Source organism: Brachionichthys hirsutus, chromosome 13 (genome assembly GCF_040956055.1).
Source record: "Brachionichthys hirsutus isolate HB-005 chromosome 13, CSIRO-AGI_Bhir_v1, whole genome shotgun sequence".
Lineage (NCBI taxonomy): Eukaryota > Metazoa > Chordata > Actinopteri > Lophiiformes > Brachionichthyidae > Brachionichthys > Brachionichthys hirsutus.
Genome location: NC_090909.1, coordinates 9,427,142 through 9,499,230, shown reverse-complemented (window position 1 = coordinate 9,499,230; position 72,089 = coordinate 9,427,142). Strand labels below are relative to the sequence as shown.

Sequence of the window (72,089 nt, the reverse complement as noted above, 5' to 3'; positions counted from 1 at the left end):
GAAACATTTTTAATGCATAGAATCTTTACAGTATAATAATAAAAATACATATATATTCAATTCAATTCAATTTGGTTTTATTTATATAGCGCCAGATCACAACATAAAGTCATCTCAAGGCACTTTACAGGATTAGCAGGGAAAGACCTGCAGGGAAACACAGAACCCAACTTGACCCACAAGAGCAACGGAGGCAAGGAAAAACTTCCCTTTAACGGGCTTTGGCCCAAGAACCAGAACCTCAGTTTTATTTAGATTTAATAACAGGAAGTTCTCGGTCATCCAGGAGTTAATGTCCTTAAGGCACGTCTGAAGTCTAACCGACTGATCGACCTTGTCTGGCTGAACGGACAGGTACAATTGAGTATCGTCCGCATAGCAGTGTAAATTTATGCTATGTTTCTTAATAATGTTACCTAAGGGTAGCATATACAGCGTGAACAGAATAGGTCCAAGCACTGAACCCTGTGGAACTCCATATTTAACTTCAGTGTACGTAGAAGATTCATCATGAACATGTACAAACTGAAATCTATCAGATAAATATGATCTAAACCAGTTTAATGCAGATCCTCTAACACCAACAGATTGTTCCAGCCTCTGTAACAGAATCTGATGATCTATTGTGTCAAAGGCTGCACTAAGATCTAATAAAATAAGCACGGAGACAAGTCCATTATCAGACGCTAGTAAAAGGTCATTGGTGACTTTAACTAATGCTGTCTCTGTGCTATGATGAGCTCTGAAACCCGACTGAAAAACCTCAAATAACTTATTGTCTTGTAAGAATTCACACAGCTGACTGGAAACTGCTTTCTCTAAAAGCTTTGACAGGAATGGAAGGTTTGAAATTGGCCGATAGTTAGCCAAGACATCAGCATCTAATGTTGGTTTTTTGAGAAGCGGTTTAATGACCGCTGTTTTAAAAGACTTGGGTACATAGCCTGTGAGTAGGGATAGATTAATTATATTTAGCAAAGCAATACTGATTGAGGGGAAGACTTCTTTAAGTAGCTTAGTTGGGACCGGGTCTAAGAGACAAGAGCACGGTTTAGATGAGGCAATAGCTGGACTCATTTGCTGCAAGTTAATGGGGGTGAAGCTATCCAAGTAACTATCAAGAGTAACAGCCGTATCTCTACTTCCATTGCCAGGGGGGGGGTCAATGCCACACGAAGGCAGACGCTGATGAATGACGTCCCTAATCGATTCGATTTTGGTACTGAAGAAGTTCATGAAATCTTCACTACTGAGACCTATCGGGACAAAAGGGTCAACAGAGCTGGCGCTTTGTGTCAGCCTAGCTACGGTGTCAAAGAGAAACCTCGGATTAGATTTGTTCTCTTCTATTAGAGATGAGTAATATGCACCTCTTGCCTTGCGGAGCGTCTTCCTGTACATTTTCAGGCTGTTTTTCCAGATTAAACAAGACTCCTCCAATTTAGTTGAGCGCCACCTTCTCTCCAGTCTTCGGGATGTTTGTTTTAACAATCTAATTTCAGAATTGAACCACGGAGCTTTCCTTCTTGGTTTTAGTTTTTTAATTCTTAAGGGGGCGATGGAGTCAAGCGTTGTGCGCATCAAGTCCCCAGCACCACCTACAAGATGATCTATGTGGGAGGGGCTAAAGTTACCACACGACTCCTCAGTAATGTTAAGGCTTGATAAAGAGTTTAATGCTGACGGGATCACTTCTTTGAATTTAGCAATAGCACCATCAGACAGACATCTAGTCAAGGCAGTTCTGTTTGATGGAACATAGTCCAATAATACAAACGTAAAAGTGATGAACTTGTGGTCTGATAAAAAAGGGTTCAGTGGAATTACGATTAATTGATCAATATCAATACCATACGTGAGAACCAGATCCAAGGTGTGATTAAAGCTGTGGGTGGGTTCGTTCACTATCTGGGAGAAGCCAATTGAGTCCAGTAATGAGAGGAAGGCAGTAGCAAGGCAGTCGTCACTGCCTTGCTACTGAAGCATTACTCCCCATGAAGCATTACTCCCCAGAAGCTCTAACAACAGCACTGGAGGAAACTGATTGGTCTGAAACTTTAAACTCCGCCTCTGTCGAGGGGACCTGGTCTTCCTTTCAATCTGCATTTCTGTCCGTAATCGATAAGATAGCACCCATAACTGCTGTTCGGGTCAGAGCCCGTACAGAACCTTGGATGAAGGGGGAAATATTGAATGCCATCAAGCTCAGAAACAAATGTTACTCTGAGTACAGAAAAACCAACAACGAGGAACTACTTGAAAAAAGCAGAAAACTACGCAATGAGGTTAACAAAATGATAAAAAATGCCAAAAAGAATTTCTTAAATGAGAACATTGAGGCAAACAAAAGCAACCCACAAAAACTGTGGGAGGCCCTAAAACAATTAGGCTGCAGCAACAGACTCCAAACAAAAACCAGTAATATCTGCATTAACTCAAGTGGTTCGCTCCAGACCGACAGGTTGGTGGTAGCAAATTGTTTTAACAGCTTTTTCACCACTATTGCCACCCTGTTGGTCAGCAAACTCCCCCCGCATTCAGGTCTGTACGGTTCTGACCACATCCAAACTCACTATGAGAAGCTAGGTGCTAAAAAGGACACTTTCTCTTTCACACCTGTAAATACCATTGATGTGCTAAAACAACTAATTGCCCTTCAACCTAACAAGGCCACAGGCCTTGACAACATACCCACCCGGTTCCTCAGAGACGCAGCTGTCTCTATCGCCCCCGTGGTAACCCATCTGATAAATTTATCCATCAATCAGTGCCACGTCCCACAGGAATTCAAGACGGCGCGGGTTATCCCTCTGTATAAAAAAGGAAACAAATTAGAACCTGGCAACTACCGCCCTGTTTCCATCCTTTGTTCCATCTCAAGGCAGCATTCTAGGACCGTTACTGTTCCTCCTATACATTAACGACATGAATGCTGCCTGTAACTGCAAATTGTTCCTGTTTGCTGATGACTCAGCACTCCTGATTTCGGGAGAGGACAAAGTGCAGGTTGAGGAGGCTCTCAGCTCTGAGCTCACCAGAATCCGTACTTGGCTTACTGATAACAAACTGTCACTACATCTTGGTAAAACCGAATCGATTCTTTTTGGGTCTAAACACTCTCTACGTGAGATAAATGTTAATGATTTCAAGGTCACAGTCGATAATACAGTCATCTCCAGCAAAGAAGAGATTACCTATTTGGGCTGTGTTCTTGACAAATACCTGTCTGGCGATAGTATGGCAACTAAGGTGATCAAAAAAGTCAATCAGAGAACAAGATTTTTGGGCAGAATGTCTGCTTTGGTCAACAAAAGTGCTCTCCGGACGCTTGCTGCAGCCCTCGTTCAGCCCCTCTTTGACTATGCTAGCACCTCCTGGTATTCAAACATCAAAATGTCCCTGAAAACCAGGCTCCAAACCTCCCAAAACAAACTGATTCGGCTACTCCTCAATCTGGGGCCCATGACCCACCTTCTTCCTGGACATTTTGCTAGCCTAAAATGGCTCAGGGTAGAAGACAGGGTTAAACAACTCAAAATGGGATTGGCATTTAAAATAGTCAATGCAGCTCTGCCCTCAGTCCCCTCAATCCCTGCATACCTGACGGAACACCTCCACAGATTTAGTGACACCCACAGCCACAACACTAGAGGGAGCTCAAACAACAACCTGATTACCCCCTCCTATAGGACTAACATGGGTAAATCATCTTTCTACAATACGGCCACCCAAGGGTGGAACGGATTGACTCCCGCCCTCAAAACATGCACCTCTTTGGCCTCCTTCAAAAAGGCCCTAAAAATAAACCTTTTAGGGGGACAGAAACGGAGATAGTCATCACGACTCTGTCCGGGTCAAACCCCCCCACCTTTTTTTTGTCCACCGATGTTGCACGTATTAATTGCTTTAGTAATTTATTGTAATTTATGTAAGTTATTTATTGTCATTTCGCATCAGTGGTGTAATTTATTTTAGATTAATTGTTAGTTTGCACTGGCGGTGTAATAACATTTTATTTTTGTCTTTCTAATGTTACGTTGCATCAATTGCGTAATTTAATATTGGATTTATTTTTATTTGTATTGTTTTTTGTGGATGATTTATGTACGAAGGACTTTCAACGGAAACAAGCCCGCAAGTGCTTTTTTGAAATGCTCCTCTTAGACAGGATGTTTGACGTTATTTGTACTGTAATACATGCTACTGTGTGACTGTACTTGTACTCTAACATTCTATCTAATAAATATATTCATCATCATCATCATGGAGAGAATAATCCAGGAGCAAATCAACCGCTACCTCGCCGAGCATAGCCTGCTCTTTGAATTCCAATCAGGCTTCAGAACATCCCACTCCACTGACACGTGCCTCATATATCTGACCGACTACATTAAGCGTGAAGTAGACTCGGGCAAGTATTGCGGCATGGTTATGCTGGACCTCCAGAAGGCCTTTGACACGGTCAACCATTCAATCCTATTGAATAAACTAGGGGCGATTGGTTTTGATAGCACATCAACAAACTGGATGAAATCGTACCTTGAGGGACGAGAACAAATGGTAGACATAAACGGAACCTTGTCCTCGTCCTTCCCGGTAAGCTGCGGGGTTCCTCAAGGCAGCATTCTAGGACCGTTACTGTTCCTCCTATACATTAACGACATGAATGCTGCCTGTAACTGCAAATTGTTCCTGTTTGCTGATGACTCAGCACTCCTGATTTCGGGAGAGGACAAAGTGCAGGTTGAGGAGGCTCTCAGCTCTGAGCTCACCAGAATCCGTACTTGGCTTACTGATAACAAACTGTCACTACATCTTGGTAAAACCGAATCGATTCTTTTTGGGTCTAAACACTCTCTGCGTGAGATAAATGTTAATGATTTCAAGGTCACAGTCGATAATACAGTCATCTCCAGCAAAGAAGAGATTACCTATTTGGGCTGTGTTCTTGACAAATACCTGTCTGGCGATAGTATGGCAACTAAGGTGATCAAAAAAGTCAATCAGAGAACAAGATTTTTGGGCAGAATGTCTGCTTTTGTCAACAAAAGTGCTCTCCGGACGCTTGCTGCAGCCCTCGTTCAGCCCCTCTTTGACTATGCTAGCACCTCCTGGTATTCAAACATCAAAATGTCCCTGAAAACCAGGCTCCAAACCTCCCAAAACAAACTGATTCGGCTACTCCTCAATCTGGGGCCCATGACCCACCTTCTTCCTGGACATTTTGCTAGCCTAAAATGGCTCAGGGTAGAAGACAGGGTTAAACAACTCAAAATGGGATTGGCATTTAAAATAGTCAATGCACCTCTGCCCTCAGTCCCCTCAATCCCTGCATACCTGACGGAACACCTCCACAGATTTAGTGACACCCACAGCCACAACACTAGAGGGAGCTCAAACAACAACCTGATTACCCCCTCCTATAGGACCAACATGGGTAAATCATCTTTCTACAATACGGCCACCCAAGGGTGGAACGGATTGACTCCCGCCCTCAAAACATGCACCTCTTTGGCCTCCTTCAAAAAGGCCCTAAAAATACACCTTTTAGGGGGACAGAAACGGAGATAGTCATCACGACTCTCTCCGGGTCAAACCCCCCCTCCTTTTTTTTTTGTCCACCTATGTTGCACGTATTACTTGCTTTAGTAATTTATTGTAATTTATGTAAGTTATTTATTGTCATTTCGCATCAGTGGTGTAATTTATTTTAGATTAATTGTTAGTTTGCACTGGCGGTGTAATAACATTTTATTTTTGTCTTTCTAATGTTACGTTGCATCAATTGCGTAATTTAATATTGGATTTATTTTTATTTGTATTGTTTTTTGTGGATGATTTATGTACGAAGGACTTTCAACGGAAACAAGCCCGCAAGGGCTTTTTTGAAATGCTCCTCTTAGACAGGATGTTTGACGTTATTTGTACTGTAATACATGCTACTGTGTGACTGTACTTGTACTCTAACATTCTATCTAATAAATATATTCATCATCATCATCACATCTACATGAATGTTAAAATCTCCCACAAGTAGCTGTTCTGCTTTCAGAACTAAGCTTGTTAAAAATTCTGAAAATTCTGACATGAAATCAGAGTATGGGCCTGGAGGGCGGTAAACTATAACAATCAGGACTGGCTGGCTTGATTTCCATGTTGGGAGTGACAGACTAAGAATAAGACTCTCAAAGGAGGTATAGTTTAATTTAGGTTTAGTGTTAATCTGGAGCTCAGAGTTATAGATGGCTCCAACTCCACCTCCTCGGCCGGCGTCTCGAGAAATGTGAGAGTTAACATAACTCTGAGGCGTGGCTTCATTTAAACTGAAATAATCTTCAGGACCCAGCCAGGTTTCAGTCAAAGAGAAAATATCAACATGCTGATCTGAGATCAGATCATTTATTAAAAATGCCTTTGACGCCAAAGAGCGAATATTCAAAAGTCCACATTTAATGGTTTTACTATTATTAATTTCTGTGGCAGCAGTTTTTATTTTTATAAGGTTTCCAGGAGTAACACGTCTCCTGTACAATTTAACAACCTTAGGGGGTCGGGGAACAGACACCATCTCTATGGGGTTCCGTGTGGGGTTCTGGATGGGGTTCTGGGTGGGTGACTGATCCAGAGGACGCTCAGAGATGGGTGTAGGACTACATCTCTGACTCCTGGTCCCGACTCTGGATTGTCAGGGTTTTGGTTGTCTAACAAACTCGGTCAGATTGCTAGAAATGAGAGCTGCGCCAGCAAACGTAGGATGGACACCGTCTCTCCTAATAAGACCAGGTTTCCCCCAGAATGTCTGCCAGTTATTTACGAAGCCCACGTTGTTTTCCGGACACCACCTAGACAGCCAGTGGTTGAATGACGACATGCGGCTAAACATATCGTCACTTGTCAGATTGGGGAGGGGGCCAGAGAAAACTACGGAGTCCGACATAGTCCTAGCAAAGCTACACACCGACTCAATATTAATTTTAGTGACCTCCGACTGGCGTAGCCGGACGTCATTAGTGCCGACGTGGATTACAATCTTACGGTATTTACGTTTAGCTTTCGCCAGCAACTTCAAATTTGATTCAATGTCGCCCGCTCTGGCCCCCGGGATACACCTCACTATGCCCGCTGGAGTCGCTAGCTTCACGTTTCTGAGAATGGAGCCACCAATCACCAGAGTAATGTCCTCAGCAGGTGTGTTGCTGAGCGGGGAAAATCTATTAGAAACGTGAACGGGGCGGTGGTGAACCGTAGCGGGCTTCGGACTATGCTTCCTCCGAACAGTCACCCAGCCGCCTTGGTGTTCCGGCTGCTCGGAAGCAGCTGGGAGACGGTTAGTGGCTCGGTCCGCACTGCTAAGGGAGAGCTGGCTAGCTATCGAAGCTACTGGATTCGCTTCTATGGTGCGGAACCGGGTCTCTAAATCATTTAGCCTCGTCTCCAACATAGCAAATAGACTACACCTCTTACACGTTTCGCTGTCAGTAAAGGAAGCAGAGGAGAAGCTAAACATTTGACACACTGAGCAGGACAGCGGAGAGGCAGAGGGAGAAGCCATCGCTAGCTAGCTAGCGGTGCTAAAAGCTATTCGATAGTTAGCTTATATACACACAGAAACACTTTTTACATGCAGGTAATCTGCAAATTATGTGTTAATTATTAGTTAAATTATTAGTTATCCATATCGTTGATTTTAACTGATAGAAAAATTCAGTCAAAATGAAGGCGTTGTGGGAGGGGAATAAACTTTATTTATACACCCCATACCTAGAATTTGGATCTAATTGTTGTATGGAAACAGCTGCTGCAAGTGAAACATGCAGAAATGCCCAGAGCTCTTTGAGGTAGTAACTGGCCTCCAGGTCCTCACAATGTAAAGAAAAGCAAATGAATCTACCTATCATCTGGCTCCATTCCAGAATTTAATGGGTTCTTCACTGCAAAAAAAAAAAAAATACACCAGCAAGTTTCATAAAATCCATCTAGTATCCTCCTGGGTCGGGGTTTTATGTTGAGCGTTGGGAGCTTTTCCAGGTGAATTCTGTATCGTGTTTTGCAGCCTGTTGATGTATTTGTGTTGTCTTTACTGAGTTACTTTAATGCAGTGCTTCTCAATTATTTTCTGCCACGCCCCCCCTAGGAAGAAAAAAACATTTCGCCCCCCCCACCCCCCAAAAAACACTCTTGTATTCTTATTAACATACAAAGAAATATGAAAAATAAAGAAATATAGATCAACTTACAACAAAGAATAACTTTACCATTTTGTCTGCAACAGAAAATATTTGAAGTGCATCAATTTGCCTCTACAATTTATACAATTAAATAATAAATTAAATTAAATAACATCAATAAATAATAATAACTTAAAATTGATCAACAACATTAACTAGGAAGCACAAAATATAAAACACTTTAACCTACAAGACCAAAAAGAATTGTGCTTTTAGCAAAATGAGGAAGTTAGGTCTTCTTCTCCCACCGTATTCAAGCGCTACATACGCTACGTCATATTTCCTCGTCTTTGCTTTCGACGACCCTCCTTTGTTTTATCATCTCCGTCTCTCTTTTACGCCGTTAAATATTTCTCTGTGCTGTCTCTTGAGGGTTTGTTTACAACTGCTCTTCTTCTGCTAATCCTCCCTGCGCGCACTCTGACAATCAGGGCACCACTGCCAACTACTGGAATGGATGTGCAATTACACTTTAATCTCGTAAGGCAAAAAAAGCATTTTCTCTGCGGTCACAGGCGCACCTGCCCCTGACATTGCACCGCACACCCCTTGGGTGTCGCGCCCCACCATTTGAGAACCACCGTGCTAAACTAATGTGAGAATTCGAATCGAGGGCATTATATTACCCAGCAGATGTTTGTGGTCTTTGAGTAGTCAACTGTTTGTGATCAGTAAAATTTGCGTTCAATTTAATTGAAATTGGTTGTGAAGTTCTTGTAATATTCTTATATACTTCAGTTTTACTCCTTAAGAGTAATTTTCACATTTCTGTTGTGTGGCTGTTTGATTTAAACGAATGGATTGATTTTGTGGAGGATTATTTGGCATGGGGTGGAGGGGCCCATATGGTTCCTGCTTGTCCCGGGCCCCAACAAGTCTGTTAACGACCTTCACTGATAGTAATATCAAGCATCACAACACCCAGGAATGTGGAATAAAGATCAAAGGAGTTCTGGAGATGAAAGACTTCAATGAAAATGTCTTTGAAGAACCCTAACCCTAACCTTCAAAGAACTTTGAGACCCTATATATAAGGACCAACGTTCACTTGACAAACTATAACTCTAAGAGCTACAGCGATAAAGAAGCAATACAAACATGAGCAACGAGAATATGAACTACAAAAGCATGCAGGAGCAGTTGAGGTCGGCACTGACGGGAAGCTCGGTCCGGGTCTCCAAAGCCTCGTATGTGGGAAGAATTAATGTGGACATTGAAGCTGAGATGCTCACTAATCTTCTGGAGAAGATTAAACAACAGAAAGATGGCACCTCCTGGCTCCAGGAGAAGGAGTTACTGGAGAAGGAGAACTGTGAACTGAAAGCCCTGCTGACTCATCTGCAACAAGTGAGGGATTCCTACAAGTGTCAGCTGCAGGAGCAGAAGAACCCAACGGTATCTCTGAAAGATGTATGGCTTTACTGGCAGGACAAGAACGCGTCTTTCCTGAAACGCATGGATGAGTTGAGGCAGACCGCGAAGAAGAAGGAGCAGAATTCTGAGATGCACCAGAGCCAGGGGAAAGAGGAGAGATCGTCTCTCCCCCAGAACACTGATACTCCGAAGGCTGCTATGGAGAAAACTGAGGTCCACTCAGAAGCCAGCCAGCCATACTGGCTGGAGGAACACATGTCTCTCCACCAGGAGATAGATTCTCTGATGAGCTCTCTGCTGCAGAAGGAACAGGAGTCTGAGGCACACAAGAGCCAGTGGAACGAGGAGAAGCTGTCTCTCCACCAGGACATAGATTCACTGAAGAGCTCTCTGCTGCAGAAGGAGCAGGAGTCTGAGACTCACAAGAGCCAGTGGAACGAGGAGAAGCTGTCTCTCCACCAGGACATAGATTCACTGAAGAGCTCTCTACTGCAGAAGGAGCAGGAGTCTGAGACACACAAGAGCCAGTGGAACGAGGAGAAGCTGTCTCTCCGCCAGGACATAGATTCACTGGAGAGCTCTCTGCTGCAGAAAAAGCATGAGTCTAAAACACACAAGAGCCAGTGGAAAAAAGAGAAGCAGTCTCACCACCAGGAGATAAATTCACTGAAGAGCTCTCTACTGCAGAAGGCGCAGGAGTATGAGACTCACAAGAGCCAGTGGAACAAGGAGAAGCTGTCTCACCACAAGGACATAGATTCACTGAAGAGCTATCTGCTGCAGAAGAAACAGGAGTCTGAGACACACAAGAGCCAGTGGAACGAGGAGAAGCTGTCTCTCCACCAGGAGATAGATTCACTGAAGAGCTCTCTGCTGCAGAAGGAGCTGTCTCTCCACCAGGAGATAGATTCACTGAAGAGCTCTTTGCTGCAGAAGGAGCAGGAATCTAAAACACACAAGAGCCAGTGGAACAAGGAGAAGCTGTCTCTCCACCAGGACATAGATTCACTGAAGAGCTCTCTGCTGCAGAAGGAGCAGGAGTCTAAAACACACACGAGACAGTGGAACAAGGAGAAGCTGTCTCGCAACCAGGAGATAAATTCACTGAAGAGCTCTCTGCTGCAGAAGGAGCTGTCTCTCCACCAGGAGATAGATTCACTGAAGAGCTCTCTGCTGCAGAAGGAACAGGAGTCTAAAACACACACGAGAGAGTGGAACAAGGAGAAGCTGTCTCGCAACCAGGAGATAAATTCACTGAAGAGCTCTCTGCTGCAGAAGGAGCAGGAGTCTAAAACACACAAGAGCCAGTGGAACGAGGAGAAGCTGTCTCTCCACCAGGAGATAGATTCACTGAAGGGCTCTCTGCTGCAGAAGGAGCAGGAGTCTAAAACACACGCGAGACAGTGTCACTATGAGAAGCTGTCTCTCAACCAGGAGATACAGGAGTCGAAAACACACAAGAGCCAGTGGAACAATGAGAAGCTGTCTCTTCACCAGGAAATAGATACTCTGATGAGCTCTCTGCTGCAGAAAAAGCAGGAGTCTGAGACTCACAAGAGCCAGTGGAACGAGGAGAAGCTGTCTCTCCACCAGGAGATAAATTCTCTGAAGAGCTCTCTGCTGCAGAAAAAGCAGGAGTCTGAGACTCACAAGAGCCAGTGGAACGAGGAGAAGCTGTCTCTCCACCAGGAGATAAATTCTCTGAAGAGCTCTCTACTGCAGAAGGAGCAGGAGTCTGAGACTCACAAGAGCCAGTGGAACGAGGAGAAGCTGTCTTTCCACCAGGAGATAAATTCACTGAAGAGCTCTCTACTGCAGAAGGAGCAGGAGTCTGAGACTCACAAGAGCCAGTGGAACGAGGAGAAGCTGTCTCGTCACCAGGAGATAGATTCACTGAAGAGCTTTCTGCTGCAGAAGGCGCAGGAGTCTGAGACTCACAAGAGCCAGTGGAACGAGGAGAAGCTGTCTCTCCACCAGGAGATAGATTCACTGAAGAGCTCTGTGGAGGCACTTGAGATCAAGATCAAAAGGAAGAAGCAGAAGTGGTACAGGAGGCTGTTCCGCTCCCTAAAAAAATAAATACCTTTTCAAAAAGTCCTGTTTGCTCTTGGCACAACAGGCATGATCACGATCTGCATGCCCAGAGTCTTTGGCACTGCTTGGGACCTCTGTCCCAAGCCCCGCCCTACTCCTGCATAAAGATTTATCTCTTTTGCTTTGGCCTTAAAACCAAATTTTGTATTACAGCAATACTGTATCTCATTACCCCTCCCGAGAGTAGCTGGCTGACACGTTGACAGTGAACGAATACCAAGGCATTGTGTGGGTGATCGGCCATCTGTGGCAAACAGCAATAAATACTACTCATGATTTATTACAAGCAGGGGATGCAGACTTTCTAGTGACGTAATGAGCATTTGGGATCACACTCCTCAGCCAGGGATCACACTCCTCAGCCTCCCTGGTAAGGTCTATTCAGGGGTACTGGAGAGGAGGGTCCGCCGGATAGTCGAACCTCGGATTCAGGAGGAGCAATGTGGTTTTCGTCCTGGCCGTGGAACTGTGGACCAGCTCTACACCCTCGGCAGGGTCCTTGAGGGTGCATGGGAGTTTGCCCAACCAGTCCACATGTGTTTTGTGGATTTGGAGAAGGCATTCGACCGTGTCCCTCGGGGAGTCCTGTGGGGGGTGCTCCGGGAGTATGGGGTGTCGGACCCCCTCATACGGGGTGTCCGCTCCCTATATGACCGGTGCCAGAGCTTGGTCCGCATTGCTGGCAATAAGTCGGACCTATTTCCAGTGCGGGTTGGACTCCGCCAGGGCTGCCCTTTGTCACCGATTCTGTTCCTAACTTTTATGGACAGAATTTCTAGGTGCAGCCAGGGCGTTGAGGGGGTTCGGTTTGGTGACCTCAGGATTGGATCGCTGCTGTTTGCAGACGATGTGATCCTGTTGGCTTCATCAGGCCGTGCCCTCCAGCTCTCACTGGATCGGTTCGCAGCCGCATGTGAAGCGGCCGGGATGAGAATCAGCACCTCCAAATCCGAGGCCATGGTTCTCAGTCGGAAAAGGGTGGAGTGCACCCTCCAGGTCGGGGAGGAGATCCTGCCCCAAGTGGAGGAGTTCAAGTACCTCGGGGTCATGTTCACGAGTGAGGGAAGAATGGAGCGAGAGATCGACAGACGGATCGGTGCAGCGTCTGCAGTGATGCGGACTCTGCACAGATCCGTCATGGTGAAGAGAGAGCTGAGCCGAAAGGCGAAGCTCTCGATTTACCGGTCGATCTTCGTTCCTACCCTCACCTATGGTCACGAGCTTTGGGTAGTGACCGAAAGAACGAGATCCCGGGTACAAGCGGCTGAAATGAGCTTCCTCCGTAGGGTGGCTGGGCTCTCCCTTAGAGATAGGGTGAGAAGCTCAGTCATCCGGGAGGAGCTCGGAGTAGAGCCGCTGCTCCTCCGCGTTGAGAGGGGCCAGATGAGGTGGCTCGGACATCTATTCAGGATGCCTCCTGAACGCCTCCCTGGTGAGGTGTTCAGTGCACGTCCCACCGGGAGGAGACCACGGGGAAGACCCAGGACACGCTGGAGAGACTATGTCTCTCGGCTGGCCTGGGAACGCCTCGGGATCCCCCCGGAAGAGCTAGAAGAAGTGGCCGGGGAGAGGGAAGTCTGGGTTTCCCTGCTTAGGCTGCTGCCCCCGCGACCCGGCCCCGGATAAGTGGAAGAAAATGGATGGATGGTAATGAGCATTTGAATGTTTCACCTTCAGCAGGTCATCCAGGTTGCCTCACAAATATGAACTCATTTACAACACACTAAAGCACCAATCTACCAGGTTCGGCCCACCTTTGCCAGATGAAGAATATTTGTATTTGCAAAGAAAAAATATGAGCAAAATTAAGGGAGCCGGAGTCAGAGTCACGTCTGACAAACAATAAAATAAAATGGTTCAGTCAAACCAGAGAAATCTAAATAAAAGTAAATTTGGTTACGTCAGACACTCCTTTTGTATCAAACAGACAAAATGCATAACTTAATTAGCCTTTAGCTGTTCAAACAAATATCGGATCCAGGCAGCAATAAAAGCTACAACATGTAAACTTCACAAGACAGAAGGAAGCTCTCCGGAGAAACACGATTAAACATTTCACGTTTTTATGATCCGCCCTGCCCACAGCTAAACCTCTCAGATGGAACTTCTCTTTGTGTGTCACCGGATAACGCGACACATTGGATATGGGTGAATAACGGCCTGTGCTTTGCAGTCTCACCTGTCTGCTCCCCTCTGGTGGCGTGGATGAGTACTACATCTCTGGGTGACGATGGCAGCGCTGTGGATCTTAAGATGCCAAAAATGGTCTCAACACAAAGAATGCAAGTAGGGAGGAGATTTAAATATCGATTATTAATGTATCATCAATGGCATCAATCTCGAAAGGCTGTTGAGACAGATTTATAAATGTAATGCGTTTCAAACAATAACCTGCCCACGTTTGTCCATGTGTCCCTTACGTTGCCACTGATAATACAGCCACAAGAGGGCAGCAAAGAGCAAAATGTTTCCAATGTACCGGTATGTTGGGATATTGTGTGATGATGTCATTTTTGTTTTGGTTGCGTAAAGGGGCAAATGGTTTATCGGTTCATTGTCCAAACTGAATTTGGGCTGGATAAATCATGTCTTTTTACAAAGCCCCACGAAACACAAGGAGTTTACAGGATGTTATGTACACACACATTTATAAAAGATACAGACGAATGCAAGAAAATGCACCAAACTAACTTAGATATTTGCTGCAGTTACTAATAAAGCTTCACCAGCATTGCCCTCGTTGTGCATCAGCAGCATGTTATTCAAGGAGAAAAGATGGGCCAGGAAGAACATGTTAATCTCAGTGCCTATATTTATATTGAATATTTGGATATTTCTGTTTTTTTATTTACTGTAATTCGTTGGCGCAACCTGGAACCAGAATTTCCTTCGGGATTAATAAAGTTCTATGCTATCTTATCTTATTTTATCTTAAAACATTACCAAGTTTGATTTTTTTGATCTACCCCTTTTATCTATAAACTCTCAAATAAAATCATGCACGAAATGGGTGACATGCACAGAGTAAGGAACGCAATGTAAATCCTCTAAAAGAAGTGTGTGTGTGTGTGTGCGTGTGGGTGTGTGGGTGTGTGGGTGTGTGCGTGCGCCTGTGTGCGCTCAGTCCATCTGGGAGGAGTCAGTGTGGCGGTGCGTCGAGCCGCTCGGTGCGCTCACTTGGCAGCTCGCCTTTAACGTGTGAGGAGACGCGCACCGGCCAGTCGGCGTCTGGCGCTCCGCGTTCGGACGCGCAGCTGCACCGGATACTTGAGACGGAACCGGGGAAGGTCAGACGAGACTCAACGCTGGGATCTCAGAGAGATGGGAGGCTTTGGATGGACTCCGACGCGGTGATAGTTCGGATATGGAGACACAAATGAAAAGACAATTCATCTCAAGCGTCATTCTCACCTGGCTCTGAGGCGCCGCGGAGGATGACACCTGCGCCCCGCCCGGCGAGGACCGACGCGCCGTTCCACAGGTCAAAACTCCTGCAGGAGTGACTTTCCGCTTTTAATTCTGCAGAAATAGCGCATTTATTGCGCTCCTTTATTTTAGTCGCGCCACGGCGGACTGCGGCGAGACGCGCGGACGTCTCTCTCACACAGGTGAGTCCCGGCGAGATGGAATGTTAAAGGGTTAAAGTATTTTTCTGATGCATTTGTTATGTTTTTAAAGTAAATTAATCACTCGTATGAAACTATGTTTTAATACTTTGGTTAGATATTAGGGATTACTGAAGATGTTCTTGGGTCGTGCAGCATTAGCGGTCAGTGCTGTTTATAATATTCACTCATAACTTTATTCTCATGGTTGCAGATTGTTTTACATCAATATGAAGCCTGGATTATTTAAAGCATTGATCCTTCTCTCATTCAGAATTGAATATCAACCTATAGTTGGGCTATAATGGCATGAACTGCACAGCATGAGTCGCAGAGTTTGATGTCAGCAGGGTGCGCCTTGCATTACGAGGTCCATGTTTGAAGTCCCATTAGGATCCCCTCCTGTGTTCTGTTAGCATTGCAGGTAATGTTTCTACGGTCCTCTAAACTGCGTCTGCTGCTCAGCTCACCTCGCTCCTCTCGTCTCTCCGTGCAGTTTCCCCCCTGAGAGTTGACATCTCCAGGACGTCGTCACATAAAGGAGCGCTTTGGCCCCCCGCCTCTCCGGTAGAAGCAAGGCAGTGCAATCTCTGGAGCGCCGACTCGCCATGGGCACTGTGCTATCGCTGTCTCCCGGCTCTCGGAAATCAGGCTACTATGACAACAGGCCAGGCTCGCTCAGCGACTACCCGAGTCTCAGCAGCCGCTCGCTTAACAGCCAGAAAGACCGCGGGCTGAAGAGGGGTCAGTCCATCTTCCTCCCGGCGCTCACCTGGAAACGACTGGTGGCCTCTACGAAGAAGAAAGGCAACTCCAAGAAAGCTCCCTGTGGTCCCGCGGTCCTCAACAACAACAACAGCATCAACATCTACCAGCAGGATCCCGTGCTGCATCTTAACCGGGAGAATGCCAAGAAGTCGCTGTCATGTGCCAACCTGTCCAGCTACGAGGGCCCGACAGGACTGGGCATGGGGTTCGGCTATGGCCTGGGCTTGGGCCAGGGTCTTGGCTGTGGCTACGGCAAGCCGCAGCAGCTGTCCTCCGTGAGAACGATTCCCCAGGTGACGGTGACGACGTCCCCGAAGCGGGTGGTTGTCCAGGCCTCCACTAGCGAGCTCCTGCGCTGCTTGGGGGAGTTCTTGTGCTGCCGCTGCTACCGCCTGAAGCGCCTGTCTCCGGCCGACCCGGTGCTCTGGCTGCGGGCCGTGGACCGCTCGCTGCTGCTGCAGGGCTGGCAGGATCAGGCCTTCGTCACGCCGGCCAACGTGGTCTTCGTCTACATGCTGTGCCGAGAAGTCGTGGACGGCGACCTGGTGGCGTCGGAGCATGAGCTGCAAGCCGTCCTGCTCACCTGTCTCTACCTCTCCTACTCCTACATGGGAAACGAGATCTCCTACCCGCTGAAGCCCTTCTTGGTCGAGGCCGGTAAGGAGGCCTTCTGGGACCGTTGCCTCGCCATTATTGACGCCACCAGCGCCAAGATGCTCCGTATCAATGCAGACCCGCATTTTTTCACGCAAGTATTCGCTGAACTGAAGCGTGAAGGCAGCTGTGCCCCCCCCCAGGACTATAGTCGCCTGCTGGATCGGTGAGAGGAGGGTGGAGCACCCATGGAGCCTTTTTGTACACTCATGCACACAAAGATTTGTCTCCGATTCCCTTTCCCTTATTCCTGCAGGAGTGTTGGAGGCCGGTCGTTGCTAACTTCTAATCGTTCCTTCTGTATTTGTGGACATTTCCGATTCCATCCACTGGGCTAAGGGTTTTTGACTCACAGAGGGTCATCGTTGTTTCTTTATCTGACCGTACTTGAATTGAGGCACCATTTGGTCCGCCTGTCCCATCTGAACCTATGTGGTCTCAGCTGCCACCTGGAACCGCACAGCCGGGATCGACCTCCTACGTGAGTGCGATCCGTCAGCGAGCGCGGTACGAGACGATGCCGCCGCCACACAAACGAGGCCATCGATGGTTTCCCCTGGTTGCATTCCAGACGTCGGTGTGCAGAATAAGAAGCGGCGCAGACGATTGTAATCCACCTCAGCCGAGTGTTCTTTTCCAGAACTATACAGGGAGACGTCCTGACTGTCGGCTGAAGCCCAACGTGAGCCAGACTGATGGGACCAGCCGAGAGATCCTGCTGAGCGCTGCGTAATCATGAAAGCTAAACGGACGGGCAGTGTTTACCGGAGCCTTTTGAGTCGTCTGGCCTGGGGGGGGGGGGGGGGGGGGTTGCTATTTCTTTCCCTCTTGCCCACTCAATCCTGCTAGCAGAGAGATTTCTCCCGGGATTGACGTGCTCTGTGTGAGCGCGTGCGCACGGCTGTGCGTGTGCACGGCCGTGAGGAGGGATTGTCCAGCAGACAGCAGCCAGGCTCATCAGCTGTTTACGGCATCCTTTGTTCTCTGCTTGTTGATGGGGGCGCCCACAGCCGTGGTATTAATGAGATTAGCAGATTACAGGAGCCCCTCCCCTCTGCCCCCCCCCCACCTCCTGGTTCACTCAGGAGTCCTGTGGAGCTAATCCAGACCAGGCTCCATCCGCCTGGACCGTAAAACGCACATATTTGTACACAAACGCATGGAGGGCTAAATGCCTTGACGTGTGCTGTGTCCCCCCTCCCCATCCCCAGTGCACAAGTAAATCGCCGTGAGACACACGTGTGCAGCTCAGGGTTAATTTTCAAGGGGGGGGGGTAAAGCTTTCTGAGAGAGGAATGGCACACGAGCCGGGTTGGGGTTGAAGGTTTTTGTTGTTGTCGCTCCTGAATTTGCCCCATTCTCTCAGAAATCTGCACATCCTCACCTGCCATCAAAAGGTCTGCTTTCTCTCATGCCACTCTGGTTCACATCCCCTTCCTGGCTAATCCAGCCCTAATCCTCCCACCCAATCAGATAGAGCGAGGGAGTGAGGGATGAGAACACGGAGAAATAAGTAAACGGTTCAGAATCCGGTGAGGTCTGGTGTCACACGTCTCGTGCCGTTGTTCGTCCCTCAGAGGCCCAAAGCTCAGCCCTGCTCCTGCTTCAGTTCACCCAAGGCTCACTGAAGTCAAGCCGGCCTCCCTGCTGACAGGGGGCGGGGTCTCACATGAGCTCGCACCGGTCAACCGGAGAGCAGCGAGGCACCACGTTCTCCCTTTTCTGCAGCTTTGACTGGCTGCCAGCCATTTTGGGCTGGTTGTTGCAGCGCAGCTCTCTCTGGTCCCAGCTTTGACAAGGACACTTGTTGTCTTGACTCTTGCCCCCTCCCTCTTTGCCTCGCTTCCCCCCCTTTGTCCCTCATTCACACACACACACACACACACACACACACACTCAGCTGTTGTTCCCTGACTGTTTCATTAGATTTGACACCCCACACCCGGCAGCCAATGTCAAGACGAGGAAGGGCAGAATGGAACGGTTTGTTGGCATCGGGTCGGTTGTGTTTGCACGAATGTGGGTCAAATTTAAGGGCAGCATCTGCTTCCACTGAGCATCTCCTGGAAGTTAATTGAATCGGGAGACGCAGTGCAGCATGTTCAGATCCTGCTGATATTAAGTCTTGGCCTGACATTGGAGATAAAGAAGGAACAATTTGCTTGAAATCTTCTGTTAGCAGCATGTTGTGTGCTCCTTCATGGCACGGGAACCACGGTGATTTAAGCCGAATTGAGCTTTATCAAAACGTAATGTGCATGACATCATTTGGTGGACACCCGTCCCTTCTTTCAGGGCTTCTTTCCCAACCCTTTTTTGCTGAGCTGGCTCCTGCAGCTGTTCCTCCAATTACGTCGTGGTTTCCCAGCTAATGAACTCATCTCAGCTGCAGCTTTAATTCTCCGCAGCCAATCAAACCCCTCGGCGGTCCTGAGCTCTCTGACTGGTGGCAAGCAGACAGGATTTCTGTGACAGCTCTGTGGACAGTTTAGGACTTTCTCTGTGGATGGGACTTTCACCCGGGACGGTGCAGATGGGGCTAAGGGCGGCTCTGATTTGGAGACTTTGTGTGAACAGTGTAATAAAAGATTTAACAGACACGTCTAGTGCTCTGTTACATTTTTCTTATTGTCATTAAGTACCACCATAGATAAGTACTCCCATGCCCTACTGGCATACATCTTCAAAAACAAAACGTATGTGTACTTTTTTTTATGCAGCTGAGCTGCAGTTTTTTAGAGAATATTACTCAAAGAGGAGTAAAAAGTTAATTTGTGTGAGAAATATTTCAGGAGAACGTGAGCAGCGAAAGGCCGCATGTAAAATTGAGGAAATGATAGCCTTTATTATGGTGAAGCAGAATGTTATCCAGTGCAACAACGTGGCTCGACGATGTGATATTCATAGCGTTGGGACAAAAACAGAGTCCTATGGTGCACCAAGATAACAATAGTCATGAATCAATTGTGTTCTTCTGTTGACAATAAGAAAAATGTAGCATATATCACAAGACTTATTCTGAATCGCCACAGCTCTGTGAGTTGTGCTACTTCAGGATGCTGCTGCTGTCGACTGTGGTTGGTGGGAGATTCTAACGCCACACCTCAGCCCGATGATGTAAATATGGGAGCGTTCAGAATGAAGAAAGAGCATAAAGAAATAGTCTTGATGTGTTCGTAGCCGGGTAGTTTAGATTCTAGTTTTATTTATTTTTTAACATTTGCTTTAGTTTTATTTTTATAGGTGCTGATCTAAATGAAAGGTTGTGACTTTTAGTAACTTAAAACTGGATCTCCTTCCTGCTGGATGCCAGCAGTGGGACATTATCACACGACTGCAGATGTACAGTATTTATCCTCATGGTGGTGCGTTCATGTTTAGAGACACTAGACAAAGACAAATAATCAAATCTCATTTTCTCCAGTCTGATTTGAATGAACTGTGGCAGAATCCTCACTTAACATCCCGTTACTTCAAGATGTTTTCTTTTTTTTTTTTTTTTTTGGAACGATGAACTCACGCCGGGCTGTTCGTCAAGTCGCCAATTTAGATGCGGTCATAATGAATCGCTGTTACGACAAGAATCCCCCCGCCCCCTCAGATTCACACAGAATACAGTAGAAACGATCACGTTTGCGGCTATCAATGGCGGTTCTCATCAAAGCTTCACAAGAGCAGCCATTGTACGGTGCAGCGTTTGTCTCAGGCAGCTCCAGCTCCGCCCGAGTCCTCGGCGTGTGAGCTTTGTGTCTCCATCATGCCAGCATCACATCCAGGACAGCATGCTGGACAGATGTCAAGAGAGACGGAAATATGTAAGTTCAACCCCTCCCCTAGGTCTCCTGGCGTTACCATAGTTACCCTCCTCAGCCATCACCGAAATGAAGCAGCACATCACCTCGGGTGACTTTTGTAAAGCCACTAAAATTTGTGTGGAGCTAAATGTGAAATACCATCGATGCGGAAAATCCTTGAAGAAAAATGTGAGTTTCTTTTTTTTGTGTGTCTTTTGTTTGTTGTCCTTTTTCATGATGATGATATTTGCTCTGTTGATTATTTAATAAAGTGTCTGCACATCTGATTTCTCTTTTCACACTTTTACATATGCAAACACTCACACACACTTGACTAACGCTGCCCTTTGCGATCGCCCCAGCACACGTGATAAACTGCCCTGCTGCAGCTAACATAAGACTGGCAGTAAATTCACGTCGGACATAAAGCAACTTAATGCACAAGCACACAATGCACACAGATGGCCTTTGGGCTTCCTGTTGGGTGGGGGCGGGGGGTGTCATGTCTCTGCAGTCAATCACCACCCTCTATGTTCCGACCACAGGTGGAAATACAGCGAGGCAGCAAGTTAGCAACAGTCTCCTCTCCATATGTCATGGAACTTTACAGAGTTAAAACCTGAAACACACAAGTCCTTCCGTGAGTTATCGCCGATGTGCACTCTTTACATGTGTGCACGTAAACAGCGGTGGATTTCCACAACAGTCTTACAGGTTTTTTCTCACTTGCAATCTGGTTTTGAAAATCCTTCTCTTACAGCGGTGGAGTGTAAAGTAACTAGAAGTAACTAGATACATTTACTGTACTTGAGTACAATTTAGAGGTAGTGGATTACAGTTGAATATTTCCATTGGACAGAACATAAGTCAGCTAATAAATTATGATGCGTATTTTATTCGGCAATCTGTAAAGTAACTATAATTAGCTCCACCTATAGCAGCATTAATATTTACTGCATGATGCTTAATTATAAACCAGAGATTTATTTGGCCTCCCATTCTACGTCATACTCTATTATATATATATATATATATATATATATATATATATATTTGGGTGTTTTTATACCTGTCTTATTACTGCTATTACTTAACAATCTGGTGCTTCTTCTGAACATTTTATTGCTTTCAATGCAATTTATGCTGAAGACAACAATGAGAAGTACCAGCATCACTGGTCTGATATTTTAGGGGATTCTCTATGATTAGTCGGTTTCTATCTGACAGCTCGATGCTGTCAATCTTCTCACATGACTTTCAACAATATGGTTTTCAGTTTTTTTCCAATAAGAAAGAAGATTAGATTTTTGCCCCAATGGATGAGTTTGCTTTATATAAAAGTTCAATGTTGAGCGAATCAGTTGAGTTTCTCTGCCTATAACAATTGAGATAAACTTTAAAATACAAAACGTGCAATAAAATATTTTACATTTTTGATGCATTCATTTATTTCACCCTAAAAGTGGCACAACTGGGATTTATTCATATTTATTTACGCTATCTTAAACTGTCAAATAGTCTAAACATGAATTTCCGGTCCTGACATTTTATTTGTTGAGGCAAATGTCTGTCGGGTCTCTCTGTTCAATAGTATGGAAAAACTATTATTTAAATGTCATTTGTATTCTGTTCACGAGGCTGCAGAGACAGGGCAGCCGGATGAAAGCCATCATGGTGCTGGTCGGAGCAGGGGTTGTGTCAGAGGCTGGCGACACCTCAGAGGGGATGGAGGTGAAGGCCAGGAGTGCCTGATTGGAAAAAAGGCTAGATGAAAGGAAATGGAGAGAATCGCTGCAGATGGCTGCTGCAGCCCAACTGAATCCTTTCCAGCTTTCTTCTGTCCTCAGAGGACACAAATCACCCAGTTCCCTGCCTCCGGTGTCACACTTCTATAGCATGTTCCCAGTTGCTGTGAAAGCCTTGGCTGCTGTTCGCTGCATTTTATCGGCCCTCTGGGATCAACCATACTCCCAAAAGTTCTGCAAATATTAGCATGTCCAGATAAGTGGCTCACCGTTACAAGGCAGGGAGTCTGGCAAAGGAGCAGCCATCAAGGGAAGGATTTCTTCTGAATGTAAAAGAAAAATGTGTGACTCATCAAGGTCGGTCTCCACCATGACTGAGGGAGCAGATGGTTTGTCAGTCAGACACCCATAAGTAGTGGGCAAAGGACAGAGCCCAGGGGGACTCCAAAATACATCAGATTCTGTGAAGAGCAACCAGGGGTCCAATTATTAACAATGGTATGTTCCATCTAGCTAACACTGACAATGTGATCAATTCTGCTTAAGTCAAATGCGGAGGAACCTAAGTTTGGTGTTGCACAGTAAGCCCTTTGAAACACATTGAAACAAGTGGAGAGAGAATTAAAACACAAATACATTTGTGCACTCTTCATTCCCGGTTGCCAGCCAATATGATAGCATTATATGTTTCTGCGACATGATGGATGTAGGATGTTACCTTTGTAGAATTTTTTAGAAATATTGCATGAACAGTTCTACAACCTGTGTAATAGGACATTCAGATTACACAGATTTTCCTTGGGGGAAAAAATGACTGTCAAGCAAGAGAAGAGACACAACCAGCCAGCCAGCCAACCAGTCAGCCCCTGTTGAAACATTCTGTAGCCATATTTTGTGGCACCAAATGCAAACATTTGTAATCGCACAACTTTATTTGTGGTTGTAGTTGGAGACATTTTGTGGTGAGAAACTAAGAAATAGTAATATTTCCCTAACTGTAGCCAAATGTGTTTTTGTGTAAATGAAGGTCAAATTCTGGAGGATTTTGCCGTAGTTTACTCAAAGCATGCAAATGAGTATTCTGGTTGCTCAAATATTCCATGATTATTAAGCATTCGGGCCGATGGCATGTTTATTCACAGCGAGCCAAAGTAAAAAACCAATCCCCCCCTCATGTTACTGTAATCTCCAGCATGTGACCTCCCCTCAGACTGATGATGGAGAGATGCTGAAAAACCTGCATCGCTACCAAACCAGTGGCCGGCCTACCCTGAGTGGATTTAAGGGGGGAAACACAGCAGCTCTGGGACACACATTATATTCCCACTGGTAAATCCTCTCCAACTCATTACCAAATCCTCACTGTGGAGCTGCTAATCTCTAAAGAGTGACTGCCTAGGTGCCAGACTCTTTGTAATGGAATTGCACAGTGCTTGAAATAATTGATTCAACTAGTAGAGCATTAACTCTTGCACAGTAGGAACTAATAAAGTGCATCATAATGCAAAACAAACACAAGACGTAAACCCATTCCTAGATTCTTCTAAGTATGAGATTAATTGTAATTTTCTGTCCTCAAGCCTGCGAGTGTGCTTTGCAGGACTTTTGCGATGAGGAGGGATGTAAATAGAGCTGCCAGAGAAGACAATGATTGGAAAAAATTATGTAGTAGAAAACTCTGGCAGAGAGTAGCAGCTGTGAGAGTGACGAGGAAACAATTGGGGAAATAATTGAAAAGCTGGCTTTCAACAAAACCCGTCACAGTTTGTCAAAAAAAACAAATCATCGATTCTGCTCAGGAGAAGCCAAAGTTCTCGCTTGATCCAATGAAGGCCTGCTCATCTATTTAGCAGAGGTGTTGCCTTAAATACAAAATGCTTTCGATGATCAGAGATGTGGGTGGACAGCCGTGAAATAGTATCCTTAAAATCTGATCTCAAAATGTATAAACCACGGCTTTTGCATCAGTGATTATAGGATTACACACAACAAAATGCAGCGTATATTCCATAATCTCTGCTTCTGATTGAAGCACGGTGTCGGTTTATCATCCAGCCGCTGACGGTCTTTGACAGAGACAACAGATTTGTACAGACTGGAAGCCTTCATTTGGAAACAAAGAGCCTCCACAGACACAGATAAGAGAGTGACACTCGGGAAGAGATGTTTTTCGTGGCATTTAAATTGACAAAGCACAAGTTCTCCCCGGAACTGAGCATTCGGCACATTCAGATTTCCTCATTAGTGAGATGTTAAATCAATTGACTCTCAGAAATGTGAGTTCCTAATCAAACAAGACCAAATAAGAGTCTGATTTCTTTTATTTCATTTCACAGTAAGGAAAGACAGAAACGTGTGGAGGACAGCTACTTCTGCAGGATGTTTACTCTGCCTAATGAGATCTCAAAATAACTGAGCTCACCAAAGGTTCTGGAGGAAGGCTCCTTTGTAGTATTGCTGCTGACTGACATCACCTAGAACCAGAACCATAGCGCAAGCACACATATCACTAATAATTGACCCAAAATGGAAAACACACAGACAGGGATGCATGCGTTGCAGGTCGGTGTAAGATTCACGTGTTCTGCTCTCCTTTCTAAAGGTTTGATACGCTTGTATTCTTGGTGAGGTGAGCTCAAGTGACAGCCATTTTGGGTTTGTGATCATTCTTTGTCATCTGCCCTCCAGAACAGAGAACGAGAGCCTCGCCCTTTACGGGGACGCAGATTCGCCAAGAAGACGAAGACTATGATGATGATGATGATGAATATATTTATTAGATAGAATGTTAGAGTACAAGTACAGTCACACAGTAGCATGTATTACAGTACAAGTAGAGTCAAACATCCTGTCTAAGAGGAGCATTTTAAAAAAGCCCTTGCGGTCTTGTTTCCGTTGAAAGTCCTTAGTACATAAATCATCGACATTTAGTGACTCCTGTAAATGCCGTAAAACGTTTTCACACTCAACGAACTGTCCAGACAGCACAGAATGTAGAACATGTGGACTGAAATAGAAATGGATCATAGTGATTATCAGCACCAATCAAATGAAGAGGCCTCGCTTGCTCTTGAGTTTGTGTGTTTCTTATGTTTACTCTTCAATAGCCTGTTACGTCTGTGTGAAGCTGGCTCTCATTGTCTCTCATGGATGAAAGTGCCAGAGCACCACAGAGGTAATGGTTGTTTACTTCTAAATGTATATTTGACGTTTTTACACCACTTTATAAAACAACAAATGCTGCTAACGGGACCTTTACTTGACTTTGATGGAGAGGACTATATATAATAATAATATGAAGCGGATCCAAAATACAATATAAAACACCAAAAACACAGAACTGTGTTGTGAACATCAAGCAAAAACTGGTTGACTTAGCAGATCTGTGCACTGATTGGAGACTCGCCACCTCAGAGGATCCGGATGTGCCTATTTAAAGACATCTTTAGGCCCGAGCGCCTATACTAGGCGTAAGGGGCTATTGCTTTTGCAACGCAGAAGATGACCTACAAACACGAGTTGACGAGCGAAGCTCGTAAGTGTTCTTTCCTTTAGGAAGACATTTCACCTCCCATACAGGACCTGCTCGTCCGACCAGAGAGGCGGACCGGGGATTTGACCTTCCCCTGGGGTCGTTCGCATGTTGGTGTCACCTGTTTACCTGTCTTTTGAGTCCAGAGAGTACTTTCCAGTTACAACAATAACAGCTGAGGGTGGCTGCATCAGGACGGACAGGTTTTTACCTCAGGCCCCAATTTGGATGACACCTTCATGCTGAACCGTATTACCAGTACTTCAAAAGAAAAGAAGGCTTGAATTTCCACTGGTTTAACTGGTTTAAACTACTTGATGTCAGTTAACTCATGGCTGCATAGTGCAATAAATACCTTTAAATAGCTGAATAAAACAGATTTTACAGCTGTTCTTAAACGACTGCACTGCATTCTCCAAATAACTCACCACCAAATAATGTTATTTTGTCAAGTTCTAATTGTCAAAGGCTGATAAATTGCATCGTTTACCAATGAACTTAATAAAGGGGGTTTATAACTGGGCTTGCGACTGCTTTACTTTACTTTATTAGCGAGTGCACGATGGACCATGATGCACTTGCACTGCATTATAATTTACCAATTGCTTTCACAGTTCTCATGCACTTACAGTTATTTTAAGTTGCAGAGTGACGATAAAGGATGTGCAGGGATGATCAGAGGTGCTAAGATAATTCTGGCTGTTCTCTGAAGACACAGATTTTGCATATACACAGACACTTCATGCTTTGAAAATGCGACTTGACAAGAAATAGAAATCACACACACGCACACACACATACACACAGAGCGATTTGGGGGAATCACAGCAGGGAGTCAGTGGTGAAAGTGGAGTCACAGAGAGGACAGACCATCAGCTGTGCTCCCTGATAGGTCAGTGTGGAGCGAGATGGATGAAAACTGGCAGCAGACGACAGGAATAGGCTCTCAGACGTTCCTGCTCACTGAGATATGGGGAGTTTCAGACAGGCTGGACCATCTACAATAAATATCATGAAAAGCATACCAGTGGCTGGAAAAGGGCTGAAGGACAGAACAGAGGCACTAATCATGTTAGCACATGAAAATCTAACTAAAATCAGTTATATTATTTTCATTTGCGTTCTGAAACTATGAATTATGTAATTTTTGTAGATAGTTGTTGGTATTTTTGTCTCTTTTTCAGGCCGTTGCTACCATTAAACATGTCAAACAGAACAAGTCCTAATGGATCGCCAGCTTTGCTGTGTAGCAGAAAAGGGGGAGGGGCTTCCAGGAGTTCCTGTGAAAAAATGGCAGCAGAGGAAGTGAAGGTTGTGATATATCACATATAGGTAGGAAGGAAGGTTTGTGTGACGTAACATGCTAATGTTCAAGCAGCACAGTGAACAGTGATGCTTTCGTGTTTTGTAAAGGTCTAAGGGTTTATTTGATGGAAAACTTCATACTCCAGGTTTTATTGCTATATAATGTCACAGACAAAATAACGATCTAGTTCTACTGTTGAGTTGGAAACCTCACAAATGTTTCCAAATGTGAGCAAATAAAACCAAAACTGTGTGTTTGATGAGAATTCACAAGCACGTTCTTCACTGAGTTTGGTTTCTTTGCGTCCTTACAAATAGCAGGACTTTAAATGATCCTGTAAATTCACTTATAGTAGAGGAAACACTTTCAATCGTGGCTCATCATCCCCTTTAATACTGAAACACATTTACATTTCCATGACTGTATAGTCTTCTGTAAAATCTGCAAAGGGCTTACTTTAAATTAAAATAGACTAATCAGTGTATAATTAAGATATGTCTATCCCCACGGTCCAGCTGGCCGCTCACACTGAAAGAAATACACACCCAGCTCTAAATAATTTATTGTTATTCATTTCATTCATCTTTCTTCTTTTTATCTCTTCTGACATTGACTAATTGTCATCGTTTGACCTTTGAAAGTGACAGCTCAGAGTTCAAAGTACAAAAATATACCTGGAATGTTTCGACTTGATTTTTATTGATGTTTTTATGTGCTATGTAACACACTTTGTTACTCAAAAAGTGCATCCATTTGCTTCTGTTCCATTGTGTGTTTAAACTGTCTTCAAACATCTTCTGTAAGAGTGAAAGTAAAAACCCGTATCACACATGTATTTGTACAAACACTGGGTCTCTCCACCAGCGGTAGTGACCTCTTCAGCATAAAAAAAAAACCTACTAATTATTAATTAATTAATTTGCAGGAACAAACAGGATGAAACCATCTCGACTTTTCTTGAAGTCAGCGTCGGTTTGTCCGGGTTTGGATTCCACTGTGACGCTTTTTACTTTGCCCCGCATGTGAAGCTGCACCACTGAACGACAAACCTTCACAGGAAGCGGGACTCTTCTTACACTGAAACAGAGAAAGACAAACATTTATTGTTGCAAGCAATAAACGTTCCCCTCGAAATGCCAACAAGTGGGGCCAATCGGATCAATACACATAGATTGCAGACATGGTTTGAAATGAGCTTCTTGGATGCCGTATAAATTTAAGTCCCCTCTTTAAAAAAATTATATCTAATAGTGCACTCAAATATTTGAACTTTATGTAAAATAATGAATTAAATTATATTCTCAAGAATGAAAAAAAACAGCAGCAGCTTCCTCCACAGCGGTTAGACCAGGGGTGGGCAAACGTTTTGACTCGCGGGCCACAATGGGTTCTAACATTTTTATAGAATGGCTCGGCCAGGAAAGAATGGATGGAGTGTTTGTGTGAACTAATATGAATGACATGTAAAAGCCAGAACATGAATGGATTTGGCCTTTTGCAGGTAGCAAAGCATGAATATGCAAGGATCAAATTACAGATTACAGGGAAAAGGTAAAAATGAATGAGGTTTTAATTATTAAACATTTAATTCAATGATATAATTTGGACAAGTTCGGCGGGCTGTAGTTTGCCCATGCCTGGGTTAGACGACGTAGACCCACAAATATAAGAAGCTGTACACACTCGACACACAAACTACTGGAGCAGCTGTGGTTCTCCAGGAATCCATTATCGAGTTGAAATCACAACATCTCTGGGAGAAGCAGTCAAAAGGCTCCGACTGTGTTTGGGATTGCATTCTCACAGCCTGCCTACACATTATAATCCAGTACGTGCTGCATGCTGCCTAAAGGATGCCCCCTCCATCAGTAAACCTGCTCGGTGTCACATTATAACTTTAATGCGTCCTCCTCCCTTAAAAAAACGTAGAAATAAAAATAATTTAGCACAAATGTGAGGATTGTGAGTCTCAATTCATCTTTTCTCTAGTGTTATTTGAGGATCAATAAAGACTGGTAAATGTTACTGTTTGTGGTTAACGTCTACTAATAACTACAAAGACAACGTGTGTAGCCACTGTGGAGAAGAGGAAGAGGGGATGAAGAGATACGAGCCTGGAGGAGGAGGAAGAAGATTTATCTTTCTGCTGTGGACATCATTATAACATTTAAGTAGATTGAAACCATTGTGTCGGTTGACGTTAAGGGGCAGAAAGTCCATTGATCAGCTTAACTTAATGTTGAAGGACATTATTGATTTCCATAAATATTTGTGAAAATGTTTGCTGTGAATTCAGTTCTGGGGTTTCTGAGAATGAGTAGAAAGTCCGTGATGTCCTCTGACCAATTCCATCTGTTTCTTCCTGTGTCTTAATGACAGGTTTTTATGCGATTCTGAAGGTCGTTAGTGTCGTTCTCGGTGTCGTCCATTAATCATCCTCTGGTCCCGGCTGCAGCAGTCCAGCTTTAACACAGAGCCTTAATCCATCTTAGAACCTTCTGTTCTGCAACATGAGACTTTCTCTCATTCAATCACCCTCCTGATTTTCATTCCACACAATCAATGAACATGTATAGGTGACTTCGCCCCCCCCCCCCCCCCCCCCCGGCCATCGGATGCTGCATTCCACTGATCACAACCAGAGTTCAGGTACTTCGGTGTCACAAGCCTAATCCTCTGTGCTGTCAGCAGGGATGAGGAAGTACGGCTCTGCCCAGGCAGATGAAGATGATCCACTTTGAAGTTGCTGCGTGTCGGCCCTCAGGGATCCTGCAGCCTCAGCCCGGCCAATCCCAGAGTTACGCCGAACACAAGCTGGCCCGGCACATGGCTCATCTTCTGCAGCGCGAATACAAAAAGCCTGAAACCGTATCCAGTGACGTCACATCCGGGGGCCCGGGGTACTTCAGGTTCGTGGTTGATATTCCTGTGAAGACCTGCTTCTTGTGAATCGAGTGCTTTGCTGGATTTCTTTCTTTTTTTTCTTTTTTTTATCAGATAAGCTTCTAAAAACAGATGCAAATGTTTGGAAACTATATTTACCAAACAGCTATTGGTGGAAGCCTTTGAATCTTGATCATATCAATAATAAGCAAGGCTTGCTTGTGCCTTTAGTCCAACTTGGCAACTATCGGCCGGTTAGCGTCCTGTTCTCTGTAGGCTGAGCGGCGCTGTTCAAAAGCATGGCTGAACATCACAGTACATGAAGTCCTGCTTCAAGGTGAGTTTAATTTTAAAAGATTAAATGTTTTCTTTTTTTTGATGTTATGCAATAATACTGGCTTTCTGGTTTAGAACAGGTGTCAGTGTGTGTGTGTGTGGGGGGGGGGGGGGGCTATTACAGTTCATTGCTGGCTCATAACAACATTTGCTGAACACAAACCACAACATGTTTTCATTGCTCAAGCTTTAGTACCTAATCATCACCTTTGAGGTATTTAAAAATCTAATTTAATACAACTTTCCTTCCAGCTCTTGCAAATAAAATATGTACTGTTTTTATCCCTTTTTCAGAAGCCAAATTTCCAGTCGCAAAAAGCACGACCTCAATAGGAAGGAAGAATCCTCCTCTTTGAATGCCTCTTATTTGTACAGCCCTGCGTATGCAATGAGATTCACCTGGCAGACACTCTGCAGACCGATTCCAGCCTGCAGCTTCTGCTCCATAAATATAGCTCATGAGATGTATTTACATGAGTGCATCCGGCAGAGGAGCATCGCAAGTCTGTCCTTCTGCCTCTTCCTCACTCCCTGCTCACTGTTGTGTATTTAACTGCACACAGGATGAGCAAAAAAAACACCCTGGAATATCCCCAGAAAGCAAAACAAGAATGTCTTTAAAAAAATCAAGCATGCACAGTGAACGTTCAAAAACCAACCTGCAAGAGGTTGCATTAAAGACCTGGTGGATTCAGGGTCAGGATACGGGAGGTCAAAGAGATGACAAATGAGTCTTAAAATTCAAGTCTATAGAGGAGGATTAAGATATTCTGGAGAAATTATCACCAGTTTGTGTGAGAAGCTTCATTGACTTGAGAAATTTCCAAATCCGTGTTGCTATTCATGCAACAGGTGCTCCCTTTTTCTTTTTTTTTTTATAAGTCCGACTTGGCCCCTCGTCAACCCCAAACCCTGCCATGCTGGGCCCCCCCTAAAGCAGCTGTCCTGTCCTACTGGGACGATGACAAACCCAGCACAGAAACCCACTGACCTCGTCGTTTGTCTGTGATACTGATCCCATCATATCGGCTACTACAACAAGCCAAATCTGACACCCGCAGCGCTTACAGAGGAACGCCTCTGGCGCTGCCGATCGGCCGGCAAGAAGGGAGCTGGGATGAACCCGAAGACCAGCCAGTCTCGCCAGAGACAGACGGATGATAAACAAGACGGAATATTATTTGAGATATGAAACCACTACATTAATGCCAGAACTGTTTAAATGAATGGCATTTCCTTTCAAATGAAATTATGGATATTTACGGTTTGATTTGATTAGACTTTGGCCTGTTACAACTGTGACAACCCATTTTCTCAGACGATCATGGTGTAACTATGGTTACACATGATGTTCTCGGTTATCACAAGATGAAAGAATGAAAAATAAGTCATGTATTGGTTTTTTCCCCACATGGCTTTATCAATGCTGTATTGTTATGAACTAATACGGGCTTCCGGCAGACAACGAAACAAACTGTCCCTGTGCTCAGTGTAACAATCAGCATTAGCTGTTTACTGATTAAATGGAATACTTAAGTATGTTTTCTCTCTTTCCAGCAGTCACATGCTTTTTCTTTTTTCGTGTTTTATGAAACAACATTCTGTTTCCGTGCAACATTTTGGAAATGATCCAAGTACAAAAAAAAAAAAACTGCAGTTGTCGATGTAATCTTTCAGAATTGGCACCACAAAACGAGATCACAACAGCGGAGCAACAAATCTACATTGATCTGAGGAGGATCTGCTGCACAAACAAAATCAGACAGTCCGACATTGTCCGGCCATTGGGTCCATGCTTCTGTATCCACATGGGAATTAGACTGCAATTGTAATGGTGATGTGTGAAGTGTGGCTGTGATGTCATCATTTTAGAAGACTAGCATGTCGTTAGTTCAATGACGAGTGTAAAAATAAATTATAAATTATTCTTATTCTCAACTGTTCATTCCATCCTGCCTGATTTCCTCTGTCAATCCAAGCCTGCAATTTCAAATAGCAATCTTAATTAGCAACTCCCGAGCTGCCTAGCAACCCTTGCTGGCGCAACAGCAGCACCGATGGCCTGAACAGTGGGGGGGTCAAGGAGGGCCAAAGCCACTCGTCATCAGCTGTGAAGTGGTGAGGTAGGCAGGGAGCGAACACACCAGCAGGGTCCACTTAAGCATCACAGTGTTGATCATCGCTGAGCCCATCTATTATAATTAGCATCACTGTCAGAAAGTGAGCCCATTCTGGGGAGGGGGGCATTCTGGGAAAAATATGACTCATACCGTAACTACAGCAGAGTAACACATAGAGAGCAATTTCTACGAACATATTAAGATGCAAAACCAGCCCAGTGAACATGTTCTCCATTTCATTTTGTTGATTCATTATCAGATCACATTTCTGAGAAAACATTCATTTGCTGCAGCTTTTTCCGCTTTGCGGGTCGCGGGAGTTGCTGGAACATATCCCAGCTTGCTATGGGAGAGAGGCGGGGTTACACCCCGGATGCATCGCCAGCGCATCGCGGTGCCACGCAGTGACGAACAACCACTCACGCACTATGGAGAATTTGGGGCAGCCAATTGACCTAAATTGCATGTTTGTGGAGGTGGGAGAAGCCGGAGAAAACCCACGCATATACGGGGAGAACATACAAACTCACCACAGATAGGATTCGAACCCGGTACCTTCTCGCTGTGAGGCGACAAAGAAAACATCAAATCAGTTTAAAAGTGGGGCAGCGAGAGATGCCAATACTGGGAAGCTCGTAAAAATCAATAATCTCGTCGAGAAATAAAAATATGAATAATAATCTACGAGGAAACAAAGAACCAATTGTCCCACTTCAGGGGCGAGTCATTGGACAGGGCAGCTGTTATTTACGACTGTTATTGAACTCATCGTATCAGCTCAAGTAGCTTCAACTGGGCAGAAAACCAAGTGTGTGTTTGTGGAGCTAAAGTGTTTGCACTGGGACTTAAATGAAGAAGGAAAGTGCTGCTGATGAATCCGTATCCTGCACTGAGGTCAATTTAACGTCTGCATCGTTTGAATCCATACAGAGGCCTTGTGAGGCTCGTGCAGTTCTAAAGTCATTAGTGGACTCAGGAGGCTTCGAGATGGTGGAACAGAAAGTCCAGTCAGGACTTCTGCACAGCACCGTTGATACAAAAGAGCGGGAAGGAGAAAAATATGTCATTTGTAAGGCTCATTTTCAAAGGGTAGAACATCATGTGCTGCTCATGCCTGTTTACTGCTTTTTATTTTAATTGGTCTGTTGTTTTATTTCACGATAATGAAATCAGCTGTACCCAGCCAAAGCACAGTGTTTGCAAAAACAAAAGCCAAAACTGAGTAAAAATGACTCTTTGCGTGTTTCTTCTAACTATTTCCAGAAAATATGTCAGTGGAACAAGAAAAACTTGTAGTATTTATTTTGTTATTAATGACATTGTGGTCACAACAAGTTTGATTGCTGCAAAATAAAGTTCATTTCAGATTTTCTGCGATTTGCAACGCAGAAATATTGAAGAACTTTGAAGTAGTGATCCATATTGGACCTCCTCAACCCACCTCAAATTGTAATTTGGCCTTTATTGATCAACAGTTAATAGTTACTTCCGAAATATTTCAAGTAACAGTTTAGCCTGTGTTGACTGTGGACATTGCAAACACGCATGCATGTTTACATCGGTGGCTGATAGCCTGAATGTCCTTTCACGTCTGCCAATAGCGATATAATATGCCTGCAAATATAATATACTACAGCATTAACTCCTCTATAAGGTATTGTGGTTATGATAGAAGTTAGGGGACATAAAGCACATCATTGTTAAAGCTATTAGCGTCTGCAAATGAAAACTATTATCACGACAAATGTTTCCTCTGATACTATCTGGCTGATTAACTTTAACACTGTTGCATCCTTCCTACCTGTGAAAGGCTAACGCCAGAGACTAAAGGGCTGTAATTCCATTATCAGGAATAAAATAAATGATTTTCCTACAGACACTTCCCACTATAATATTAATTGTTTCCGAACGATGCTTTTTGTGAGCCGCTTCTACAGACATGCAAATATCTATCTGGACCATCTAGTGGTAAGGCTACGGTCTGACTCGGCAGTACATGTGATCGTAAAGGGAACAATTGAACTCATTTATTCTGTTGTGGTTTTTAAGAAACTTTTATTACAGCCAGTAGCTACATGTCTTCTTCATCCGCTCTGCTACAGAACCTCTTCTTCTTATCCACCAGGCCTCTTCAGGCTCAGATTCATATGAATTACAACACAAATTAATGTCCGAATGCTAACTTGTGAGTTTCGTGTCAGATTTGTTCCAGGTTGTCCGCACTTAAATTAAGTCTTAAAAGCCTGTAATCTATACCCCTTTAATATTGGTAATCGATGCGTTAGGATAAAAACCGACATTGTGCACAGAGGCTGAACTATTCACACATGTGGGGATGACGGCCAGCCACAGTGTGATGCAGCTGTGATCAACAGCTCGATCCTGCTAATTCCCTGGAGCGCATGACCTTCCAGCTCTGTGGGAACCGAGCAGGAAATGGGTCAGTGTCAATACGAGCCGTTTACATCTGCCCCGGTTAAAAGCCCCTGACGTCATTACTCTCTAAACGGCCACACATCAATCCAAACATCCAAGCAGGTCAGACTTCTGCAAAGCCAAGGGCGCAAAGTCCTCAGCTCTCCTGTTGTTCTGGCCCTTCAGGACCAACAGAGACGCAAACACATTGAGGACACCCACTGAGGGAGGGAATAAATAGGAGAGGAAGAGAGACGGGTGGGTGGAGGGGGCGCTATTTCAGGATTACTATGACGCCTTTCATATCCTATAAAATGAATTTAGAGAGCGCTGATTTGGACCAACAAACTGTTGCTAGAAAATGAGGTCAAGCTTGAAAGTGAACAAGCCCTTCGACACGAGTAGCAGCTCACGTGTCTCTGGTCATCGCCGCCTCATCACGAGACGGCTCGCATAAGGGTTTGGGGTTAATGAAATCCCGTCTGTGTGGTCTTTTCTTTTCTTTTCTTGCTACACTGTAATGGGAGGGGTGACCCAGAATGCAGCTATTAATGCACACTGTCCCAGGTCTTTCCATATTCATTAGTGAATGTGCTGATGCAGAGGAGAAGAGGAGGAAGAACGGGCGAAGGAGAGAGGCTGGGAGGAAGAGGTTGAGAAAGATAAGAAGCACATGGAGAAAAGCAGGATAGCTGCTGATGCTAATAGCACAACGTGCTATTTGTATTGCACTGATGCAGGACACAGATTCATTTCTCGCCATCCCTTCATTCACCGGTTGGATTTCAGGCAAGAATGATTTTTACATTTATTATTTTGGATGAAAATATTGAAATAACAGCAAAAATAAAGTGAGTGTAAGTGTTTAAGTTTACGTCTCACTGGTTAATCATTGGGGCGACAAAGAGCAAGAATATGAACAAATGGCGATAAATGTCCAAGTTATCTGTTGAATGAAGCATTCACCCTAAAATCAAAAAGCTTTATCTGTGTATTCGTCCAGACTCGTGTCAGTAACAGAAATATCCTCAGAGATCCCACACCTTGTCTTGATTATAAGGATCCTTTGCTTTTGTGCTAAAACAGGAAGCAGCTCAGAGTAGGGCTGCTGCACCTTCATGGCAAACGACACGGCTCCAGTATTTGAAGGTTTATTTCCCTCTGCGTCCTTCCTTCCTGCGTCCCGATCGTCCTCGTATTTGGGCTCTCTTCAATCAGACAATCTGGATTCCGTCTCTGCGATTACTTGTCTCAGCATCATTTCTTTGTAGTTCCTTCCTTTCTTCTTTTCATTAAGTCACTCATCTCAACCTTCTGCTTCTGCCTCTGTTCAATAAAAAAGCTGGAGAGGATGGATGGATGGATCCCACCTGTATTGATTACAGTTGTCCCTCGCTATATTACGGTTCACTGTATCGCGGACTTTCTTGCCTAACATGTTTATTAACTTATCGTGGATTTTCCGCTATATTGTGGGATTCTGCTGTATGTATAAATGTTTTTAATTTACATTATTTTCTTTGTTTTATTGATAAAATAAGCATTTTCTGGCCTACGAAAAATAAAACCGTAAAACGATAGATTGCAACCTATAAAATGCAGCACCGGTACTGTACGTATCGATACGACTACAGTAGAGGGTGGGCTGATAATGGTGCAGAAAGGGGTCATAAAAGGTAAAAATACACATAAAATAAATATGGTGTTTGTACTTGGTGGATTTTAACGTCTCGCGTGGCGTCCTGGAACGTAACACACGAGGGACGACTGCAACAGCTACACAATCGCTTCTTAATTGTCTTTATCAATGACACAAAATAGCTTCTCCGGTTTTTGGTGACGCCTCACCGCCGGTGTAGAAGCGTCTATGCATTGAGCAAATAATAAAAAAAACAGTTTGAAGGAATTCTCCTCAATCTTTTAGGCACGGGCTGATCGTACCTTAAATCCTGCCTTTAACCCGCTCTTACTCCCCCAGCTGTCCAAGCAGATGCTCCAGAACCCCCCAACCCCCCAAACCCCCCAACACACTACACTACTTCTATCTCAGTAAACAGCAACACACACACACCCTTCTTTTATGCTGATAGCTCAGACCCAGGTGACAGGAAGAGAAAAAGAGAGCCGGGGATGAGAGGACGGGTGTTATGTTCAGGAAGGAGCGACGGATGAGGAGGAGAAAGCAGAGGAGTGCGCTCAGCCTAGGGAGCGAGAGAGAGAAGATGAGTACATCCTTTAGTCAAAAAAGATTTACGACTTTGACCTTTGACCTAATATTTGACCTTTGACCCAATATTTGACCTTTGACCCAATATGAAAATTAATAATTAATAAAACATTTTATATAAAAAAATTAATAAATTAATGATGACCTTTGGCCTCGTATAAAATATTAATAAAATATTAATTAATAAATAATAATTAATTAACATCGTATAAAATAATAGTACTATAAAAAAAATAAAGGTAACTTTTTTTGGTCAGTAAGGAGGGTAGGGTGCAACCCCCCTTCCCTTCCCCCTGACACTCCACTCCTCCTCCTCCTCCGGATTGTTCCTTTATGAAGCAGAGTAGAGAAAAGTAGAACAGTACATTATTTTATTAACATAATAGTAACCCGGGAGCAGCATATTCCTCTCAGATCGTCCTTGCACTGAGTTAGAGAGAGCGAGAGCAAGCCGTTATAGTATCTTTCCACGCCTCCTCCACGCCCCTTCTCCTCTGGGGTCCTTCCTGAGCTACGCAGCTGCGGATGGGGGAGATGAGACAAAAAAACAAAAAACAAAAAAACAGACCTACCCTTCCGTTGACACAGATGTGTATTAGCGGCAGTAAAAAAAACAAACAAGCCCAATATAACCATAAAGAGATTATAGCAGTTGTAAAAAAAACAATCAGCATATGGCATGTGAATTGGGAGAATTTCTCTGGCCATGTCTGGAGCTCTCTCTCGCGAACTCTTGTGACCACAGAGTTGTAAATTCTGGATTTGGGTAAATATAACAAACACTTAGATCGTGCTTTTTGCGACATGTCATAAAACACCTTTCTTTTATAACCGAGCGTAACTAATCCAAAAAAACATGGTGGGTTTGTTTTAGTATGCGGGGGTTGTTTATAGTTGTGGTGGGAGATGTCTTAGCTGTGGTGTGGTTCAATGTCTCTCATGACCTGCGACCATGGAGTTAGGTAAACATCTGGAACTAATTGATCAATAGTCATAAAGCACATTCTAACCGGTAAGTGATGCGCCAAGTTCCTTTTATAAACAAACAAAAACCGTAACCCCAGATTCAACTCGTTAGACGGTCGTAATACAATGCGCCTAATGAAGGGGCGGGAAACTACTTTTAAATGAACCCGCTGCAGGAGAAATCTGAGTGTCACAATCTTGCAGCCTTGACCAGAGATGCCTCGCATACACCAAGCAACAATGATGGACGGTAATTAGGAATTGTTAAATATATTCTAAAAAAAAAGTGTAACTTGTTTTTTAAAAACAATATCTTTTATTAGTGCCTTCTCCCATCTCAATTGATTCGGATTCCTCCGGTGAGTTCTACCATATCTGAATATAATCTAATTCAAAGTATTATACGTTTAAAAGAAATCCAAAGTCATGTATTTTTTCCTGAAAAAAATCAACAGACGATGAAAGGATAATCGGAAACACGCTGAGTAAGTAAAATGTTATTTTTTCTACCTCGCTGTAAGAAATTAGGAATAATAGAATGTTGAATGTTGAATGTTAATTTTTTCGTTTTATAGTTGATCTAAAAAACGAGTTTGAAATAATAAACTTCACCCAAAGCGACTTTGGTACGTATTAAGTATTACATCTTGCATTGCACACTATATATATATAGATATATATATATATATATTTCTGTTTGAATTCGTATGTGGAAAAAAATCAGATTTAGGCGATCCTAGTCTTGTTCCAACGGACACGAACCGATCTGGTCAGACGTTCGGCTGGCCTCTACTTGAGTTTGAAGATTTGTCATCGAGTTTGGACGACACCGAAGATGAAGGTAAATATGTGATTGTATGGCATTATATACTGCAGAGCATCATAAATGAATTGCTTTTTTTTACTAAATCATCGCGTCTTTTTTTCCTCACACAGATCTCCTGCCTAAGAATGTGCAACAGGAAACGGCTGTTTCAGATACGCCGACAGCCACAGATGAAACCCCTGCCAACGCTGGTAAAAAATAAATAAAAATAAAATCACACACGCACGTTACGAAGCAGTAGAAACGGCTAAAGCGTTGTTGTTTTTCCCCCTCTCCTTACATTCCAGTATCGGCGTTCGAGGACATAGAGGCTGAAGATTTACATCCGCAGGAAGAACGAGCATCGTCGCCAGAAATCATCGCCATTTCCGGATCACAGTCATCAGAAACGGACGTCGACCCGAATGACGTTGGCAACGTTGCCACCGCACCCCCGCCCGCAGGAGAACTACAGCCAGCAAGCCCCCCGGCAGGAGAACCGCAACCTCCAACCCCCCCGGCAGAAGAACTACAAGACCCAAGAATCCCTCCGCTGCGTCTCAGGATTCCGCGTCGCAGAATTCCGCGTCAGAGAAGAGATAGACAAGCCGTCTATGGGAGATACCGACGCGAGCTGACGATTCTTCACGACTCAGCCTTTATGATTCTCGGAGCTCTGTACCGCATGCTTCTGAAGGATTGATGAGTGAGTTTTTAATTTCTTTTATTTTCTTTCTAAAACAAATGTGTGTGTGTGTAAAACAAAATGAACCCCAATGCAGATATTCTCAGATCACAGCTACTCGCTATTCTATATTTTAGTGAATTGGATAATGCCATCCGGTTATATGATAATTTAAACCAGAATTATGTCTGCTGTTTGAGCGGGTTAGAAGAAGCCTTGCGTCATCTTAATGAAACTATGGAACCCGAGTCTAATAGTGCCTCAGACGAGGATGAAGACCGAAACGCTGCAAACTCTGTCGCACAGTTTGAATCACCTGCACCCGACAGTCATCCATCAAAAGCAGGCTCATCAGCTGATGGGCCTGGGGAATCAGCTGATTCCCCAGGCCCATCAGCTGATTTGCGTGTGTTAGAATCACCTGTTGCGGGTCCATCCGGTTTTCACCCAGTCTCATCAGCTGATTCCCCAGGCCCATCAACTGATTTGCGTGTGTTAGAATCACCTGTTGCGGGTCCATCCGGTTTTCAGCGCGGAGGGGGCACCGCTGTATTGAGCGATGGACCAACTGTAATTTCACATCCTCGATTTAACCATAAAGAAATCCGTCATATTCTGAGTCTGCCGCCGCCTTCAAACGCTCCAGATTTTGGAAGTTATTATTCGGAAGTCATCGGCGGTATAGCCTCGCACGTGGAAAACGCTCTCTCGGAGGCTCGGTGCGACGATCTCATTCAACTGGAATTAATGGGTCGCGAGATTCGTACGCATATAACAGGCACGGTTCGCAGCGATGAATCTGTCCAGGAGACATTTCGGGATCTGCTGGAACGGATTGTTCAATCCAATCAAAATGCGTTGTGTGATGAGCTCTTAGAATTAAGCGTTCAAATTGTGCGTAATCCACGAGGGGGCGGAAAAAGAAAGGCGGACAAATGCTTAGAGGTCGAGTTGATACGCAAGAAGAGCAGGCATCTCTTTGTATCGCATAATTGTGATAATCAGCTGTGTTTTGCCACCAGTTTAGCGCATGTGATGTTCCCAGAGTTAGATTCTGACCAGATCGGCATCCTAGCCAAAACGTACCAGCGTCTCGCTGGTTTAACCGATCAGACCCCCGTCTCTTTCAGCGACGTTGCTAAATTTGAAAAGATTCTGAACCGCAAAGTTTTTGTGCTGTTTAAAGAATCATCCGATTCAGCGTTTTCCTACTTTGAGACAGAGTTCCCTGTTGGGAGTAATGCAGTCGCTCTGTTATTACATAACAACCATTATCACGGAATCAAAAACCTCCGGGGTTTTTTAGGCGTCAGATTCGTGTGCGTACATTGCTTTCGCGGTTATGAAAAACCACATCTGCATAACTGTCTGGGGTATTGCAACATCTGCTGTGACCCTTGCTGCAAACAGGAAAAGGGGACGAGCGTCCTATGTCGAGACTGCGGTCGCATTTGCAGATCCGTCTCTTGTATGCAGAGACATAAAGAACCAAAGCCGGGCCCCCAAACCAGTCTGATGCTTAGTCGATGTCAAAAAGTTAAACTTTGTTCAAAATGCTGCAGACTGTATGAGAATACAGTATCGGGGGAAGACAGACACAAATGTCAAACCCTCAAATGCAATATTTGTTTTGAAAAAGTACTAGAAACCGGCGAACCACATCTTTGTTACATTCGTCCTCTGCCCCCCACAGAGAATAATGTAGAAAAAATAATCTGTCAATGCGACCAAACATTGCAGTATAGTTTCAATCTCGTTACTATTCATCGTCCTCAGGGAGATCAGTAGTAATCTACAAGAACTTCTCTTTTGGAATTGATCTCTAGGATCGAATCGTAGCAGGCATATACGATCAACGTGGCTGTTTGCGGTAGAGGTTGTCTAAAGCGCATCTCCAGTCTCAGATTTCCTGTGGAAACCGGCGTCAACGCGTCATTGTCGTCTCCGGGGCATAGATTAAAAACAAACAGTGAATAACCGTTTTCAAATTCTTCCCGATTTATTGCTAGCGGTAAATCTTTCAAATGTCTTCCCGTGGCTGCAAATATATTATAAAACTCCCTGACCGAAGCCCCCTGGTTAAATTGAGGCTGATATGCTTTCGCCGGCACCTGTCTCCCATCCCTGCACAAGGCCAAAAATTCTACGTCATTATGCATGAAATTGAAAGGCGATAAGTCTCTTCTTCCTGTAAAAGCGTCGTGATTTACCATACATAAAACTACGTATCTGGGCATGGTGCCCAAAAATAAATTTTCCTGGTTGCAGATTCTGGAATTTTGAGGGATGGAATACGTTTTGACTTGTACTCGCGAGAGCGGGTACAGAGCATTTCCTTTCATCAGCGCCGACGCGTGCCCTAAGCGAACGGCCGGGGACACTGTGACTTTCTTCACGTACAGAGAAGCGCCCGTTATGTTTAAACGGAACGCTGAGTCACGCGCCATCATGAGAACAAAGTCGTCGCTGGCTCGGGTAAGCTTGATTCTCAAGTCGACAGAATTTAAAAGCAACCGCTCACAGAAAAATATGTCTGCGTGTAACGGACCCAACAGGTGAACCTCTCGGGAATTAGCTGTAAAATCCGCTCTCTTTCTGTATCCTAGATTGAGACCGTTTAAGGCAAAATTATCAATCGCTCCGGCCGTGTCTTTGTAAAACAAACCGCCGGTAAATTGACTGCTGAGAGTAGCGGGGGAATAATTAAGCAGCGTCTCGATGATTGCTCTGTAGGGATGCGTGGAGCTAGACTGCGAGATTAACCGATCCCCCAACGTCACGTCGCATTGGCTGAAAATTGCATTGAGAGGATAATTAATCAGCCCCACTTCGGCTCCGTCCGGTAAGTCAGTGCCATCGGTTTTGGTAATCTTCAAACTCAGATGGAGCAATGTATCGTTCAAATCCAAATATTTATCACCGTCCCCCGGAATGAAAAACTCTATCGGGCCGGTAGAAGTTATAGCCGAAAGGGGACGTATTTCTGTAGTTATCTTATCTTCGACGGACCATTGCGTCATTGGCGTGGAGAAAAGATCCAATTCAGCCAGCGTACACTCTGCCGATTTCAGGTGCGGGGCCGTCATGTCGGTGAAGTATTAAAATATGTCAGAGTGTGAGAGAGATCTACTCTTTCCAGAGGCGTTTTTCTTTTTTGAACGTTTCTTCCTGCGGGTTTTGTTTTTATGCTGTGATGGTGGGAGACGATCGCCAGGGGGGCGTTTCCTCATTCGTCTAGCCAAAACCATCATTCCGCCAGCGCCTCGCTGGTCCGATTTTCGTTTGAGATTAGTCATAACCTGACCTATAACGTCAGTCGCTATATTTGCTCCGGCAGTTTTCAGATGGGGTTTAACGACGGCAAACCCTTTTTTTATTAAAGGGCTGACGAAGCGAAATAATCTTGAAAATATCGAGCCGATTCCACGTCCGTACATAACAGGCGCTCCGGAGAATCCCGGTAGAGCGCCCCCTACCTGGCTCTCGTAGTAATTTACAAGACGATGCGGATCATCTATTCTGTGGTTAAACTCTTTCATTTTTTCACAGAGGTTTGACGGGGTCTAAAGTGGAGCTTGAGAATAGATTTTCCGTATTTGAAATTAAAAAATAGATTAGTATCCGATTTAATTTCTACGCGGATGGTCTTGATGTGATTCTTTGACACCGGTACGTAATGCACCGTGGAAAATTTCTCATGTACAGAATCGCCAAATTCACCTCGGACGTCTACAACGGCCAGCAGCGGTGAATAGCTGTCTCCGACTGCTTGAGGTTCTATAAAGTCCGTGTATATAAATAAATTTGAAAGTCCCGCTTGAAGATCGCTCAGGTGAGGAGCCGAGCGATTGTGAATATTCCACCACGCGTTGGGAATCAAACCTAGTATGTAAGCTAACGTAGGCCGTACGCGAATATTCGTTCTCCCGGGGCCTTTGAATTCGAAACATTTTTTGATATCGTTGTAAGACATTGCGTTGCCATCGTCAAACTTCTTAATTACAGGGTTAATCTGATCCAACAATTCTGCACGGGATGAATAGTAACCTCTGGTCAATTTCTTATTCTCTGGAAGGTAGGCATCATCTTGGATTTGCACAATAGCTGCTACGCCCTCGACATTATACCACGTTCGAGGATACGTTATTTCAACGAGACCCACTACCCAATGTCCATTCAACTCCAGGCTTCTAGCCAAATCCGTCGTAAAACACGAGCTGGTATTTTCCGGAAATATGCCTTTACTGGCGTTTGACGGCAGCGTGATGTAGAATCCATCATCCAACGACGGTTCCATAGTTCCTGAATGCAGGACCCTACGCACGCATGTTCCTTTTAAACGTTCTTCAAATCAGAAGCCTTCACCCAGCTGTCAAATTTTTCCGGCCAGTTTTTCCAATGCACCAAAGCGTATGTTTTCCCCCTCAACTTGCGACGTTTTAGAATTTTCTCTACCGGGTAAAATTTATCACCATCAAATTTCACTTTCTGTAGTTCTGACTCGTAAAACGATCCCTGAATTTCTTCTCCATCAAAATCCTTAAGTTTGTAGACGGGAGGCACGCGATGCAGGCGGTCAGACACTGTAAAAACCTCGTCGGTAAAACTCTGCTGATATTTCTTGTCAAAAACTCCTCTCATTTTCGATATTCTTACCTGATCTCCCGTTTCAAATTTCATTTTTGAATTACTCGCTTGGATGGGGAAAGTACCATAGAGATTTTGAAATACCGCGTCTCTATTCTGAGAGTTGACTTGCGTCGGACACATTTTAATACTTTTATGATAGCTGTGGTTGTAAGAGTGCATCAGATCCGGTAATACATCCACATAACGACGCGTGTTGTTGGCTGTGAAATAGCGCCACATTCTAGTTTTCAGGGTGCGGTTGAATCTCTCCACGGTAGATGCCTTCAAATCACTAGCTACAGTAAAATGCACGACCTTGTTTTTTTTCATGAGAGCTTTAAAGCTATGATTCAAAAATTCTTTGCCCGCATCAGTTTGTAACTTTTTAGGAGCCTGACTCTCTCTGAAAACCGATTCAAACGCCCCGACCACCTCACCGGCAGATTTTGATTTCATTACTCGTGCATAGGCCTTTTTTGAAAAGACATCTATGACCGTCAACAGATATTTGAATCCGTCGTTATATTCAGCCAACGCTTGCATATCGCAAAGATCAGCTTGAAATTGGTTCAACGGTCTAAAAACTAATACTTTATTTCTAGGAAAATGGACCCTCGCTGGTTTATGTAAAGTGTATGTGTCCTGCTCGGTTAAAAACTCTTCTACATCCGCTTTCTTGACACGTTGACTCGCCTCATCTCGCACACCGCGGAGCAATCTCTCCACCCCGCCAAAACTCCCGGGATGAGATGGTGAATAGTATATATTTTTCAGGAGCCGTTTCTCCATCGAAGGTAATTTTTATTAATCCACACCCCACGTCTTTACACCAGTCTCCTCCGGGTCGAATGATAAAAAAACAAGTTTGATCCTCATTTTTTATTTACTCTGAGTAGCAAGAAGAAAACAACCATACACATGAGTAAGATATCATGTTTTATTAAAAAAAACATCACACAAGAAAAGAACTATACTTGATTACAAAGACTCTAAATGCTGAGTATAGAACATTAGGGTGTTTAATAAAAAACATCATGCATATATTTATAAGAAAAAACAAGAAAGATCTAGAACTATACGTTGATTACATTTCATTTACAATGACTCTAAATGTTGAATATAGAACATTTGAGTCAACGTTTTCGTACAGAGCATAATGCAGTCTCTCCACTTCTTGTAAAATATCCATCGCCATTTTTTGAATTTTTACACGATGAACGATGACATTGACAAACATAGCATAAACCGTTAGCACGTGAGCCGGTGTGATTTCAGCGTCACCCCATTTCTGTATAACTTCTCGAAAGATATCAGACACTCGATGCTCGTTTAATCCCAGCAATTGCTCTTGCATCTCTTTCCAGGAAGGCTTCGTCTCCACAGAGTAGACGATTTGAAAATATTTCTCCAACGCTCGAATCTTGACATTTTCACTCTTGTGGCCGCCAGTCAGTCTGGTTCTTACAAGTTCATCCAAAAGTTCTATCAGGCGATTCATGACAAAAACATTATGGATAAATCCTGTCAGACGTGTCACACAGTTCCCCATGATGATGATGATCAGATGTGTTTCCAAAATTTAGAAACTTTCTGAATATGGGCAGTCTTCACCTTGGTATAGGAAGTCACGTCCTTGTAAATAGAGTCGATGGTTTCCGAGAGGTTGTCGGCTTCAGATATTTCGACCAGTAGAATCTTTACCACGGTTTCGACGCATTTGTCGTCTATCTTTATTCCACACAGACGGAGGAGCAGTTGGATGGCTTGAAGAGAACGGAGTGAGTAAACAGTCTTGAGCAAGGTCAGCGACTCGGCTTGGATGTAACCATCCGGTGGATCAAGACAAGGATGTTGGTTCTGGCTCGGATGGTTGATTTTGCACCCGTTGCAGTTCTCTTCTTGATAACCATTGATAATTAGATTCAACACGTGAAGGATACCAGTTTTTATAGCGTCGAACACAACGGGGGTCAGCCATACGTCGACTTGCTCCATCTTCATCGCATACGTCTGGTAGATGGCCTTGCGTCTTGCTCTGCCCGTAAGCGGCAATTCTGCCACCACATACGGACGGTTTTCTACAGATACAAGATCCTCCAACGCCGGTGTTCCTGTCCCGCTGAAATAGATTGGAGTGTCTTCGTAAACCAGACTGTCTGGACCATCGGTAAATAACTCGTCCGAAGGCTTATGGATATACCCCACAATCCTGGCACGCTTAGTCGTTGATGCCGTCGGGGCAGAGTTCTTCTCAGCCTGCATGATGAAATATATATTCCGAGTGTGTTTGGGCAGATGCTCTCTTGCGTCTTCCGATAGCCGTGTATGGAAGTCGGGTTAAATCAGAAAAATATAGAAAGTCAGAAGGTGGGCGGGGAGAAGGGGGACGTACTCGCAGAGCTGGTAGGCGTGGTTTAGAAAGTCAGAAGGGGGATGTACTCGCAGAGCTGGTAGGCGTGGTTTAGAAAGTGAGGCTCCGTTTAACTTCCAAAGTTTCTTTCCATTCACGACAACGTAGAAAGAGGTTGGAGATTTCTTGGCTTTTTTCCCTCGTTGCCTGCAACCACGAAGATAGGGGTATGGATAGCAGCTTCAGGAAGACCCCGCAATCCGAGAAGAAGGATTCGAGCGTGAAGGTCTCTTGATCTTCTTTTTTCTGAAAACTCACACGCATGAACCATTGACCGCTAGCCGTGTGCTTAGATATCCAAATAGCATTGTACAGGGTAGCTACTGTGTTGGAGGACAGCTTTGCACGCTTGGAGCTGGAAGCCATACGCGATGATCCACCTACGTCGACTCCTTCTCCGTCTTCTTCCCCTTCTCCTTCTCCATCTCCTCCTTCTTCACCCGCTCGCTGATCCAGATACTCTTGGGTCAAAGCCCTCAGCATTCCCCAGTCCGTGGAAGTCAGCGAGCTCAAACCGCTGAGACCGATGTTATCCGTTGAATCATCCGTCTGGTAGAGCATCAGTTCTCCGGTCTCGTACCGAAAGATGTACCCCCATCCTCCAGCGACGCCGTGAGGGCCCAGAGACCATTCTCCTTTTAAATCATGAAGCGGCTCTCTCTGGGTTCGACGCAGGAATCTCATAGTCTTCCGCGGGGCTTCCAACGCGTTGCTCGGCTGCTGACATACGGTCACTGGGGTCTCGCGAATAGGCACAACCGGAAACGACATCCTCAAAATCTTGTTGCCTTCTGAGTCAGGATCCGCTCGGCTTTATACTTTTTTTACCCACGCTTACTCCTCCCCTTAAAAATCACTTACTCCTCCCATCCATTAAATTTTTTTATAGTACTATTATTTTATACGATGTGAATTAATTATTATTTATTAATTAATATTTTATTAATATTTTATACGAGGCCAAAGGTCATCATTAATTTATTAATTTTTTTATATAAAATGTTTTATTAATTATTAATTTTCATATTGGGTCAAAGGTCAAATATTGGGTCAAAGGTCAAATATTAGGTCAAAGGTCAAAGTCGTAAATCTTTTTTGACTAAAGGATGTACTCATCTTCTCTCTAGCGAGAGATGGAATGTGACATGACAGAAAACCAGACGGCTTGTCTTTGCCGCCAACGCAGAGCAGCTTTGAAGTCAGATTTTACCTTGTGCCCTTCCCTGACCCGGTTTTGTGCAACTTACTGAACCGCTCATTCGCTGAGCTGCAGCCGCGCTGCCGCGTTTGAGCTGGATGAGCAACAATCACCCCCATTGACTGTTTCACCATTATCCAAACCTCATCAAGTTAAATGACGAGCGCGTGACTCTCGGGGGACTTCCTGACAGGAGCACAGAAAAGCGTGTTTGTGTGAAGTCATCCTCGTCCTCCTCCTCGCCACCCATCGCACTTACACACAGTCCACGCCTGACTTTGTCTCGCAAGTCTTAGTAGCCTGGTGGAGGTCGCGACCCGTTCTTTTCACCGCAGATGGTGACACAAAGACAGGCGGAGGGCTGACATTTTTTAACCTTCTTCTGCAATGCAGCTTGAATGAGAGCCACGCAGCTGCTGGAGGGACACCTACCCACCAAAAATAAAATTAAAATGAAGAGACAGACCCCAGATCAAAAGTCTACAACTCACATAACCAAACAAAAGACAATACGCACAGCGCAAGTCAGAAAACTCGGAAAATGCACCCTGCTGTGGCGGCATCTGAGCTGAGAAAAGAAAAGAAGTCACGCTGCCATGAGTCAGATTTGACTTTCATGCTCGATGTTCACACAAATAAAGAAAGAAAGAAAAAAACACCCCCTCGAGACAAAAATGACGTCATGAGTCATTTATGGATGAAAGGGACATTTTAATAGTTCTAAGAAGAGTCCATTTAATTGGGCTGATTCAGAGGGACGATTGTGGCTGTTGGAACTCAGACGTCTTTTTACACAGAGATCGCGCCACAAGTCCCTGAACGCCTCTTGCTTGCTTGAACCAGATGAAAACGAGTCGACGGGGGTTCCGGTCATTTTAAATGATCGGGGAACCTGCGATGTTTAACACAGCTGGTGGTTTAAAAGCAGCAAATGGTCACAACTGAGCAACTGGAAACGCTTCAATCATTACTGAACATAGAACCAAGATTATAAGCCATGGGAGAAAAACAGGCAGAACAATAAATCCTCTAACTGATTGGCTGGTTTGCAGTTTGCATGTCTTCAAACCTGGTAACCAATCAAATTTACCTGTGAAAGAAGAAGGTATTTAAACAAAATATGTGTTTGTGTCATTCATTTTCTCTTCCCCTCAGTGAATGATCTTCAGAATAATGAGCTCTGGCAGGTCCAATATGGTACCAATATATATACTATATGTGTGTTAGCGTATCAAGTGTGTTCGGTAATGATTTGTTTTAGCTAATGGACGATAATGTATGAGTTGGTGCTATTATTGTCTCCTATCGGAGAGCTTTTATCTTTTATCCTTGAGGTTCAACAGAAACAAAAGAAACAAATGCAGACTGTTCAGTTTATTGTTGCGTGAGAGTCGTTTTCTTAACCTTCTAAAAATGGAGCTGAAAAGTTCAGAAACGCCAAACAAATGGAGCAACAGCAAAATAGTGAGTCTGAACTTTATAGAAATGGAGGATCTGGAGGATTTTGGCAGAATTTCCATCAGGGACGTCACCATTTGTCTTTTTTGTTTTTAGTCGGGGGCAGTCATGGCAGGATTCGGAGGATTAATACTTTGGCAGACCAATCAAAGGGGGGGGTCACGTGTCTGGTCACGTGGCCTTCACACGATTTTATTATGTTCGCATAATGATAATAAAGTATCTTGAATCTTGAATCTTGAACAGCCAGGACAAATCAGGTTCGCTGTGATAAATGTGATAAATGTCAGCGTGACTGTTTCATCTCACGCCGCTTATTCAGAGCAGCGCACACACCGGCCACTACGACAGTGACAAATGCCAACAGCACGATTTGTGTAATTCTTGTGCTGCATTAATGGACTTGGGCTTAGCCGAGGTCTTTGACCAGTAACAATGAGCTGAGCCACCCAAACGACCGCCTGGGCTCTGTCCAAAGCATCACTTCAACTCACTCGGTAGAAAGATTCAAGTGAAGTCAGCTGCTGCCAATTTTTGGTTCTCATGAGTCAAACATTCTGAATTAAATTGTATTTTATTTTCTGTAAAAAAAATAAACATATATACATATTTATTTATTTATTTTTCTGGTAGTGCATCTTAATCTTGTTGAGTTGAGCCACCTCATCAACTTTAATCCCACCTGAGAATATCCAAACATTAGGATTTGTAATATGTAAAATAAATACGATTTAGATCAAAGTTTCAGGACGAACATGTTAGCACCGTGAGAATTGTGAACAAACCACATTTACAAATCCCGAAACAAATTTACATTTCAGAAAACAATAAGGTGCTGGAATCGCCACCTACTTCCTGTATGTTCTACTGGTAAATAATGAATGATTCTGGAACTATCCAGCAGCAGATTTGACACTTAATTGAAGAAGACTACCAGTCACTGTCACATGAGACGTCTAAAGTGAGGATGCTCTGTGCTGCTCTAGAAAACATTAAAGCAAAGACCACGCTGCAATTCAATAGGCGTCACTAAATGCCAGCTCTGGGACACACTGGCTTCCAGTCAAACCAGAACAGATTATTTTACCGCTTATTAAATGCTCGCCTGACATCTGAATAGAGTTTGAACATCCGGCAATGTGACGACTTGTTCCAGTTATGCCGGTCGTCAACTGAAGTAACTTCCGGAGCACTATCGCAATTTAAAAAGGCGTATTGAGACCATGTGAGAAACTGGCCCGTCTCCAGGGAACCTGGAACCAAAGGACGCTAGAACGTAAAATCGATTCTATCAATGAGTTTGAATGTTGCTTTCTCGAAATCTCAACATTCTTGCTCCGGATTGGCTTTATTTTTACATGGTGAGAATTCCTGCCCGTGAATCCTGAATCAAAGAGTCCGGTGTCTCTGAATCAGTGAACATGTCACGCCGACCATTCCAGAGACAACAGAGGAGGAAACCACGGGACACATTATAGCGAGGCGAGGCTGCTTGAACTGACCGCGTGAAGTGATCCACCAACGTTCCCACCAGCTCGCCCACGCGGTCCTGGTTGGGGCACAGCTTCCCTCGCTGCAGACAGAGCAGGATGTCATCCTTGTTGGACACGTGCAGCGCCACCATCTGGTCAACCCCGGCGGTCACACTCAGTCCTGTAAGCTGTGAACAGCAACAGAAAACCATGTAGACAGACAGCAACAGCAACTCTGGCAGAGCATCCAGGACTGTTACTCACGACTCACGACTACATCGGCGCTACGCTACTACTTAAGTAAAATATGTACAAACATCTGTATGTATTATCACGTCAATATACAGTATAATGTCTGCAAATTGTATACAGTACAGTACTGCAGAGAAGGTGGAAAGTCAAAGATAAATTAAGTCGGAGGATTATTCCTGCGCTGAGGTTGTAGGGTGAGAGATGTGTGTGTGTGTGTGTGTGTGTGTGTGTGTTGAGGTGTAATGCAAAGATTTACTGCAAACCATTGGAGGTTTTGATGTATTCAGGTGTTTTACTTGTAAAAGAAAGTTTAGAAGAAGAAGAACCATGAAATGATATATTAATGTTCCAGCTGGTAAAGGTATAACTACTTCTTGGAACTACTACCGGTAATTGGAACTTCCTCATGTGCTGCAAAGGTGCATCCCTGCAATTATTCATCGAAAACCAATACGTTAATTCATATCTTGCAATAATGAGATAAATGTGCAAAGACTCTTGTAACTACGGCTCCCATATAATTCAATATAAAGCACAGAGTGTGATGGAGTAGAAGTATTAAGTAGCATAAAAAGGGAGTGTACTCTCATATCTCACAGTTGCCCCTGGGTGCAGCTCTGGTGTATATGTGTGAGAGATAAACAGAGAAGCGACTGTGGACGAAGCCTCTTATGGCCCCCGACACACAGGTGAATCCAGTGTGCAGCGCCGTCCAAGCCACATTCTGTTACAAGCTGCCCCTCCAGTGGCAGGTTGGTTGGTCTGTCTGTCTGTCTGTCTGTCTGTCTGCCTGTTAGCAAGATAGCAAGTTGCTCTCTGTCAAACAGAAAGCCAAAAATATTCACTATAGGCATTTCATTTCTAATAATATAAAATGCAAAGACAGGATAAAATCCTCAGTCTCAGTTCCTTAATTATTTTATTTTGCAATGCAACTACTGATTCCTGTTACAATGACGTGTGCATCGTGCATGGATGGAGGCTTGTTTCATTACACTTCCAGTCTGAAACAGAGTTCAGATTTTTGTTCAATTCGGATAGTTTTGGCCGCAGTGAGGACGTTTTAGTGGCATGCCAATATGCTGTCGTGCACTTGAGGAGTGATTTCCCAGAATGCTGCCCAGATGATAACAGAAATGAAAACGGACCCTTTTGTTTGTGAAGTCGTCTTTTATTGGTGGCATTGAGCGCCTTTCTTCACTGCACCCACAGTTTCTTTTACAATCGACGTGCCATTGTTGACCTGTCATATAATTGATCTGAAGATTAAAAGCATCAAATAAAAGTGCCTTCAGGCTCTAAATGAACTAATCGTGGTGCAGTTTGATTCACAGCGAGGCCGGAGACGGGGTCTTTGATCCGGACCTTGGTCTGGAGGGAGATCACCTGTCAATTTGGTCTCCATCAAAATGAAAAGTCGGAAAATCCAACCCAAATGAGGCGGATGTGAACTCACCACGTGACACGCTGCACCATTAGACTCTAATCATTGATGCAACATCTAGTTCAAGGGGAAATGAAGCAGTTTGAAAATACAGATGGTCCTCGCTTACATTCCTGGAGATCCCGGAACTAAACGAGTTCGTCGTGTGTGTGTGTGTGTGTGTGTGTGTGTGTGTGTGTGTGTGTGTGTGTATGTGCACTATTGGGAGGACAGAGTTATGAATATAGGACAGCTGGGCTAAAATACTAGAGGTCTGACCCACATTGATGGTAAATATGGAGCTGCTGAGTGTGTCGGCGCTTTTCTGTATTAGTTCAGGGTTTAACGGTTTATTTCGGGGTTGCGACCGGGTTTGAGGGTTAATGTTAGATTTAGATAACTTTGTGTAAAAATATAAACGCACACAGACAAAGTTGTGGCTCAGGAGGGTAGTACCGGTACTTCCAAAAGGCACGAAAAACATTGTTTTTCATAGCTAATAATAATATTATACTTAATAAAAAAGATTTGTTCTAATGAATCATTTTGGACCATTCAACCTTTTAATTTTATTTTATTATAAGAGCCAGAGAGATGTATGTGAGAATGTTGCTGTTGCTCGGTCTTACAATACTCACAGCGTCTAAAGGAAGCCTCTTCAGAACCTTGTTCCGTTTCTTGGGCTCTAATTTGTAGATGTGCTTGTCTGTCAGCAGCAGGCCTCGATCCGTGCATTTGTTGAATCTATTCACCTGAGAGAGACGGGAGGAAGGCGAACACGAGGGAGTCACATCTGTGCATCCAACATAATAATTACAGGAGGCATCCAACATCCCCTTGGGGAGGGCAGTTAGTCGGATTACCCCTGCCATCCATCCGCATGTTACTGCTCTTGATTTCAGTTACATTTCAAACATGATTGATGTCAGCCTTAAACGCATTGACGCTTATAATTGTTGCTTAGGCATAGCTATTATAGTCACAGCTTACTGTACACAGCAAACACACACACACACAGACACACACATGCTCGCACACAGGAAACAACAAAAGCAGCCCACCAATCGTAAAAAAAAGACAACTTTTCCCGTTCATTCTGTTTTCCCGCATGCTGTACCTTCCTGCAGGATCCAGAGAAGAGGACCTGGCTGTACTCATCTTTGTTCTTCAGCTCTTTGGAGACGTGGACGAAGGCGGCGCTGGTCTGAGGAGAGTCTCGCACCTGCAGAAAGGAAAGCTTTGTTAAAAGACCCCGGCTAACGCCATCAGCTATAGTCCAGGGGACAGCATAGTGTATTTGTCCCCCCCACCCATCATACAACAATCTTCTTTATCGCTTTAATTCCATAAGCAGCAGCTCAATTGGACTTCATTTTAGCCTCTGGATCCGTGAAGGGGAAAAGATTAATGAAAGAATTTAAACATACATATAAAAAATTATTTATCATGATTAAACATCAAGCGCATCAGAAGAAATCGTAGCAGCCTGACGTAGCAAGTTGATTAGCCTGGAGTGTAATAATACACAGTATATTTGAATAGCAATTCTATATTGGTACGCAATTAATTAAAAGAGAAATGGGTATGGGGTCGCTACAGCTCCTCTGAACTGATCTATGTCATCACACACATTTTAAATGCACTAAAAACACCCTTCTTCGGTCAGTGCAAAATGGAAATCACCACTCATGTCTGATTTTGGAAGCCAAATAAGTCAAAGGTGTAAACGCTGTAATGAATGGGGTTCAATTAGAAGACATCAATGTCAATTTTCTGAATCCCGTGAGGCTGTTGGGGGGATTCTGAGAGGACAGTCACGCTCTGAGATGGTGTTTCTCAAGCCTCGGGCCAGCAGACACCCTCGCCCTGAACGTGGCAGCAGCATCATCCCGGGGTCACGCTGTTCACCGTGAGGCGTGAGCATCGTCACATGAGCCCACGCACTTACAACAGCAGATGATTTGCTGCCAGCGATGAGAGACAATGCTGCTTATTCTAGTCCTGGTGAGCGGGACTGAAAAAAAGAGGAATATTCTTTGAGCGGATGTTTTCCAAGTTGGATTTGGAATTTTGGAATTTGGTGATTTGCTTGTGTGGAACCATCACTGAGCTGCTGAATGTGTTGAGGGTGTGCGTAGATCTGCTTGGGGATTGTCTATAAAAGGCTTCCAGTCGCTGAAGGTGACGAGAAATAAAGAGCCAAAGACAGTTCCCTTAAAGGAAAAGCTATTAAAGTAGTTTGTTAAAGTGCATAGTGCATTTTTATTTTATTTCTTATAGGAATTTTGCATGTTTTACTTTTGAAAGTCACCAGTGCTGAATGAATCTCATTTCGAAACTTTGTTTTGACAAAAAATAAAATTAAATCCTAAACAAAATACCCTCAACAATTAGAAGAGTGAAAAGCTGCTTGGCCTCATTGCAAGGCTTAGAAATGTCTTGATGTCTAGTTCAAAGCTTGGGATGGGACAGATTGAGTTCTAAACTCGGGGTTCTCTTGTTGGCTTTTCTCTGCAGCTTTGGACCCTTTCTAAGGGCCTCATTCATTGAACACGCTAACATGTGATCAAACAGCTTCCATTCGCCACTCTGGCCACATGATTACTCTGAATATAGGCTCAGAATACTTATCATGCAGATTTAGATCAACTAGGAACTAAAAAAAAAGCCACAAAATCAAAAGAATCAATGCGGTAGGAACTGAACAATTAACAGATTAGACTTTTTGTTGAGCGCTGTGTCTCAAATCATAAACACTTACATTGGAGAGGTAGTCCTTCTCCCAGGCTCTGGTTGCGCCCCAGTCTTTCCTCTCTCCACTCAGAACGGTCAGCGCCGCCACTTTGGCCCGAACCTCCAGCATATCAGACGGTGGGATGTTCTTCACAATCTGCCTCGCCCACCACCTGACAACGAGACGGGAACGAGCCGACACGTCACGGGGGTGGAGCAAATCGATCAAAGGCGCAGCAGAAAACAATGCAGCAGGTGCATCAGCCTCAAGACTGAGCCCATCGGGTGTTGCGCCACTGCCCACTCAGCAGAAAGAGATGACGAGTCTGACACCGCTTATTGTCTGCGAGTGCAACACTTTGGGTCAGATTTAGGGTCAGATTTAGGGTCAGATTTTTCTTTTCCTGTCTGATTAGTTTCACGTGTTAAAATCTAAGCACCCTGGTATTGTAGTTGAATGACACTTCCCTTTTCAGTTTCCTGCTTTAGCTCCATGTGTTCCCCTCCTTCCTCCCTGGATTTCCCTGAGACTCTTCTTTCTTACTTTAGTTAACTTCTTACCTCTTACTTTTGGGGCTTCGCCCCCAGCCTCGTCCATTTTTGTTTGATTCTTGAACAGCTATTAAAGGGTCCAGTATGATGAAGTATCAAAGCTTTAGTAACACTTAGTAAAGCCTGGCTTTTGCTGTATTCCTGCTAAGCTAAGATGTAGCATCAGGTTCTTGTTATTGATTAAAGCGTATTAATCTCACAGCCTTTTCAAAGTAGAATCACTTTATATACATGAATGTGAGTCTTAATAGCGAAGGCTCTGACCTGCGGTGCAGCATGAGCGTGATGAGGTGAAACTGGGACAGAGCTGCAGGCGGCGCCGGCCACTCCACGCTCCTTCCATAGTCCGCCATGTTTCGGACATTAGCAAACCTCCTCTCCACCTCCCAGAAGTGGGCCTTCAGTTTGTAGCGCTTGTAGCATCCCATGATGGCATACATGGCCTTCATCCGCCGGCACCTCATGCGAGCTAAAGCCCCACGCCAAACCTGTACGTTTTTAAACATGAGGGGGGGGGCTCCAGTGAGCTTTGTACTCCAGTTAAACCCGGCGCCTCTGCAGGCATCAAAGTAGGTCACGAGAAAGAGAGACACGTATTACGTACAGAAAGTGAGGTAGCTGACTTTAATGTAACTGCACTCGGGATTTCGTTAATTATCCCAAGTATTGTTTGAGAAAATTAGAATTCAAGCTGGCAGATGAATTCAGTCAAACAACCAGAGGCCACAGATTCACGAAGCCGAGACCCAGAGGGCTGCCTTTGAAACTGGAGGAGATAACGAGGCTGATTAAATGCAATCACATGATTCGATCAGTAGGACTTTAGAAGCAACCTCAGAGATCCAGCACTTTAAATGTCAAGTCGCGCGGAGGAATACTAAAATACGACAATGACGTCGGCGACGGTGAGGAATGTAATAATAGGGACGACCTTCTGCAGGAAAAGCACCAGGATGGGGATGAGGGTGGCTCGCTCCTGCTCCAGGGTGAAGAGGGATCGGGGAGTTCGGACAAACAGCTTGGTGTGTCCGTACGCCACGTCGTCCTGGAAACCGTGCTGGGCGACGATGGTCTCCACAGCCTCCCTGTCGCAGGCCATGAGATGGTGCGGCCAGGTGTATGCACACGTCATTTTATACCTGCACCAGAGGAGAAACAGGGGATTGTGGCGGTAGATGACTCTATATGCTTTCTGTCTAAGACACAAACCGAGATTACTATAGTATTGTTATAATTATAAAATCAGAGTGCTTTTACTTGATTTGGTTGATTTTGCAAGGATCCGGTTTTAAATTTCTGACCTTGGAACTGGAATGCTTGGAATGCTTTTATTGTCATTGTCATCAGAGTACAAGTACAGTTGTACTGTGTACTGTACTTGTACTGCCAACAACTCTCTTCTTCGAGAAGGTGCAGAAAGCAGCAGGTAGAAATGACGACACACATAGAAGGGAATGACGCGCTGCACTGGGAACGCGCAGGGACTTTTTCTTCCACATCCTCTACAGATAAGACCGTGAGACAGACCACCCTCCTTCTCTCCCAAGGATCCATGGTGGAGCCTGCTGCGTGGGTCCCGTCTGGACAGGTGGGCTCCTCCCGGAGTCCCGTGGTTGGGTGAAAAAATGTGATCCATGATTTAGTAGACCAGAGCTCAGCACGCAGCGGGTCCGGGAAAGCAGACAGACGAGACGAGACAAAGAATGCAGGGACAGAGAGGAGGCAGAGAGAGGGAAAACGTCTGCTCTCGTTGAAGACCGGAAGAAGAAGAAGAAGAAGAAGAAGCCCTTGCTTAGTTTGAATGCAACAATATTCTCCACTCTTAGTCCATTTGAAGTAAAATTATGTTAATGTTATTTCATCACAACAGAAGCCCCGGGAATACTTGAAAAAGTCTGGTTTTCATATCCCAGGTGTTACATGGGGGCCAGAAACGGAGATCGTCACCAGGACTCTCTCCGGGTCAATCCCCCCCCCACCCCCACCCCTTTTTTTGTCCACCTACGTTGTACATGTTACGTTTTTAATTTATTGTTATTTTGCATCTGTGGAGTAATTTATTTTTATTTTATTGGTATTGGTTTGGGTTTATTTGTATTGTTAAATGTCGATGATTTATGTACGAAGGACTTTCAACGGAAACAAGACCGCAAGGACTGAGGAGTTTAACAAAGTGTTCTCTTACCGCTGGAGGAAACGATCGTAGGGCTGCCTGTAGGCGAAGCCTGCCCTGCGCACCATCACGTTCTCCAACAGGCCAAGGTACGCCACCTGGTGCTGGCAGCGAGCATCATCGAACAGGACTGGAGACTTCATCTCATTGGGCTTGATGCATCGCACGTAATAAGGCTCCTGAAAGACAAAAGAGTCATCAGGTGTCATTATTTGAGCAGGGAATGAATGATGTCAAAACGCTACCGTGACCGGTCTATACAGACAAGACGACCAAAAGGGGTGCACAATAAATAGCAATAAGTTATCAGCCCTCATAATATAACCATAATATACATGCTAAAAAGGCTAATATATGTTTATATGTTGGTGATGCAAACAATGCTCCAGACGAGATGAGAGCCTTTCACACGCCCCTTGAAAACATGTCTCCAATATATATATATATATATATATATATATAAATAACTGAAGCGCAACTTGGTTAAAAAGAAAAAATAAATACAATGATTTTTAAAAACATAGTTGTCATGGGACATTTAAAATGTCGAATTTGGTTTGATGGCACTACTATGTGAAGTTGAGATATGCCTTGGGCCAAAAAAAAAAAAAAATGGATTGGAGAGACGGACACACTGATGACTAAATAATCAATTTGGGTTGGTGCATAAAATATGTCTTATTTTGAGCTCTGGTATATTCAGATATAGAATCAAATAAGACACCACAAGGAAGTCAACTGTGACAAGCTACAAACTGAGCTCACTGACCTTAATCCTATTTTCAGGATATTTCGACAGACCCTGCAGAGAGCAGCTGAGCCTCATAACACTTATTAACAGCACATTAAACTGCACACTGCAACCTGTGTGGCCTTTGAAGTTACAGCTGGACGTCTGCGTCTGACCAGAGGTCTCTAAGGGGCGTAACATCCTGTGAGAGACGCTGCTGCGTTTTGTCTTTCACATTCCGTCCATGAGGGATGAACGTGATGGAACAAAAGCAGCTCTTCCATCCATCATATCAATGATGCATGTGCAGGCGCAGCCCCAAATTCAGGCTCAACAGAAAGAGTCCGTTAAAAGGGGTGGGTGGTGGGGGTGGGTAGGCTGGACACAGGTGTAGAAAACATCTGCTCTTTCAATGTGACCTGAAGTGGGGAAAAAAATATTCACCAGGGAAATGTACTTTCATTTTACCCCAGCCACACAAAGACAAGATCTTACGACAGGCTGACAGCAGGCCATCCCAAAATAACAGCAGGAAATGTCAGACTTCAGTCGGCGAGATGAGGCCAGGAGAGGTGAGGAGCCCATTCCGAGGTCCGGCACTACCTCCCCTTCGCTTAGCTTCCCACTTCCACTCATATTCAGACAGGATGAGGACAAGCAGCGGACAGAAGCTATTATTTAGCACGGTGACAAACGGTCCTCCCAAAAAAGAGGCACGGCGCAGACACGTTGGCAGCCTCAGAATATCCTGTGAGTCACCGAGGCTTTACAAGAACCAGAACAGTCTGACCCAGAGCACAGCATCCTCCTGGCGATAAGAGCAGTGTAAACTGGGGTAAAATCTATGCTGCTCAATCTGCACTCCTTCAGCAAAGTATTTACTTCTTCCTACTCCCTTTCGCTCACGTAAATTGCATAGTTAGTGCATTATGGTTATTATTTATTGTTTGAGTTATTGTTAATTAACATTACATGTCCTGCGTGTGTGTGTGAATATGTCTTTGCATATGTGTGTACAGTATATATGTGTATTTATGTTTATGTATACGTGTGCGCATGTATTTGGCATTGTTTTATCATTTTATTCATGGTTGTTTACGTGGTCGAAATAAATAAATAAAATAAAAAGTACGATCGCCATCCAGTCTTTCGTGACTTTTTAAATCTGTCATTTAAGCCCGTTGGAGTTGTTGCTCTGATATTTGACATATTTTTAGATATTAAAATAATAATAATAATAATTAAATCCCATACAAATGCAAATCTGTTTTTGTTGTAAAAAATATATGTATATATTTAATAAGGGGTTTGATGCTGTGGAGGAGTTGAAGTATCTTCGGGTCTTGTTCATGAGTGAGGGAAGGAAGGAGCGTGCGATTGACAGACGGCTCGGTGCAGCGGCTGCAGTCGTTGTATCGGTCTGTCGTGGAAAAGAAGGAGCTGAGCCGAAAGGCAAATCTCTCGATTACCGGTCGACAGACCTATGACCGAAAGGACAAGATCCCGGATACAAGCGGTCAGAATGAGTTTCCTCCGCAGGGTGTCTGGGCGCACCCTTAAAGACAGGATGAGGAGCTCAGTCACCAGGGAGGAGCTCGGAGTAGAGCCGCTGCTCCTCCACAGCGAGAGGAGTCAGCCGAGGTGGCTGGGGCATCTATTTCGGATGACTCCTGGACGCCTCCCTGGGGAGGAGTCCTCGAGGAAGACCTAGGACATACTGGAGAGACTATTGCCTCCGTGACTCGGCCCCGGATAAGAAGTGGAGGATGGATGGATGGATGGATGGATGGATGTTGTTGCTTTAATCGTCCACAAAAGAAAAATAGGCAAAATATTGGTGAAATTATCTGTCCATGTAACCAGATAATTTTAAAATCATAAAATCTTAAAATGAGGTGATTCTTGCCTATAAATAAGAAGGCTAAAAAGGGGGCACAGGAAGTCAGTCTTAGGTGGAAATCACTGACCTTGCAGCCCAGTTTATCCACCAAGGCCACAATGGAGTTCTTGAAGAGGGTCGCTGCGGTCAGAGGTCGCTTGGTGACCTCCGTGATGCTCAAATGACCATCTGGCCACATCTCCTTCAGGACTGTGTTGGCACTACGACAGAGAACAGAGAGATGACAAAGAGGCGAAGCCTAAAGAAAGGGCATCATGAACAAGGCTAGCAGAGGGGCGGCGTGCAAAGAGTGAAGAGGAGCCTCATTTAAGCACTTAACCCAGACACTGAACTGTCAAGACAAGAGCATCGCCAGGATGCTGAAAAAGATGGGCAGTGTGAGAGAAGTGTTCACCTGTTGTACATGAGACGCTTGAAATCTTGGAAAAGCATGTCCTTGTTTTTGTCCAAAAATCCCTCTACGGAATATCTGCAATGGATGCAGAGAGAGGAAAAATCATTAGGTCTAAAAGTAGCTCGAGAGAGGAAGGCAGGCCCCATTAGAAGAGCAGTGAGAGTGATGCGATGTGTCGGAACAAGAGTAAACAAGGCACAGTTCAACCAGTCATTAGGGCGTCGCTATCATTTATAGCTGATGGAGCCACAATGAAGAGGATAAGAACAACAGTCAGTCCCGCTGAAGTTAGGAGCATGCTCTGATCCCCCCCCCCCCCCGATGGCTCATGTTTTTGAGGGGGGTCTGCAAAATAATCCGCCTGCCTTTCATCCAACTGCTCACTGGGTCCTGGTGAGGCGTCAGCGGGAGGTCAGGGGAGCGCTGTAAGGCTCACTTACGTAAGCCATTCAGCTCCAGGGTAAGAGTCTGCTGTATTAGGAGCGCTACCTTAAATAAACTTCTCCCACTCCTGTCTTCACCCACCGTTTAAAAGGCCGGTCGCTTGTACAGTCTGCATGTCCTGCTGCAAATGCATTCAGCCTTACTTTTATCATTTCCCGTGCATTTAGGATGTCAAACGTGAAGGAACCCCACAGAAGGCAGCTCTGTGAGTGATGATATTACTGCTTCCCCTCGTATGCACAGAGGGGCGTGTTCAGTCTTCCTGGGCCTCCTGTAGTCCACTATGACTACAGGAGGCCCAGCAGGTGTTCAGAACAAGGCTGTTACTCGAGCACCACAGAGGAGGTCCAGAACCTGATGCTGTGGTGCTCGAGGAACAGCCTTGTTCTGAACACCAGCAAGACCAACCGTATTTGTGGAGCGGGGAGATTTTGTTTCAAAGTGTTGCACTAGACATTTTCTCCTCTGCAGGGCTCCCTAAAGTTTTTTTTTTTTTTTTATCCCATCTGTTTCTTTCTCCAAGCCCAAAGAAGATCTGTCACACAATTTGCACTTCATTAAACCTTGTGAGACGTTTAGAGGTGAATTCAAGTCCCGATGTAAACAAAGCAACCGTTATCATGTAAAGTAACTAACGCTCTCAGACATATGTAAATGTAAAGTCCCTGAAAACAGGTACAGTAGTTGAGTATAAAGATTTAGTTACTCTCTCTGCACACATGAGTTTCTCATGTCTTATTCATGACCCTGTCTGTGAATGCAGCAAAGATTCAGAGGCTGACTATGACAGATGTGTCCTCTCGGCTCATCGGTGTCAAAACTCACCTGAGCAGCGAGAGAGAGAGAGAGAGAGAGAGAGAGAGAGAGAGTAGTTCGAACTCAGAGCAGGACATGCAGAGATAAGAACTCTCGAGAGACAGGAGGATGACTGTGAGGAAAATGTATTTTCGGCAGGTCAAGGCAAGTGAAAGGAGAAGGCTGTATGAACACGGCTGGGAGGAGAACACGGCTGGGAGGAGAACAAGGCTGGGAGGAGAACACGGCTGGGAGGAGAACACGGCTGGGAGGAGAACACGGCTGGGAGGAGAACACGCCGTGAGCTGGGGGAGGCGCCTCGCAGGAGGACCACGTTGATAAACGCCTGCACCAACGTGCTGCATACGCAGGCTGAAACAATGCAGGGATTCAAAAAGATGTGGACGGCAAAGAGAGCCAGGTGAGTGTTGCTGTGCAGGAGGAGGAGAAAACAGGGAGACGGGGGGGCGGAGCAAAGTAGGTCAAGGCTTGTGCTGGTGGTAGCTCGGTGAAGGTTAGGGGGGGGGGGGCAGTGGGTGTCGAGGATGAGGGTATATTTAGCAAGGGTAGACTCAGATGGGGTGAGACGTGACAGGGGAGGACGGGGGGGTCAGAGCGACTGGGAAGCAATAGATGAGGGGTGACAGCCCAGCTGAGGCGTCACCGCCGTGGACCTGAGACGAGCTGAGACGGGGACATCCATCTGTCACCACCACCACCACCGCAGGCCCTCCATCCAGGCTCCTCTTAAAACTGGCAGGAAGGTAACTAAGTACATTTACTCAAGTAGATGCCTGGAGAAACTCTGAATACCGGTTTAAATCCAGTGAACACAACAAGCAGTGATGGAGGAGGAAACTGAACTGTTTGATCTCGTGAACCAGAGTAATACCTCACAGGGGAACAAATGTTAAAATGATGGGTCATGCCTAGAATATTTTTATTGTGTTACATTTCATTCATTCAATAATAAAAGGATCTTTTAACACAAATTTAAAGCCACTCTCGGTTTAAAAATGCAGCTTATAGTTGTTACTTTGCGATAACAATATCACTGCAATGTCTGACCTCTTCTACCAGCATTAGGAGTTACACTAATAAACTGAACTACCTCCTGCTTTTTTAGCCACAATCGTGACTGCAAACTCACGTGACATCTCCAGCATAGTGGCGAATGCGGAAGTGTTTCTGGAAGTCCATGGTTTTGTCCGTGGGGCTGAGCTGGAAGTGAGAATACAGAGGGAACAGTGAGTAAAATAAATAAAAAGTACATTTACAGTATCGTGTAAATATTTTAGGTAAAGCACACATGTTAGTTTTAGGGAGAAGGGGGTGGGATGGACTGGGGATTTTTGAGAAACATCAGAATGTCAGAAACAGCTGGAAATGTTGGAGAAACTCTGCCCTCTACTGCCAGCAATGGAGAACTGCATCTGCGTTATGGCAAGTTTGAAGTGGCCCAAAGTTATTGTTCAGTCGTTTAAAGTAAAAAAATATATATAAATCAGGGAAATAATACATTTTCTCGAGAAGAAATATTGTAAAATGACACTGTTAAGGAAAATCTGAGTATTTGCTGTATTGTCAGTGATCAGCGCCAGCCGGTAAAATTGTTATTTATTTTAAAGGTGTTGATCACCAAAAAAAACATCTAAGGCAACTCGTAAAATTTTTCATTTCCCAGGCATTTTGTACTTTCAAAAAAACATTTTTTATCAGAATTCCTGCCAACATTAAATCCCTTCCCAGTAAATTGCTTCAATGCCTACAAGCCCAAATGAGCTTCGATGGTTTTCAGTTTGCTTTTTCCCACCTGCAAACATTCAGAAGCCGTATGATGTGCTTGATATGCTGAATCTTAAGCATTAACCCGAGCATCGGCGGCGGATGCACTGCTCACCTTGCGGGATGTGTAATGGGGGTGCTGGGCCAGCTTGGAGTCCATGCTGTCCAGGCACACTGTGTCCGTGACATTTCCCACAGTGAGGCACGCTTCATCCAAAATGGAGATGACGCCTTTGTGCGGCTGCTCCACAAGGTCCACAATGATCTGGTTGTTGAAGTAGTCGATCTGTGTGCACACAGCTCTGTTACTACCGCATATACAATCGAGCCAAAGTTTTAGTTTTAGTGTGTGTGTGTGTGTGTGATTGTTTGCGTCACTCACGTTTTGCCAGGTGATGCCTTCTCTCTCGTATTCGCTTTGCTCCTGCCTGAGGATGAGCTCGATGAAGAGCTGCTGCAGCTTCTCGTTGCAGTAGTTGATGCAGAACTGTTCAAAGCTGGATGAGGGCAGAGGAGCAAACGTGATCATGGTGAATGGCAGCCCATCCGTCTAACTGCAGATACAGTGGGCTTTACAGCACAAGGGGACCCCACCTGTTGTTGTCAAAGATCTCAAAGCCGTAGATATCCAGCACACCTATGACTGTGTTTTTCCCATGAAGCAGTGGGTTGTAGTTTTTAACTTTGATGACACTGTTGATGCGGCCTATGATCCAGCCGAAAAGTCTCTCATATAGAGCCTGGAGCAGGGACATGAGTGTACCGTATAAATCTCATCCTGGTGAGCAATCGTGTCAAGAAACAAATACATGAAATAAGGAAGAGGACCTTGACGAAAGCGTCACGGCCAAAGCAGGCCTCCTGCTCCGAGTGACCCTTCTCAATGACCTCGCCGCCCCCGGTGGCAACGGTTCGGTAGAGCAGGCTTTTACTGACACGCTCTGGATCCGTTTCCGTCAGCTCAGAAATGTGGTTGACGGCATCGAGATCCAGGATCTGAACGCTCTCCCCGTCGCTCTCGAACTGCAACTCTCCCTGAAAAAGAATAGCGTTTTAAATTCATCACGTAACCAGGATCTCTCCTCGAACCTCTCAGTGTTGGCTATATATATATACACATCAGGTTAAAGAAACAGTTCAGCCCAAGATGAAGTCAGTCATAAGCTATTGACCACCATGATGATGGAAATTCAGGTGGCGTTTGGAAGTGTGTAAAACATTTCTGGAGCATCAGAGCAAAGCAACTTTTCAAAATTCTCCTTAACCGCTAAAGACAAGAGGGTCGTTCCAAAGACAAAAATCAAAGCTATATATTTAAAATGGACTCCACACAACTTGTAAGATCCCAAAAAATCGATTTTGCACCTTCCTCTTCTAAAGTGAGCTAATGCTTGTAGCATAAGAGCAACAGGGAAGGATTCAGTATAACTGGCAGGCTAAAGAACGTAATGCTCGCATCTCATTTGGATCTCGGGGGGGGGGGGGGGGGTTGAGGGTGAACTGCTCTTTCAAGGAAATACATGAACATTTCCTCACCAGCAGAAGAATTGAGGCCAGGATCTGATAAACCGACTGAATCTCCTCCTGCGAGAAGCCGATCACCTGCAGGGCATTCAGCACCGCTTCGTGGTTCGATCGATCGCTGTTGTTGGATTTCTGTCGAAGAACAAGGATTGTATATAAGAAAAGGCATTTCTAAGCGCTATTATGCCAAACAACAAACACACACACACACACACACACACACACAAGTTGACAAACTCACTGTTGCTGTTACTCCTTGTTTGGTGAACGTATAAAGAGCAGGATCGTTCTGTAGATGGAGCGACTTCAGCATGTCGTCTGAGCCGCCGTGCAGCAGCTGACGAACACATCAAACTTTAGTTTCAGACATGATCCTATTGTAGAGGAGCGCTTACTGAAGAGGAGCATTCACCTGGTAGAAGGAGTGGAAGTTCCTCTCCCCCTCCTGCTGCTGGACCACCCTGGACTTGAACAAGAGAAGAGATTACAGGAGCGAACCAAAGAGCTTCCTCAGACTGCTCTGCTTTACAGCAGGCCCCCAATATTAACATAATAATAAATGTGTTTTGACCATTTTTATATATTATAATTGAAAAAGAATATCACATTGAAATATTTATTCAGTGTGTTCTTGAATTATTATTTTTTGAACGTTGATAGTTCAGAAGTTGGTGTTGATTCCAAACATGTTTCTTCTGGATCTCATTCAAATTGAAGTTGATTTAATGCTTTTATTAGTCATAGCTTCTCAATTTGGTTAAGAGCTTCTTGAGTTGTGTCACAAACCTGACATGACCTGACAGATCGAGAGTCACATGACATGGAATAAGACACGTCTGGTCTCCACCTTAGCTGCGCTCAAAGTGCCTGAATCCAAGCAGTGAAGGAAGGACCACCTTTGACCATTTAACAATTTATTACAATAATCTGAGGGTTTAAAAACAACAACAACAAGCTGATCAATCAGAGATTGCAGACCCTCGCCTCCAAGTGCCCTATCTCGCAATGTTAAAGAATCCTTTAAAAAATTATAGAATCTGGATCCAGATCCGGATCAACGCCATTCTCGGGGAGGACCGAGCCACGGAAAGAACCTTGCTTGTGTAATAATTTCAAGTCGATTGGGTTACTAGTTTTTGAGTTATGCGCGCGGACAGACAAACAAACAAACAAACAGACGGACCCAATTGCAATACCCTCGCCTCCCCTTCGGCGAGGGTAACAAATAAAAGTGAGCACTCATTGTGTCACAGCAACACCTCGATCACTGTTTCTATAGAAACATGACAGCGAACGGTTCATTCCGCCCTCCGACAATGAGCCACGGCGCCACCGAGCGCCAGACGGTTGTTCGACAGAGCGGATAAATGCAGCACCATCATGTACCCCCCCCCCCCACCCCCCCAGGTGAGTCATTCATTAGCACTGCACCAGCTTCAGAGACACATCTATTCGTGGACATTCCCTCGCACCTCTTTGTCACTGCCTCATGAAGCATTCAGGAGGAAAAGAGGAAAATTAAAGCCTGAACGAGCAGAACTTTTCTCTGCAGAGATGAAATAGAATTCCTTTGACTTTGCGTGTCAGAGCCCCTCATTGTGCCGTCAGCCCCCCACCCCTCCCCTCACCTTCTCCAGCAGGTAATTGTTGATGTGTCCTCCGGTGGGGTCTCCATTGAAGTTGAAGTTGATGTCCATGTACTTGCCAAAGCGGCTGGAGTTGTCGTTGCGGTTTGTCTTTGCGTTCCCGAAGGCCTCCAGCACGCAGTTGGATTTGAGCAGCACATCCTTCACACTTGATTAATCGAGACAGGAACACGTGAGAGGCCGCCAACGGGGAGTTGGAAATGGAGTCAGAGGAGAGGAAATAAGTGACTTGATTGATGGTCACGTGATCCAATCAAGAGCAGACCCACCTGGGTTTGCCGTTGTAATGTCTGCTGTTGACCTAAAGCACCACTGACCTCTCGACCTCGGCCCGCTGGCTCGGGTTGGTGATGGCTGCGATGTACTGCATGATGTATTTGCTGGCTTCCGTTTTCCCTGCTCCACTTTCACCTGAAACACAAAACAGAGACATTTTACAAGAGACCAGCAAAAACCACACGTCAAATTATTTACCGCGTTTTATTCCCAGGATGACGAAGGTGTTTGAATCCATTCATTTTCATGTCCGCTGTATCCGCCTGGTGGGTCACGGGTGTTGCTGGAGCCTATCCCAGCTTTTCTATGAGCGAGAGGTTGGGTACACCCCGGAAGCGTCGCCAGTGCATCGCGGGGCCACACAAAGGACATACAACTACCGCACTCACACGATTCTGGTTTGCCCAATTCACCTAACTTACATGTTTTTTGAGGTGGGAGGAAACAGGAGAACCCGGAGAAAACCCATGCAGACACGGGGAGAACACGCAAACTCTGCACAGAAAGGAACTGAACGCAGAACCTCCTTTCTTATGTTTAGGTAATTTAAAACCGTATTTCATGAACTACTGTATGATGCATGTTTTTGCAGAATGAAGACGATGCACCGGAGGGAACCAACACTGTCACAAGGAGAACATGCAACCTCCACAGAAAGGATTAGAACCAGATTAAAACTTTGTTTTCAGAACCTTCTTTGCGCTGGAAGGAGGTTGCACCACCTCTAAAAAAAATGTTCTCGCCTCCAAAGGTGGCGTATTTGGGCAAATGGTTGTGACATCATAGTGGAATTTGTTTGGCAGAGTTTTGCTGTTACTGAATGTCCTCTAGTTTATTATTATATTAGTAGTACCGGTAGTAGTAGTAGCAGTAGTAGTAGTAGTAGTAGTACTGATGGAAGCATGAGTAGCAATAAAATGAATGTGTTGTAAGCCTGGATTGAAACCAGTCTAAAAGCCTCGGGTCACACAGCGGAGAGTTCAGCTCGTCAGCTTCAGGATGTTTCCGTGAGTAAAACAAACAGACCTGATATGACGATGCAGGTGTCTTTGGCCCGCCTCTTCATGGCCTTATAAGCAGCATCCGACACCGCGTACAGGTGAGGAGGGTTCTCGTACAGCTCCCGGCCCCGGTACGCATCAATGGTGTCTTTGCCGTAGATGTCCATCTGTCTGTAGGGGTTCACCGAGACCACCACCTCCCCTATGTAGGTGTAGATACGGCCCTTCCCAAACCTACACAGACAAAGGAAACACTGATCGTCCATCTATAACTATCTGTCTGTCTGTCTGTCTGTCTGTGTTCATAGCCAGGGACGGTGGTCATGGTGATAATCCTAATTTGTTGTTTTTTCTTATTTTGATGGTCATTTATTTTCTGTTTCCTGTTTTATTTTGGCAGTTCTTTTCTCCTTGCTGTATTTCTCACCTCACACTTCCTGTCTCCTACGTTCTCATATCGTTTGCCCTGTATTATCTCTTTCCTTTTGGGTTTATGTTCTGTGTTCTTTTCTCATCAGCCCCTTTGGCGTTCTCTTTAACTGTTTCCACCGGTGGCTGATTGTGTCTTCCTCTGTCTCGTCCTCCAGTGGGTTTTATGCGATGTATTGTGGCATGTTCCAGCCCTTATCTTTGTTTGTTTGGTTGAGATTTTGATTTTCATTCATAAAATCATTGAACTGCACTCCTGTCTCTCTGGCACTCCCTTTCATATTGCTGAAACCTGAACAATCAGCCCCGGGTTTTGCCCCATTTGCCAATGATGTTTTTATGTCATCCATGGAAAAAGGCCCTTGAACTCAAAGAGCATGCACCTTTGTGTCATATCCAGGGGAATGGAAAGCGTCACAAGTGTGTGCACACTGAAAGCAGGAAATGAAACTGTGTGGTTCAAAGGGTGTCACCGCTTTGTGTAACTCCATGATGGTTTCTTGAATTGGAATACGTTGTTTGGAAATGTGTCAAAAATGCAGGAAATTCACGAAACTCTTTAATTTAAATTTCTAACAAGGATTGTTTGTTTAATAATAATATATATATATATATATATATATATATATATATATATATATATATGGATCTCAGCTTGTAGAGTCAGGGGAAATCAAGTGAACAGCGTATTTGACATGTGTTGAAGGAGTTATTATTTAATGACAGGTTAATATAACTGGATTCATCTTACAGAAAATAAAACTATAATTCCTGTACTTATTAAATGCCCCGGAGGGCAATAGCTGCAGACTTGATTTTTATTTTTGTTGTCACTTGCACATTACTTTTATGTTTATTTCATATTTGAGGGCAGAATTAAGTACTTATACTGCATCACATGGGTAAAGTTTCTTTAAAGCTAAGAATTGTACAATAAGACATGCCAGCACGGAAAGGGGAAATGTGAAACGTGTTGCTCAAACTGCAATCCAAGGTGTAAAGAGCTGATTTCCATACCGAGCAGATCTATTTACCAAAGTATTGGAATATTAAATGCCCCATTCAAGCGAAATATCAATTGTAAAATCATACCAGTTTCCACTGGCATGTAGATTTTAGAGTTTGGTTTCGTGTAAAAAAAAAAAAACCCTCAAAAAACAGAAGTCACCCGTTGGAAGTTTTCTTCACAGAAATGTCGTGACCAATCAAGGAAGAGGAGGCTCAGACCATGTAATTGAGACATACCTCAAGATGTTACATGAAAGATTATTACTTGCACCAATTCAAGTTTGTTGATGAAACAAAATCTTGTTTGGCATCATGATTTGCTTCTAGTTTTTAAAATGCAAAAACTCAAGAAAGGGGTAACCACCAAGTCTTGCCCAAACAAGAGCCACAATACTACTACTACTACTACTACGACTATTACTACTATGGTACTTTCTTCTTTTCCCGTGAGGGGGGTCTCCACAGTAAATCAACTTTCTCCACTTCACCCTGTCCTTTTGCATCATCCTCCCCAACACCAGCCACTCTCATGTCCTCCCTCACCACCTCCATGTATCTTCTCCTGGGTCGTCCTCTAGCCCTGTTCCCTGGCAGCTCCATCCTCAGAATCCTTCTACCGATATAGTCCCCGTCTCTCCTCTGGACATGTCCAAACCATCAAAGTCTGGTCTCTCTGACCTCGTCTCCAATACGTCCAACCTTCACTGTCCCTCTTGTCTCATTTCTAATTCTATCCAACCTGGTTACTCTCAAGGAGAAACTCAGCAGCTTCATTTCCGCCACTTCTAGCTCCGCCTCCTGTCTTTTCCTCAGAGCCACTGTCTCTAACCTCGCCACTGTCTTGTAGACCTTTCACTTCATCCTCGCTGACAATCTTGGTATTTTCCCTTTGAGTGAACAAATAGCATGACATTTTCTTCACACACACCCCCGCTACTGTCTGACGACCTCGCTCCTTTTGCTGGCAGTGATGAATCCCATTGAAGTGTTAGACATCACAAAATTGCAGCTAAAAGTTAGATAATTTTTTCACATGAACTCACAAGAAGACAGTTAATCAGCGAAGCAGGCAAATATCAGGGCAAACGTCACAACCTGTTTTCCCTCAGACAAGTCTGATCAAGCTGGTTGATCGGCATAGATTAACCAACCAAATGATAACAGACAGATGCTCAGATGGGTACAAATATTCATTTAGAGCAAAATTACATTGCACGTCATCTGATGACTTGGGTTTTTTCTTTTTTTTCCAGCTTCTTTGATATTTCGTGATATTCGGTGCCTCTGGGAGTCTTAAGGTGACTTGAAACGGTCTCATTTCTATCGGTTTGAATTCAGGACATGATGCCTCTGACATTGGGGAAGTGAGAAAACATTTAAGACAGGAAAACACCGTCTGGGTTTAAGACAAGGCCAAAAAAAAAAAGTAAAGTTTTCCACATCTAAAGAGTAAAAATGTCACAAATGATGTTTCATCTATAATGTTCGGCATGTTTGGTATGCCTTGTGCTTTATTTTGCTCCCATGACAACCATGTGCGTAGAGCGGTGATGATCACATTGACCACACGTTTACATCTGAACCCTAAGCATCGGAGAAAAGAATAGAAGAATGGCTGACTCGTGTCTTTAAAGCCTCTTAATTAAGAGAAGTCATCAAGTTAGTGCAACCGTAGTGATTCAATCGTGTGTTGCAACAGTAGTAACAAAAAAATATTTATAATTTATATTAATACATGTAAAATATATTAATTCATTCATATATTCAAGGCAACAAGAAACATGCCATTTCCTTTTTGTACCGGGTTTGTATGAATCGTTAACCTTTGCATCTCTGGAACTGGAAGCCCCCCCCCCTTTCCTCCTCTCTAACAGTAACTCTTACCTCAGCCTCAGATTCTCCATAAACTGCTCCATCGTCACTTCATCCAGGAGGACAAAGTCTGACTTCCCAAACTCCAAGCCCTCGAGCTCCGCCATCCTTGCCACCGGACACGCTTCAAATAAAGAAAAAACCCCAGAGGACACCGAAATGAGCTCAAAGAGGAAGAAGTGAAGCTTGGCCGCCTTCTATGGCCTCTGCAGGCAAGTCTGCTGTGGGCGTGGTGAGCTCTTTGGTGGATTCTAGGGTGTGCTTCGTCAAGTCGCAGAGAGCTGCGGTTACAAGCTGCAACACGTCATCCTGTCAGTCAGCCTATGTTCTCCTGCAGATCAGTATAAATAGCAGGGGGGCTATCTGTATAGCTCGCACCACTTCTGCATCCTCCTCCGTCTCTCTCTCTTCCTGCCACAAGGCCTCCAAAGTTGACAAACTGTCACTA

General features: G+C 44.5%; 3 protein-coding genes across 3 annotated transcripts; 1 reads left to right on the top strand and 2 right to left on the bottom strand.

Annotated features, from left to right (window-relative positions):
* Nucleotides 1-6,718: 6,718 nt before the first annotated feature.
* Nucleotides 6,719-7,552, bottom strand: LOC137902750 (uncharacterized; the record flags this gene model as incomplete). The annotated part of the gene is made up of 1 exon (XM_068746820.1): nucleotides 6,719-7,552. A coding segment is annotated over exon 1 (834 nt), but the record flags the coding sequence as incomplete, so codon positions are not given.
* Nucleotides 7,553-15,909: 8,357 nt separating this feature from the next.
* si:dkeyp-92c9.2 (uncharacterized protein LOC571482 homolog) lies at nucleotides 15,910-16,893 on the top strand. Its single transcript, XM_068747385.1, has one exon. It carries the CDS (start codon nucleotides 15,910-15,912, stop codon nucleotides 16,891-16,893), a length of 984 nt encoding a protein of 327 aa, XP_068603486.1.
* A 10,924-nt stretch (nucleotides 16,894-27,817) lies between these two features.
* On the bottom strand, nucleotides 27,818-71,748 carry myo1g (myosin IG). The gene is made up of 22 exons (XM_068746986.1): nucleotides 71,654-71,748; nucleotides 68,358-68,566; nucleotides 67,373-67,466; nucleotides 67,038-67,203; nucleotides 65,822-65,875; nucleotides 65,651-65,746; nucleotides 65,422-65,541; nucleotides 64,714-64,920; nucleotides 64,480-64,625; nucleotides 64,268-64,382; nucleotides 64,001-64,171; nucleotides 63,251-63,321; nucleotides 60,862-60,936; nucleotides 60,535-60,667; nucleotides 57,850-58,016; nucleotides 56,596-56,803; nucleotides 55,929-56,152; nucleotides 55,141-55,285; nucleotides 53,497-53,601; nucleotides 53,018-53,131; nucleotides 50,735-50,892; nucleotides 27,818-28,177 (listed from the first exon to the last, which is right to left on the bottom strand). Exons 1-22 carry the CDS (start codon nucleotides 71,746-71,748, stop codon nucleotides 28,015-28,017), a joined length of 3,036 nt encoding a protein of 1,011 aa, XP_068603087.1. The 3' UTR covers nucleotides 27,818-28,014.
* Between the last annotated feature and the right edge of the window lie 341 nt (nucleotides 71,749-72,089).

Excerpts from the sequence above, each read along its gene's own strand:
- myo1g (XM_068746986.1), bottom strand. The coding sequence starts at position 71,748 with ATGGCGGAGCTCGAGGGCTTGGAGTTTGGGAAGTCAGACTTTGTCCTC. Across the intron at positions 65,876-67,037 it reads ACAATTACCTGCTGGAGAAG|TCCAGGGTGGTCCAGCAGCA; the intron begins GTGAGGGGAGGG and ends CTCTTGTTCAAG. Across the intron at positions 63,322-64,000 it reads CCCATTACACATCCCGCAAG|CTCAGCCCCACGGACAAAAC; the intron begins GTGAGCAGTGCA and ends TCTCACTTCCAG.
- si:dkeyp-92c9.2 (XM_068747385.1), top strand. The coding sequence starts at position 15,910 with ATGGGCACTGTGCTATCGCTGTCTCCCGGCTCTCGGAAATCAGGCTAC.